The 72,089-nt window shown below is 43.0% G+C and overlaps 1 protein-coding gene across 7 annotated transcripts; it reads left to right on the top strand.

The window, feature by feature from the left end:
• Window positions 1-14,447: 14,447 nt before the first annotated feature.
• On the top strand, window positions 14,448-68,376 carry TDRD7 (tudor domain containing 7). Of its 7 annotated transcripts, none has more exons than XM_070742241.1 (17): window positions 14,448-14,587; window positions 27,864-28,076; window positions 30,055-30,196; window positions 31,694-31,901; window positions 36,917-37,002; window positions 43,726-43,947; window positions 45,860-46,427; window positions 55,508-55,694; window positions 56,897-57,008; window positions 58,087-58,286; window positions 58,376-58,510; window positions 59,038-59,121; window positions 60,355-60,489; window positions 61,238-61,348; window positions 63,814-64,292; window positions 65,467-65,627; window positions 68,098-68,376. In XM_070742241.1, exons 2-17 carry the CDS (start codon window positions 27,870-27,872, stop codon window positions 68,292-68,294), a joined length of 3,234 nt encoding a protein of 1,077 aa, XP_070598342.1. In that variant the 5' UTR covers window positions 14,448-14,587; window positions 27,864-27,869; the 3' UTR covers window positions 68,295-68,376. The 7 variants fall into 7 exon arrangements, with proteins under 7 accessions (XP_070598342.1, XP_070598340.1, XP_070598343.1 ...); XM_070742239.1 differs by having other exon boundaries at window positions 14,508-14,587; window positions 43,726-43,943; window positions 45,856-46,427; XM_070742242.1 differs by lacking the exon at window positions 14,448-14,587 and adding an exon at window positions 24,478-24,860 and having other exon boundaries at window positions 59,041-59,121.
• Window positions 68,377-72,089: the final 3,713 nt, after the last annotated feature.

The following is a 72,089-nucleotide window of genomic DNA, read 5'->3' as shown; positions in this document are numbered from 1 at the left end:
TGAAGCCCCCAAGAAGGTGGCTAGGAGTAAAGTTTACAAGAGGGGAGGCATCTCTACCCTCTGCCTCTACTTTGGCTAACAGAAGAATGACTCAGGCCCTTCGTTCTCTCCCCAGGATGGAGATCCCCAGAAGGTGGACTCCAGGGCTCTCCTCTATTAAAGAACTGGTAAGGCCACTGGTAAGACACCCTCCCCACTGTAATGGCAGACATCCTGCCAAGAAATTATGCCAATAGATATAATATTTGCCTTCTTATTTCAGGAGCCACAAGGTGGACAAAACAGCCAGGGTTCAGGGTAGGTAAAAAAACGTGCAGAGGGGAGGCGTCTCTGCTTCTGCTGCTGCTGCTGCTTGTGTCAAAGGACAGATGACACAGGGCAGTCCCACTGGCAGGCCAAACCCCTTGGCAGGCCAGCTGGAAGGGCTCTGGGAGCCTCCACATGGCCACTTTTGCAAAATGGGCCATGGCTGCTTTTGATCTTTGTCCCCTTTGTTTTCTTCCCCCAGAGAGACATCCTATACCATCTGGCGTCGAGAGCCCTCGTAGGTAAGAAACCTTTGGCAGGGGAACAGGGGGGCAGGGGGTGAGAGGGTTAGGGCGATGCCTTGACTCCTGATGGGAGGGGGAGAAATTATGGTAGATAGCCTTCTAAGCGTAAGGCTTGCAAAAGCTTTCTCCCTCTCCATTAATCTATCAATTTGATATGCGTCCCTATAATACTCCAAGCTTGGAGTATTGGATATGGATATGTGTCCCTATAATACTCCAACCATGAGTAGAATTAGAGAAAGAAATTAATAATATTAAGAATCAGGAATTATTATTCAGGAAATGGAATAGAGCAATGCCTTGGACAACAAAATTGATTACAAATTAACGCAATAAGCACATATTTAAGTAAGAGGGAAAATAAAGAAATATTTAACAGACAAGAAATGAATTTAGAAAAGATATTAAGGGAAAAGAGTAAGAATATAAAAGCACAAACAGGTAATATATATAGAGAATTATTACAAGCAGAGGAACAAGTAGTAAAAGGATTGACGAGATATTGGCAGGATGAGTTAGAAATTGATGAATGGGATATGGAAGGCATAATTGAAAATATTAAAAGAATCAAAAACAAGAATAAGAGAGATGAGAAGAAAAATATTACATAAATGGTATTACACAGCAGTACAATTAGCACACTTTCAAAAAATGAGGAAAGGAAACTGTTGGCATGGATGTAAGGAAAAAGGAGTGTTTATGCATATGTTTTGGGAATGTAATAAAGTTCAAAAATTTTGGAAGCAAATACAAATGGAGGCGAATAAAATCACGAATGGTAACTGGAAAATAACCAAGGAAGCAGCATTATTGATAAAAAATAGTGAGGTAAAAGAATACGAAGAAATCAAAATTGCAGCGATAGAAAGTGCCCAGGCAACCATAGTGCTTGGGTGGAAAGATGATAATAAATGGACCATAAAAAATTGGTGCAGGTACATGGTGGACCACATTCACTATGAAATTATGGAAATTAGATTACACAACTATAATGAAGAGAAATTAGCAGCAACAATGAGGCAGTGGGAGAAGGTTAAGAATTATATATTAACAATATCAGCAAGCGATGCAAATGTAAAAAGTAAAATTCAATCACTTTATAAAGAATGAACAATGTAATCCAGAGATAAAGCAAATGAACGATACAGAATTGAATCTGCCCCGGTGAAGGGGATTTTAAATTTTTTGTTTGGTGATGGTACACTTCTATATTTTATGTTTTTGCTTTTTGTAAATTTTTTAAAAAATCAATAAAAACTATATTTTTTTTAAAAAAAAAGCTTTCTCCCCCTCCCATCAGGACTGAAGGCATCGCCCTAACCTTAAGGCTTGCTGTTGGCCCATAGGGCCTGATGCACCCTGTCCTTTCTCAATCTTACTGGGACGCAGAAATCTTAGGATTTAGCCTCCGTATCTTCATTTGCAGGATTCGAAGTCAGCTCAAATGGGGTCAGGGAGCAGCAGCAGCCTAGACCTGGCCTCATTGTTGACAAAGTCTTCTCAGTTGGGGAGGGGTGGAGTCCCCCTAGTTAGTTCTCCTAACCTGACTGAGCTGTGCTGGAGCGCTCTGGGCAGCGGAGCAGGGGGACACCCGGCCCTTGGGAGAAGGGACTTAGGTTCGCCACATGCCCCCAAGCTCTGGTGCCAATGGCTCCATTACCACAAATCAGCAGGGACTGGTGTCCTTAATGGAGAATGGGATCATTGTCGTCCACAGGATTCTCCAGAGTACAGTTTGGCCAATTTAAGCAGCCTGGAGGAAGACACATCGGACAGCTTGGAGTGCCTCCTCCAGGAATTAGAGGTATGTATTCTACCCTCTTCAGGGATCAATGCCTTGCCTTGCGAAGCTCAATGAAGCAATGAGCTATGCTGTGCAGGGCCACCCAATCAGACAGGTCCTAGTGGGGGATGCTGGCACAATGTGGTCTACTGGAGAAGGAAATGGCAGCCTCCTCCAGTATCCTTAGTAAGAAAACCCCAAGAAAAGCATCAAAACAATGCCAGAAGACAAGCCCCTCAGATAGGAAGGAGTCCAATATGCTACGTGGGAAGAGCAGAGGGCAAGTACAGAAAGAGCAAACTGGTACTAATAACAGCCTTTCCTTCCTTCCCCAGGAGCTGCAACAGAAGGAGGAAGAATAATCTCCATGAACCTCCAGAGGTGAGTTGATAGGTGGCTGTGAAAAGCCTGCAGGGAATGTGGAACTCCAGGAGACTGCGCTACGTAAGGATGGGCAGGACCCAGAATGGGTGGAAACGCTATTCCGGCAGCAGCAATGGAGCGCGTAGTCTCGCTCCATTGCCGCCGGTCTTGCACGCCCCCCCACTTGGAAAAAAATAAAGTATAATCCCCAAAAGGGATAAATCTGAAAGAGGTTCATAAGAATACAAACATTTAATTCTTTGTGTTTTAACTCTGTAGTAGGAAGAAAAATAAAAAAGCAAGACCTCACAGATTTTGCTTAAAACAGAGTTAGAAGGAACCTTGAAGGTCATCTAGTCCAACCGCCTGCTCAAGCAGGAGACACTACACCATTTCTGACAAGTTTGTGTGTGTCTATGTGATCGGTGGTTTTTGAGGTAATGGCTTTTTGCAGCAATCACCTTTTATGTGACTCCATTGCTGCTTTCATATGTTCATCTGTGTATGATTTTATGAGCTGTTGGTGGGTTTTTCTTCTAAATTCTAAGATGAAAAACTATACCTTTCCTGTTTGTTGCACTTTCTTCCTGAAAACACAGCACCGCCAGCACCATCTGCAGTACCATCAACATGAGCCGTACCAGCATCGCCATCGACATGAGCAGTACCAGAATTTCCCACATGCTGGAGTTTAAAGCAATATAAATGCTTCCGGGAAACGTATGATGGGCTGGAAGTAAAAGACAAAAAACTAGGTGCTTTTACTGTGAAGAATACAAATTCACATAGGAGAAGAGTGTTCATGTTTCACAAGAATGGAGATATTTTAGGATTATGGTAGCAGGGATAAATAAAGAGGCGCAGCCAACAGCTCTTAGGAAAAAATGTTTGACCGTTTAAAATCACAACCAAATGTCATGTGCAGAGAGTTCATTAAACAATGGGAGCAGGGTGCTATTCAGAGAGCAATGAGGAAGGCAAAAGGAAAACATGAACCTGCTACCAAAGCAATATTTTTTTACTGTTTATGAGTAGACCATTTTCTGTTATTGAAGCGCAAGTCAATTTGATAACTACAATTGGAGTAGATATGGGAATATGAGATCTGCAGCGAGAATAGTGGATTTTACTGCAAGAGACATTATAGCTACCATTTTTTAAAAAATTATTGCAAAAAACCTGAAACTGTGGTTAATAATTGATGGACCTCAACATTATCAATGAGAGCAGTCTTGATAGTTTTTGTCAAAGTTGAGGATCCAGAATGCCCAGCAAACATTTTCGTTGAGCTAGTGGAATTGGACAAACAAGATGCAGAGGCCATGTATTTTTCAGTGACAGGAAGCTTATATAAAGTTGGGTTTACCATGGAATATCTGCGAAAACATTTAATAGCATTCTGCTCCGATGGTACCAGCGTTATGCTAGGGAGAAAATCTGGAGTCAGCAGCAGGGTGGCTAAAGTGTTCCCAAACATTATAAGCTCTTTGAACCATTGCCTTCAACTTGTGCTGGATGACTCCATAAAGGAAATTAAACAACTGAATCTTTTCAAACTCTTCCTTGACAAGATATGCACCATTTTCATACATCCTACAAGAGCCAGGAGGAACTTTTCAAAATCTCTGAAGAACTGATCATTCAAATAGTGAAGATGGGCAGAGTTTTGGGACCAAGATGAGCTGCCAACCTGCCTTCCATTGAGGACCTGTGTATTGCACGAGTCAAAAAGAGAGCTGTGAAAATATTTACTTGCCCCCGCATCCTGGACATAAACTATTTCAATTCCTAACATCACTAGAGCACTGCACACCAAGACAACTAGACACAATAATAGTTTTTTCCCGAACGCCATCACTCTGCTAAACAAATAATTCCCTCAACACTGTCAAACTATCTATTAAGTCTGCACTACTATTACTACTAGTTTTTTCTCATCATTCCTATCACCCGTTTCCTCCCATTTATATATATCCCTGATGAAAACAAAAAGAGCAAGCAAGATAAAGTTATGATTTACTAAATGAGCTGAATGTCTAAAAAAGTCAAACTTTTTTAATATAAAAACTGTAACTGAATCTAAAGAAAATTTACATAGTTTCAGAAGAATATATATACTGATCCTGCACATGCCTTTATTTTAATATATGGTTTTGTTTTGTTTTTTATTTTTCTTATTGGATGTATTGTTTTAATATGTATCTTTGGATGTATTGTTTTTTCTTTTTCTCTTTCCTTTTCATGTATTCTATGTACCTTGTATTATATCTGTAAATAAATCTTTATTAAAAATATATATTATAAAAAAAGAAAAGAAATTGAATCTTGGAAGAAATCAAGACAGAATAAATATTTTTGTTTTTGTTTACACATCAGGTGATTCAATTTTGGAATTCCCTGCCATGTGATGTGGTGATGGCTTTCCGCTGGGCTGAATTCGTAAAAGCGTTGGTGCAATTCATGGAAGTCGGGATGAATGGCTGATAGTCTTCAGGGCAGCATGACTGCCTCTGTGGCCCCTCTGCTGGCAGGCTAATGGAGAGTTAGCTGCTCTGAGGACAGAATGCTGGAATACACAAGCCAATCAAACAGAGCAGTGCTCATTTTGTTTTTCTATTGAATGGGGCTAATAGTAATAAACCATAGAAAAGCATTAAAAAAACTTATTTATTTATATAGTAAATAATTATTTAATACTAATTAATTTATTATTTCTAGATGATTATATATTTTAAAGATATTTCATTAAACAAGAAAGAAAAAGAGATATATCATTGAACAAAAGAAAAGGAGAAGAAATCTAGTATTAGAAAATATATAGTTACTATGATTGGTAATTGTCACAGTTCTTTCACACTTCAATTCATTGGTTCCTTTGTAATACAATAAAGTTTTTAATTAGAGATAAGTTGATAGAAGACAAGATTTTCCTCTGGCTGTCACAGAGTCACAGAGAGGGTTTGATGTACCGGTATATACATATGTTTTTTATTTTTGAGTCTGTTCCTTTAAACAAGCACAGTTGTCACATTCAATGATCGCAGGATTAATCCGAGAATTCCCCTTAGTCACTTCCTCAGCTTTGTGGTGCACTCAAAAATAAAGGTCCAATAAATGACCCAATAACAGGATTATTGGTTGGAATTATTCCCTCTTTTCCTTTACTTGGGGGGGATAACCCAAAAATAGTTATATGCTAATATGATTTCTTTCAATTGTGAGTGTCTTGCCGCTGGGGGAGGGGGGAGGATGACAGCTCCCACCCTCCTCACTTCTCGAAGCTTTGGTTTATAAATCTGCCAATCAATGTACCCTCTAATTTTGTTTTGGTGTGGGCGGAAAATTATAGTGTCTGAGCGACAGTCCCTTTGGGACTGGGCGGCATAGAATAATAAATAAATAAATAAACAAATAAATAAATAAGAAAAAAATCCCTTCTTTTTTATTAAAAGAAATTAATAATTAAAAAAACCCAAAATCCATTACTATTAAAACTAAATCAACCAGCAAAACCAAAAACATAACTATTAATAAAAACAGGTGAGGGCTGGGGTTTTTTTCTCTGTTATTATTTAAGTGCTTTTACCATATGCTTTAAATCAAGAGTCACTTCTCTCTCTGTTTCTCTCTCTTTCCTGTCATTCTCTGCCTCAATCATTTTCTCATTTCTCTTTTCTCCCCTTTTTTCTATTATTTCTCTCTATCTCTTCCTTCCACTCTTCTCTCTCTCTCTTGTTTTCTCTGTCTCTCTCTTTCTTGCTTTCTTCCTCTCTCTCACTCTCTTCCTTCCTCTCTCATCTCTCTCTTTCTCTCTTTCTCTCTCTCTCCCCCTCTTTCTCTCTTCTCACTTTCTCTCTCTTGTTTTCTCTCTCTCTCTCTTGCTTTCTCTCTCTCTCACTCTTTCTCTCTTGTTTTCTTTCTCACACTCTTTCTCTCTCTTGTTCTCTCTCTCTTGCTATCTCTTTCTCTCCCCCTTTCTCTCTCTTTCTCACTTTCTCTCTATCTTGCTGTCTGTTGCTCTCACTCACTCTCGTTCTCTCTCCGTTCTTCTCGAGAGCACTTTCGTCCCGGGCTCTCAGCAAGGGGGTTGCAGGAGAGACGGGGCAGGCGTTCTCTCAGCGGAGGCCGGCGAAGGTGATATTCAATGTCGGGGGCGCGCGGGCAGTTGCGCGTGCTCCCTATCTCCCTGCTAGCCCACTCGGAATATTCAAAATAAGAAAAACCTTCGCCGGCAAAGGTTTTTCTTATTTTGAATATTCCGAGTGGGCTAGCAGGGAGATAGGGAGCACGCGCAACCGCCCGTGTGCCCCCGACATTGAATATCACCTTCGCCGGCCTCCGCTGAGAGAACGCCTGCCCCCCTTGCTGAGAGCCAGGGACGAAAGTGCTCTCGGCAAAGGTGAGGCGGGCAGGGCGGGCATTCCGGGTGCGGGAGGAGCTGCGCTGAAAGGCAGGAGGTGGCGGAGGAGCAGAGGGGGCAGATCGGGCGGGCAGTGGGCAGCGCAGAAAGGCCGAGGGGGCCGGAGGCACCGTGGGGAGGCAGGGGCGGCCGCGGCTCCCTTCCCTTCTGCCAGCGCCTCCCCGCCCCCGCCCCCACCCATGGAAAAGGGCGCACGGGGGGGTATTTTGGGGCGCGCGGGTGCGCAGCCTACAGGGAACAGTGCCGCCCACCGCCAGAATCACGAACAGAAGTAAAGAGAAAAATTCAAATCCGGATGGGTATTTTACACTTCTCCGTTCTGTACTATCGCCTCGCCAGTATAAGATTAGTATTCTCCAGCCGGGAGTACCTCAGGCCGCCATGTTGCTCCTGATTTTAGATGTCCGATCTTCTTTCGGGAAATTCCTGATCCACCATCTCGAGCCGCCGCCCGAAAAAAACCCCGGCTAACAGGGCTCCCCACACGTCAGCTACCTCCCCATGTATACTGTGGTCGAAGAAGGACCGATCGAAACACCTCAAAAGTGGAGGAATAACCGGAGCTCTGCTCCTCACCGTCCACTCGGCTCTGCGGCTTTTTTTAATGGTAATTTCATTTTTTATTATTATTATTATTATTATTATTATTATTATTATTATTAATTAGACTTGTATGCCGCCCCTCTCCGAAGACTCAGGGCAGCTCACATAACACAATACAAAAACAATATGTGCACAAATCTAATAATTAAAAACTATAAGCTAAAACCCAATTACATTAAAAAGCAGTCATGAGACTGGAGACTGGACAGCCACTTCTCTGGAACGATATAGGGCTGTGATGGCGAACCCATGGCACACATGACACAGGTGGCACATGGAGCCATATCAGAGGCACGCAAGAGACTGCCCTATGTCAGCCCCAGCTGATTTTCAGCCTTGGGAAAGGCTGTTTTGTCGTCTATATGCTTCAGGAAGCTTCCCTGAACCCACTGGAGTGCACAAAACAGCACAACTGCAAGGCAGAAGTGCGTTTTCCGAACTTCCAGTTTGCCTATTGTGCTGCTTTTTGCACTCCGGGGCTCCAGGAAGCTTCTCTGAAGCGTCTGGAGTGCAAAAAACAGCACAACAGCAAACCGGAAGTGTGTTTTTTCTGATCTTCTGATTTGGCTGTTTTTTTCATGTCCCAGGCTTCAATGAGGCCTGTGCGCAGGGACGGGAGGATTGTGTGCATGCATGAGAGGTGTGCATGCGTGGGGGAGAGGGATGGGAGTGGGAAGATGCACGCATGCTAGCACACCCACACACTCCCTTTTGCCATCACTGGCATACGATCTGCTTGATGGTAGGCCTCCAAGGTCTCTTCCAGCTCTGTTATTCTGTGAAGGAGAACAGACTTGCTCACTGGATTCCATGCTGATTTTCAGCACTTGAGGCAGCAGAGGTTAAGATGGTCAAAGGTCAGCTTCAAATTGGTGTGTTTGAGATGGGCAGGGAGAGGGAAGAAATAGTAAAATGGTGCCTTGTGGAATTTCCCCCAATCGCCATTCAGATGGAAGGGAGTACAATACAATATATCCGGGATCGTCTTCTGCTGCACGAATCGCAGCGGCTGATAAGGTCCCACAGAGTTGGCTTCCTCCAGGTCCCGTCAACTAAACAATGTCGTCTGGCGGGCCCCAGGGAAGAGCCTTCTCTGTGGCGGCCCCGGCCCTCTGGAATCAACTCCCCTCAGAGATCAGAACTGCCCCCACCCTTTTGCCTTTCGTAAATTGCTCAAGACCCACCTATATTGCCAGGCATTGGGGAATTGAGACATCTTCCCCGGGCTTATATAGTTTATGTATGGTGTGCTAGCGTTGTATGATTTTTAAATGACGGGGTTTTAGATACTTACTTTTAATATTAGATTTGTTACATTGTATACTGTTATTATTACTGTTGTGAGCCATCCCGAGTCTAATAATAATAATAATAATAATAATAATAATAATAATAATAATAATAATAATAATAATAGTTGCATATAATAAGTAGCACCAATAATTGCCCAAATTTTATGTGGCTCATTATTTAATCTAGTGAATGGCCTATGTTTTAACTTTCTACTAATGTCTTATGGATATATGTTGTCCATGTACATTCAATTGAGGTAAAAAGAGTGGAACTGTTGCCAATGTCATGCTGGACAAAATTCATCTTGTTTTATAAGCAACCAATATTCTTTGTTCAGTCTGTCCCATAGTGTTTCACCCAACAATCAAGTTGAGCTGTGCTGAGCTTTGATTTTTATTCCTGTTGTTTCTTATTCTGGAATTCCAGAATGTTTGGGTATTTTTGGAGCGATGTGTTAAAGCGACATGACATGAATGTAGAAAAACGAATGTGGAGCTTTCCAAAGTCTGGCAAGGGTTTGTGCATATAAAGTCCCATGTTAAAATTAGAGCTGACCCAATTCATCCACTATTCAAAGCCACTGCAGAAAAGAAAAAAAACCATGCAAATTGACATATGTTTCTTTTGAGTTCCAGAATTCTCTAATCTCAATTATAAAAGAAAACACGTTGTGCTTGCAGGAATGGTGAGCTTGCTCATTAGTTCTGCAAGCCAGAGAGAGGGACAGTGCATTATAGCTGGCAAGTCAACAATCAGAGGATAAATAACATGTTTCGCCTAAACTATGAATGAAGATTTCATTGATTTTTCATGGTATGATGAAGCAGCAAATGATGAAACAACCATGACAGATGTGAACGTTGCCTTCTGGCAAATAGAAAGCAGAAATGGGAAGAAAGGAACTTTGAAAAATACACAACCTCACATTCTTGAGTAGAATAGAATAACAGAGTTGGAAGGGACCTTGAAGGTCTTCTACTCCAACCACCTGCTCACCTACACCACTTCAGACAAATGGTCATCCAGCATCTTCTTAAAAACTTCCAGTATTGGCGCATTCACACGTTCTGTTCTACGGATTGTTCTTATTGTCAGGAAATTTCTCCTTAGTTCTAAATTGCTTCTCTCTTTGATTAGTTTCCACCCATTGTTTCTTGTTCTACCCTCGGGTGCTTTGGAGAATAGGTTGACTCCTTCTTCTTTGTGGCATCTCCTGAGATATTGGAACACTGCTATCATGTCTCCCCTGGTCCTTATTCTCATTAAACTACTAGACATACCCAGTTCCTGCAACCATTCTTCGTATGTTTTAGCCTCCAAACCCTTAATCATCTTTGTTGCTCTTTTCTGTACTCTAGAATACAGATAGTCCTCGACTTACAACTGCTCCCTCAGTGACCATTTGAATTTATGACAGACCCTCCCTGCAAAAGAGACGTTAGTTATGATTCAGATTCAAAGTTATGATATCTACCCACCTCCCTCCATGGTCATGTGACTGCATTTTGATTTCTCAAGCCAACATTTATGGCTTTTTGCAGCATCCCATAACCACATGGTTTAGATCAGTGTTTCCCAACCTTGGCAACTTGAAGATATCTGGACTTCAACTCCCAGAATTCCCCAGCCAGCGAATGCTGGCTGGGGAATTCTGGGAGTTGAAGTCCAAATATCTTTAAGTTGCCAAGGTTGGGAAACACTAGTTTAGATAACCAACTTTTTAACAGAAACCAAAAGACCCAGCAACTCAGGGGAAAAAATCCAAACAGGAGTCATTTACAACATACAGTGTAACAACTGAAACAACCACTGTGTGTAGGACAAACAGGCAGAAGACTGGCAGAATGTATCCATGAACTGCAACTGACAGTCAGAAGACATAATGAAAATTCTTTAATTTCACACCAAAGGACAGATTTAAGCATAGTTTCAATTTGGAAAATTTGACAATCCTAGCCCAGGCCAAGTCCAAAAATACTAGCAAATTTCTAGAAGCCTGGCACTCTCACAAATCATCCATCAATGGACACATAGACATTAACAACAGCTATAGATTATGCAAAAGGGACAATTAAACGGCCCAAAAGAGAACAAAAAGGACTCTAGCACCTCTAAAACAGTAATCAGCATCCAGATTAGCATAGATTAACTCCAAATTTAATAGCAATAGCAAAGCAATAGCATTTAGACTTATGGTATACAGTATACGCTTCATAGTGCTTTACAGCCCTCTCTAAGCAGTTTACAGAGAGTAAGCCTATTGCCCCCAACAATCTGGGTCATTTTACCGACCTTGGAAGGATGGAAGGCTGAGCCAACCCTGAGCCTACTGAGATTTGATCTGCCAAACTGCTGGCAGCTGGTTATCAGTGGCTTGCAGTAGTGCATTCTAACCACTGCACCACTGATGCTCTTTTTGCCTCTTTTTAACTTCAGACTAAAAATCAAGCCCAGTCAAGAAACTGCTAAAGAGCCATCAGCAAATAGCCCAAAGGATCACTAGAACAGTGATGGTGAACCTTTTTTGGTATGCGTGCTGAAAAGAGTGTGTGTGGTTGTGTTACCATGCATACCCGTGTCCACACCCCTTCCCTCCCCCCCTTGCATGTGCACCCCTCACATTCTGTTCCCCACACATGTGCATAGGCCTTTCTGAAGCCTGGTAAGTTAAAAAAAATGCCCAAACAGGCAAACCGTCATAAGTGTGAACAAACCCAGAACTTCCTGTTTGCTCATTGTACTGTTTTTTGCACTCTGGGGCTTTAGGAAGCTTCCCTGAACCCTCCGGAGTGCAAAAAACAGCACAACGGCAAACCGGAAGTGTGTTTTCCCCAAACTTCCGGTTTGTCCATTGGGGCATTTTTTTTGCCTCCGGGGCTTCATGGAAGCTTCTATGAAGGGTCCGGAAGCTGAAACGGCCTTTTCTAAGGCCTAAAATCAGCTGGCCAGTGCATGGATGTGCGCTGGAGCTGATACAGAGTAAAGTCTCACATGCTCTCCAATATGGCTCCACATGCCACCTTTGGCACACGTGCCACAGACTCGCCATCACGCCTCTAGGATCACCCCCACCCACACAGACAAGCAAGTCACCAGAATATAAACCAACAGCAAACAGCACTTCTGCTAGCACTGATGATGTTGCCTAGTTTGGATAATGAAACATCTTCAAGAAAACAAGTTCAGAGAGGATCTAAGGATCTCTCATTTCAACCTTGAGCTACAAATATTCTCCTTTATTTACTTAATTTCTGTAAAAAACAAAAATCCATAGCAAACAATGGGTTGCTGTAACTGCAACTGTACTCACTTCATAACTGCTCCAAAAAAACATTGTAAAATCAGGTGCAGTCACATGATGACCTGCTTTCGGACCATCACAACTTACAACCAAAATTGCAGCTCAATGTCATAGGTTGTGTACAGTGATGGGCTACCAAAATTTTTACTACCACACTGTGGGTGTGGCTCATGCGTTTTGTTTCAACGTCATTCAGTGAAAATTGGGTGCTCTGGGGTGGAGCTCCAAATTTTGCTGCCCGTACTGTGTTCCTGACCGTACCCGTAGGAGCCCATCACTGGTTGTGTACTATTTGCAACCAGTTAACAGACCCAATGCTCAGTCTATTGCTGTTAAATGCTACTCTCTAGGACAGTGATGGCGAACCTATGGCACGAGTGCCACAGGTAGCATGCGGAGCCATAACTGTTGGCATACGAGCCGTTGCCTTAGCTCAGCTCCAAAGTGCATGTGTGTGCTAGCCAGATGATTTTTGGCTCGCCCAGAGGCCCCGGGAGGACGTTTTTGGCTTCCAGAGAGCCTTCAAACTCAACCCTGACAAGACGGAGTGGCTGTGGGTTTTGCCTTCCAAGGACAATCTTATCTGTGCGGGGTAATTACTAACCCCCTCGGAGAGGGTCCGCAACTTAGGTGTCCTCCTCGATCCACAGCTGACATTAGAACACCACCTTTCGACTGTGGCGAGGGGGGCATTTGCCCAGGTTCACCTGATGCACCAGTTGCGGCCTTATTTGGACCGCTCACAGTCACTCATGCCCTCATCCCCTCGATAATGCTCTCTACATGCTCTTTGAAGAGTGTTCGGAAACTCCAGATCGTGCAGAATGTGGCTGCGAGAGCAATCATGGGCTTTCCCTGATATGCCCATATTACATCAACATTCCGCAGCCGCTGATCAGTTTCCGGTCACAATTCAAAGTGTTCGTTATGACCTATAAAGCCCTATATGGCATCAGACCAGAATACCTTCGAGACCGCCTTCTGCCGCATGAATCCCAGCGACCAGTTAGGTTCCACAGGGTTGGCCTTCTTCGGGTCCCGTCGACTAAACAATGTTGTTTGGCGGGACCTAGGGGAAGAGCCTTCTCTGTGGTGTGGTGGCCCTAACCCTCTGGAATCAACTCCCTCTGGAGATTAGGACTGCCACCACCCTCCTTGCCTTCCGTAAAGTACTGAAAACCCACCTATGTTGCCAAGCATGGGGAAATTGATTACCCCTCGGTTGTCTCGCTTTATGTATGGTATGTTGAGTTGTGTGATGGTTCTTAATAAGGGTTTCTTAATTGTTCTGTTTTTAACATTGGATTTGTAGACTGTATTGTACTGTTTGCTGGGAGCCGCTCCGAGTCCTCGGAGAGGGGCGGCATACAAATATAATAATAATAATAATAATAATAATAATAATAATAATAATAATGGGGCGGGGATTTTTACCCTTCCCCGGCTCCTGGCAAGCCTTTGGAGCTTGGGGAGGGCAAAACATGAGCCTACTGGGCCCAGCAAAAGTTGGGAAACAGGCCGTTTCCAGCCTTCAGGGAGCTTCAGGGGGCAGGGGAAGCTGTTTTTGCCCTCCCTGGGCATTGAATTATGGATGTGGGCACTCACGCATGCGTGATAGCACCCGCACACATTCTTTCTGCACCTGAGGAAAAAAAGGTTTGCCATCAGTGCTCTAGGATTTTTAAAAAACTCACAATAAGCAACAGCATCTACATTTGATCACCTTATACAGGTAGTCCTTGACGTACAACCATAATTGATTCTAAAGGTTAGTAATATAATTATTAAGTGAATCTGGCTTCCCCATTGATTTTGTCACAGTGTTGCAAAAAGTCATGACCCAGGTCACTGCAATTGTCATAAATGTGAGCCAGTTACCAAGCGGCTGAATTTTGACCATGTGGATATTACAATAGTAAATGTGAAAAATGGTCATAAGTAACTTTTTTCAGCACCATTGTAGCTTTCAATGGTCACTACATGATATGTTGTAAGCTGAGGACTATCTGTATAAAGTTATTTACAGTATAGAAATAGAACATAATACAGTAATTCAATACAGTAAATCATTACTGTAACCAGGTTCCACAGCTAGAGGTCACACTATTTCACCAAGTTTCTCCTATGTGCATTTCCTTCTTTCACTTTCAATTCCTTCAATTTAGCTGTACTTTCTATATCTTGAGTTTCTGTGTTGACACTGCACTTACCAGCCCAGAAACATTGCAAATTCTTCAACATAACCAAGAAGGAAAAAGGGGTGACTCTCCAAGGTAAGATACACAAGATGTGTAATAAAAAGAAATGTTTCAGATAGTTGGAAAATATCAGCCTGCTTAAGACTTTTTCAAATAAAGAGCACTTTGAGACTGTTCTGTCCGAAGTGTAAGCACTTTGCAGTTTACAATAATTGCAAAATTATTGTAGGTGAATAATTGTTATTAATCCAGCACCATTAAAATATATGTGTACTGAACAGATATTTTTAACCAGGAACATCTGTTTAATTGGCTAATGGCAGGATAATTTATTATAATTGATTTACTATTGCAGTCACAAGCTAGACTAAGCCAGAACTGTTTTGAAGAAGCATTGTTAAGGCTTTCTTTCCCTTTCCCTCCCTTCTTGCCTTCCTCTTTTTTAATCCCATATTTATTATTTTTCATAAATAACTCAAGGCAGTGAACGTAGCTAGTATTCCTTCTTCCTCCTATTTTTCCCAAGACAGCAACACTGTGAGGGAAAAATCAACCTTGATTTGAGAGTGACTGCACAAGGTCACCTAGCCAGCTTTTATGTCTAAGGTTGGATTAGAATTACAGTAATACCTCATGATACGAACTTAATTGGTGCAAGGAGGAGGTTCGTAAGATGAAAGGTTCGTAAGACGAAACATTGTTTCCCATAGGAAACAATGTAAAGTCTATTAATCCGTGCAACAACAAAAAAAAAAACCCCAAAAAAACGCTGCCGCCCGGCTGTCACCTTTTAAAACAGCCGGGGGGCTGGGGGGGCAGCAGCTGCCACAGCCGCCGGCTTCCCCCGCCGCCCGCCCGCCCAGGATGCTGACCTGCTGTCTCGCGGGGAAGCCGGGCAAGAGCGATCTTCTGCCCGCCATGGGCGAGCGGCGGGGAGTCGCCCATGGCCGGAAGAAGATCGCTCTTGCCCGGCTTCACCGCGAGGCATCAGGTCAGCAAGAGCGATCTTCTGCCGGCCATTGGCGACTCCCCGCCGCTCGCCCATGGCCGGCAGAAGATCGCTCTTGCCCGGCTTCCCCGCGAGGTTTCCCCCCCCCCCGCCGCCGCCCGCTGGCTGCGAGCGCTCTGCCAGGCGGCCAAGAAGCATTCAGGGCGAAGTGACGTGGAGGAATGGGGAGCTGAAACCTGGCGGTTTCAGCTTTCCATCCCTTCACGTCACTTCGCCGCTAAATCGTGTGGCAGCAAACATGCTTTGGGGTTTTGGCTGGGGGGGAGGGAGTTAGGAAGGTCCTACTTCTCCCCCCAGCCAAAACCCCAAAGCCTGTTTACTGCCACACGATTTAGCCAGGACAGGAGCGAAGTTTGGGTTTGGCATTGGGCTTCGGGAGATGGCTGGGAAGACGCGCGGCTCTTTGGGGGGGGGGCTGTCGGGACAAGGAGCGAGGGGGGCTGCGAAGGGGCGCGCGGTAGAGCTCCGGCGGAGGAGCTGCGCACAAAGGCTGAGGCGAGGCTGAGCAGGAGGCGAAGCCAACCAGCGAGGCGGTGGGCTGGGAGCCGCAGGCGAAAGGAGCTCGGGCATTGTTCTCCGGACCCCGCCCGCAGCCTGGAGAGGGAAAGGGCCGCCGCGGGGCTGAGCGGGCGGGGTCCGGAGAACAATGCCTGGCGCCGCGCTCCGATGCCCGAGCTCCTTTCGCCTGCGGCTCCCAGCCCACCGCCTCGCTGGTTGGCTTCTCCTCCTGCTCAGCCTTGCCTCGGCCTTTGTGCGCGGCTTGTCCCGACAGGCCCCCACCCCAGCACTTTGAATCCCGCCGCTTCTGCTGGATACGGGCGGTGGGTGGGACGGGCGGCGCGGAAGCCAGGGGCTGTGTCAGCTCGCCCCGCCCACTGCCCGTATCCAGCAGAAGCGGCAGGATTCAAAGTGCTGGGATGGGGGTGTCCCGACAGTCCCCATCCCAGCACTTTGAATCCAGCAGCTTCTGATGAAGACGGGCGGCGCGGAAGCCAGGGGCTGTGGCAGCTCGCCCCGCCCACCGCCCGTATCCAGCAGAAGCGGCAGGATTCAAAGTGCTGGGATGGGGGTGTCCCGACAGTCCCCATCCCAGCACTTTGAATCCAGCAGCTTCTGATGAAGACGGGCGGCGCGGAAGCCAGGGGCTGTGTCAGCTCACCCCGCCCACCGCCCGTATCCGGCAGAAGCGGCAGGATTCAAAGTGCTGGGATGGGGGTGTCCCGACAGTCCCCATCCCAGCACTTTGAATCCAGCAGCTTCTGATGAAGACGGGCGGCGCGGAAGCCAGGGGCTGTGGCAGCTCGCCCCGCCCACCGCCCATATCCAGCAGAAGCGGCAGGATTCAAAGTGCTGGGATGGGGGGTGTCCCGACAGTCCCCATCCCAGCACTTTGAATCCAGCAGCTTCTGATGAAGACGGGCGGCGCGGAAGCCAGGGGCTGTGTCAGCTCGCCCCGCCCACCGCCCGTATCCAGCAGAAGCGGCAGGATTCAAAGTGCTGGGATGGGGGTGTCCCGACAGTCCCCATCCCAGCACTTTGAATCCAGCAGCTTCTGATGAAGACGGGCGGCGCGGAAGCCAGGGGCTGTGTCAGCTCGCCCCGCCCACGGCCCGTATCCAGCAGAAGCGGCAGGATTCAAAGTGCTGGGATGGTGGTGTCCCGACAGTCCCCCACCCCAGCACTTTGAATCCAGCAGCTTCTGCTGAATACGGGCGGTGGGTGGGACGGGCGGCGCGGAAGCTAGGGGCTGTGGCAGCTCGCCCCGCCCATCGCCCGTATCCAGCAGAAGCGGTGGGATTCAAAGTGCTGGGGTGGGGGGTGTCCCAGACCTGCTGCCTTTTCCCGTGCCCGCTGCCGGCCCGATCCTGCGCCTCCTGCTTCCCCCCCCCAGCCAAAAATACAAAGGGGTCTCCGGCGGCAGACCGTCTTTGTGTTTTTCACTGGGAGGGGGGAGCAGGAGGACCTTCCTGACTCCCTCCCCCAGCGCCGGACCTCCTGCCCTCCCTCCCAGCCAAAAAACCAAAGCGGCCTCCCGAACGTTTTCAATCTTACGAACCTGCCGCCGCCGCGGAGAAGCCCCGCCGCCCGGCTGTCACCTTTAAAACAGCCGGGGGGCTTCCCAGCAGCCTCCCGAAGCTGAACGCCAAACCCGAACTTCCGGCTTCGGCTTCCGGGAGGCTGCTGGGAAGCCCCCCGACTGTTTTAAAAGGTGACAGCTGGGCTGCGGGGCTTCCCAGCAGCCTCCCGAACGCCGAACCCGGAAGTTCGGGTTTGGCGTTCGTAAGACGAAAAAAGTTCGTAAGAAGAGGCAAAAATTTTCTGAACCCCGGGTTCGTATCTCGGGTTGTTCGTAAGACGAGGGGTTCGTATCTTGAGGTACCACTGTATTAGTATCTTGGCTTCTAGGCCAGCACCTTCACCTAACCATTATTTTAATGCATTCAGGTTTTATGTTCTCACAGGTTTTGGGTGTTTTTTTTTACAATGTTGGGAAATGCTTTGAGAGTTTGGTAAAGGTTGGTGCAAAAATTAGAAACAAATGAGGACATAACTCTTATGGCAGCCAGTTTGGTGCAGTGGTGAAAAGTATCAGGCTACAAACTGGGAGACCACAATTGTTGTTCTGTTTTGGCACAAAACCACCTGTCTGTTGGCCAGCCACTTTTTTTCTTAGCCCTAGGAATGTTTGCTCAACCCAATACTGGGTTGATTCACTTAGTGTGAACAGTCAACATACATAAATAGTGGAAACCAAAATCCCTTTTTATAACTTGTTCAGGTGAAAAAGATACACCTACAGCAAATGTCACAAATCAAGCATACCAATTTACAATTTGGCAGCATATTAACAGAGCTTCAAGAAAAGAAATTACACAACTTTAGTTCTTATTACTTAATTACTAGGCAGATTTCCAATATCTTTTTTATGGGAATCCATTTCATTATCTAAGCTGCCCGCTTCTGGGCATGGTTTTTACTCTGCTAAAGATGAACTTTCTGATCTCGGCATGCTCTAGCTTCTTTTGTGTACATCAGAGATGCCAAAATCCTGGCTGTGGGCTGGCACCATTCCTTGGCCTACCACGAATTGGGCTGTAGAAGTGAGCAAATCCCCATCTGCATACACAAAGAAGCCAAGCAGTGTTGAAAACCACACCCCAACAGTCCATAGAAAAACTGCAGGACCTGTCTCTGGCAGCCAAAAGGTTGGAAGCCACTGGTTTACTTGACTTCAGCTATAGATAGTTCTTAACTTACAACCAGTCATTTAATGACTGGTACAAATACTGACAGACCTGCCAGGGGTGGGGTGGGGTGTTACAATCCAGAATTTGGAATTCCAATGGACACCCCCTCTGGTCATGTGACCACACTTCAGCTGCTTGGCAACTGGGCTGCATTTACGGTCATTTGCAGTGTCCTTCAGTCACGTAATCATGATTTATGATGGTTTTGCTAAAAACATAATTTACTTCCTGTTTTTAGCAAAACCATGCCCATAGAGAACCATTGGTTTGTTTAACTATTGTGATGTTCATGTAACATACATGGATTATTTTACTGCTGCAAAAAAGATCATAAAATTGGGTCAGTCATGTTACGTGAACACCACAATAGTTAAACAAACCAATGATTGTCACAAGATTGTCACAAATTACGACCTTTATAGCTGTAGCTTAAGGTCTATCTTTACTTGCATAATGGAGTAGCAAATTTTTAAAATGGCTTCTAACTATTCCACCCCAAGGCAACAATGACAAATCATTTCTGAAAATTGCTGTCAGGATTCAAAGGCACACACAAAATTCAATTCATAAAGCTGGCTAAAGCAGTTTCCTTATAAACAGTCCTCGACTTTATAACCACAATTGAGACGAAAATTTCTGTTGCTCAGCAAATCAGCTGTAAAGTGAGTTGTGCTCCCCTTTATGACCTTTCTAGCCAGAATTTAAAGTGAATGACTGCAACTATTAAGTTAGTAACATGGTTGTTAAGTGAATCTGGCTTCCTCATTGATTTGCTTGACCATATGACCCCGGGGTACTGTAATGGTCATAAATATATGGCAGTTAACAAAAGGCCAAATTTTGATCACATGACCATGGGGATGCTACAACAGTCATGAGTGTGAAAAATTGTGATAAATCACTTTTTTGGTGCCATTGTAACTTTCAATTGTTATTTAATGAATGGTTGTAATTTGAGAACTACTTTTATTAGGCTTCTGATCATCAGCACTGATGGGATTTTTTTATTTATTTTGGCTGCAGTAGAATCTTTTGGAATCTTTTTTTAAAAAAATATTTTTATTAATTTTTCTTTAAGACAAACAATACAAACAACATTTAACATTTAAAGGAGCTACCATTGCTCTGCTAAGCATAGAAATCTTACTAATACAAAAAAAAGTCTAACTATGATCTAGATCAGAGGTCCCCAACCTTTTTTGCACCAGGGACCGGCTTTCAGCTAGACCAGTTTTCCATGGCCCGGTGGGGGGGGGGGAGCTAGCTGTCAGCGGCGCCGTAAAAGGGGCGATCAAGAGAGGAATGGGTGAATGAATGGACGGAGGGTGGGAAGGAAGGAAGGAAAGAGGGAAGGTACAGGAACAGAAGAAGGGTGCAAAGAAGCAAAGAAAGGTGTGAAAGGGGAGAGTAAGAGAGGAAGGAGTGAAAGAAGGGAATGAGGGAGGAAAGAAGGGAGGAAGGAAAAGGAAAGCAAGAAATGGAGGGAGGAAAGGAAGGGAGGAAAGGAAGGAAGGAAGGAAGAAGGAAAGAGGGAAGGTACAGGAACAGAGGAAGGAAGCAAGGAAACTTATGAAAGGGGAGAGTAAGAGAGGAAGGACTGGAGGGAGGGAGGGAAGAAGGTAGGAAGGAGAAAGAAAAGAAATAGAGGAAGGAAAGGTAAAAGAGAGAAAGAAAAAGAGCAAGAAAGAAAGAAAGAGAAAGAAAGAAAGAAAGGCAACTTCAAAGAAAGGCTCACTGAGCATCTCTCACTCTCTCTCTCTCTCTCTTTCTATCCCTCTTTCTTTCTTTCTCTTCCTTTCTCTCTCTCCTCTTCCTTTATCTCCTCTTTCTCTCCCCCCTCTCTCCCCCTTTCCCTCTCTCTTTCTCTCTCCCTCTCTTGCTATCTCTCCCCCCTTTCCCTCTCTTTCTCCCTCTCTTTCTCTCTCTCTCCCCTCTCTCTTTCTCTCTCTCTCCCCCTCTTTCTCTCTCTTCTTCTCACTTTCTCTCTCTTGTTTTCTTTCTGTCTCTTTTGCTTTCTCTCTCTCTCACTCTTTCTCTCTTGTTTTGTTTCTCACGCTCTTTCTCTCTCTTGTTCTCTCTCTCTTGCTATCTCTTTCTCTCCCCCCCTTTCTCTCACTCTCTCTTTCTCACTTTCTCTCTATCTTGCTGTCTGTTGCTTTCACTCACTCTCGTTCTCTCTCCGTTCTTCTCAGCGGTGACGCGCGCACGCCCTGCCCGCCTCACATTTGCCGAGAGGACTTTCGCCCCGGGCTCTCAGCAAGGGGGTTTGCATGAGAGGCGGGGCCGGCGGAAGGTGATATTCAATGTCGGGGGCGCACGGGCGGTTTTGCGCGCGCTCCCTATCTCCCTGCTAGCCCACTCGGAATACGTATTCAAAATAAGAAAAGCCTTTGCCGGCGAAGGCTTTTCTTATTTTGAATACAGTATTCCGAGTGGGCTAGCAGGGAGATAGGGAGCGCGCGCAAAACCGCCCGTGCGCCCCCGACATTGAATATCACCTTCCGCCGGCCCCGCCTCTCATGCAGCCCCCTTGCTGAGAGCCCAGGGCGAAAGTCCTCTCGGCAAATGTGAGGCGGGCAGGGCGTGCGTTCCGGGTGCGGGAGGAGCTGCGGTGAAAGGCAGGAGGTGGCAGAGGAGCAGAGGGGGCAAATCGGGCGGGCGGTGGGCAGCGCGGAAAGGCCGAGGGGACCCTGGCGCCGCGGACCGGCTGAAAACCCCCAACGGCCCGGTCCCGGTCCGCGGACCGGCGGTTGGAGACCCCTGAAAAACAATTCGTGATGTACTACTATATTATAACATCTACTTCATTTTGACATTGTAATTTGCTTAATTAGTCAGTTCTAATATACTAATAATTTTTCCATATAATTTCTCAGTATATATAACATCCAGTTTTATATTTTCATTTTAATAATGTAATTAAAATAATTAAATTCAATTAATTAAACACAGAAAAACTTATACTTAAAATTTCTTAATATACTACTATGCTGTATGATTATACAATTTAAAATCTACTTCTTTATTTCTATTTTAACAATGTAATAAAATAACTAGAATCAGTTGATTAATCAGAAAACCTTATCATTTAAAATTTCTTAATATTCTACTATGCTTAAAATTTCAATATATTGTTTATTTAATTTAATAAATTCAAATATTTTAAAATTTATTTATTTGTTGTTAATACTCTTTTTTAACATTCCACCAATTGTACACTTTCCCCCAGGTTTTATAGAACTCTGTTTCCATTTGATTATTTAACTGTCTTGTCATCATATCTAATTCAGCACCTTCCATGATTTTTTAAAATACATCTTCATCTTTTGGTATTTCCTTTTCTTTCCATTTTTGCGCAAATGTAATTCTTGCCGCTACTAAGATATGAATTGTTAAATAATATATTTCTTTTTTATATTTGGTATCACAAATGCCCAGTAGGAAGAATTCTGAGGTCTTTTTAATCTTCTTATTCATTATTTCCTTTAACCATTTTTCTACTTTATTCCAATAAGATTTACTGGAGTTATGGAATCTTAAGGCCAATTGTCCCACTGGATCTTTCAATCACTCCTCTTTATTGGGTGAATCTCTAATGCTTGCCCATCTCTTGCTTTTTCCAATATGGGGGAGTGTACCAGTTCCTTACAGGGTTTCTGGGATCTTGAAACTATTTCTCCCTAGATATACCGATCTCATGTATATAAACAGCATTTTGTCTATGTATACTACCAATACGTACTTGACAAAACAAACAAACAAACAAACAAACAAACAAACAAACAAAATTTTCAATGGTTCCCATGGGAGGAATGGGACTTTTTCTTATTCTGACGAAGCTCAGAACGCAGCGAGATCTGAACACAGCTCCAGCCAACAGGTCTGATGTTCCTTGATTTAAAACCAGAATTGGGGGCATGCTTATTTATCTATTTAGCATATGGCAAAACATAGATGGGCTAGCAATATATATTGACATTTACCTAGATTAGTAAAATACAATAAAATTTAAAAAGTTTAAAAGATGTGTGTTAAAATACCAATGTCTAGGTCAGTGATGGCGAACCTATGGCACGGATGCCACAGGTGGCACGCGGAGCCATATCTATTGGCACGTGAGCCGTTGCTCCAGCTCAGCTAATTTTGGCTTGCACAGAGGTGGGCGCAGTGCCAAAGGATCTCAGCTGACATTTAAAAATTATCAGAATTGACAAAATCTCCATCTGTCAAATACAAAAGGCCACTTTCCTGGGATCGGCACACATAATTCACCGCTACAAGACACAACCCTAGGTGCTTGGGAAGTGCCCAACTGGTGATGAAATATGAAATCCAGCATAGTGATCTTGTTTGCTGTGTTGTATTGCTGGTAATAACAACAACAGCAGCAGCAGCAGCAGCAATATCACAATCTGTCAGTTGCAAAAGGCTACTGTACTTGGATCTGCGCGCATCATACAAAAATACATCACACAATCCTTGACGCTTGGAAGTGTTTGACTTGTGATATTGTGATACAAAATCCAGCATATCAATCTCATTTGATGTATTAATGTTGTTTGTGAATAAAATAACAACAACAAAGTTGAAAGGGAACTTGGAGGTCGTCTTGTCCAACCCCCTGCTTAGGCGGAAACCCTATACTATTTCAGTTTGATGGTTATCCAACATCTTCTTAAAAACTTCCAGTGTTGGAGCATTCACAACTTCTGGAGGCAAGCTGTTCTGATTAATTGTTCTGTCAGGAAATTTCTCCTTAGTTCTAAGTTACTTCTCTCCTTGTTTAGTTTCCACCCATTGCTTCTTGTTCTACCCTCAGGTGCTTTGGAGAATAGGTTGACTCCTTCTTCTTTATAGCAACCCCTGAGATACTGGAACACTGCTATCATGTCTCCCCTGGTCCTTCTTTTCATTAAACTAGACACACCCAGTTCCTGCAACTGTTCTTCATATGTTTTAGCCTACAGTCTTCTAATCATCTTTGTTGTTCTTCACTGCACTCTTTCCAGAGTCTCAACATCCTTTTTACATAGTGACCAAACTGAATGCAGTATTCCAAGTATGGCCTTACCAAGGCCCTGTAAAGTGCTATTAACACTTCCTGTGGTCTTGACTCTATCCCTCTGTTCATACAGCCTAGAACTGTGTAGGCTTTTTTGGCAACAACCTCCTATTTAAACAGTTGTCCACTAGGTCAGTGTTTCCCAACCTTGGCAACTTGAAGATATCTGGACTTCAACTCCCAGAATTCCCCAGCCAGCATTCATTGGCTGGGGAATTCTGGGAGTTGAAGTCCAAATATCTTCAAGTTGCCAAGGTTGGGAAACACTGCACTGGGTCTCCAAGATCCCTCTCACAGTTACTACCGTTAAGCAATGTACCACATATACAATGGTCGAAGTCCACAAGTCTTAAAATTGCCAAGTTGGAAGGCTTCTTTGTGTGTGGGGAAACATCTCACACCCGATCAAGGCCCTCCCAAATCATATTCCCTGCGCTTTATTAGCGTCCAGAAATTAACTCGGGAGCGCATGTGAGGTAAATTTTCACCAGCAGGAAAAAGCCCTGCCAAACGAAAGCACTCCCAACCGAAGCCGGGTGTAAAGAATACGCCTGATTGGGGGAAAGATCAGCCTAGTTACAGCTGATTCAACCACAAACCGCCTACTAGAGAAGGCCCTTAATCCTATTGGCGGTCTTCACGTGTTGGAGGTCGAGGGCGTGGTCGCTCGCGGGAGCGACGGCTAGTGCGCAGGCGCGGGCGTTTTATACGTTGCCCCCCCCTCTCAGTCTCTCTCCCTGTGCGTCCAACATTCGGTTCGGGGTTTTTTGTTTGTTTTTTTGGGTTGTTGCCGCCGAGTGGAGTGGCAGCGTCATTTCGAAGCTGAGGGAGAAGTTGTGGGAGGAGGCGGCGGCAAATCCTGCGGTCGGCCGGCACAGGAGCCGCCGCTGAGACGCGAGGAAGCGTCCTCGTTAGAGTGGCCAGAGCCGGCGTTCAGGCCACGAAAAGCCAAAGCGCCGAGGTTGAAAGGGGCAGCCGCCCTCTCCGCACCGTATTGGGACCGCTCGGGGTAGTAGTCCTGGGAATTGGGTGAGCCGAGCCGCAGCTCCTTGCCGCCTTTATAACTCGGGGGAACGGCCGTTTTCTGCAGGACGACGACGAGGACTGCGTCCGCGGGTTGGGGTGTCTACCAGCCGAAATACAGCTCTCCCCCCCCCCCCCCATTTGAAATGAAGAAATCGTTGCGACGCTGTCTTAAGTATTTGCCCGGCTCAAATAGCCCCCAACCCCGGGTGGGCGTAAATAATGACTCTTTCATTGCGGGACCAAAAAGGGCGTTCGTGCGTGACTCTCCTGAGGAGGAGTCCCCGAGAACTTAAAATACCGGAGGTTTTGGGGTGGTTGATTGATTGGACTTGTATGCCGCCCCTCTCCTTGGACTCGGGGCGGCTCACAACATATCAATTACCAAACAGTATACAATAATACAGCTAGATCCAACTGATATAATTAATTAATTTAAAACGTTATAAAAAGCTGAACATTAAAACCATTCATACAGTTACAACCGTAAACATGCTAAACATTAATATGCTTTATAACTCCTGTTGGACGCTTCCCTTCTCCGTTTCTCCTCTCTGCCATTTCTATTTAATTGCAGTAGTGTGGGGGGAAACCGGGAGGGAGAGATGATGAAACAGGTTCATGGCTGCTGCTAGGGAACGCTGTTAGCATTACTTATTTTTCGTCCCCTTCTTCCCCCCCCCCTTCATACCATCCCAAGTTTTTTTTTTAAAAAAACTTTCAACCTGTATCTTTGTTCCAGCTTTGTTGCTTTGATTTTTATTTTATTTATTTTGCAAAGAACGATGCGTGGAGCTTTTTTAAAAAAAATCATACTTCCAAGGGGGATGTTAATAAATTGATGCTTTATACCTAGCGTTGTTACAGGTACAAAGATGGATAACGTAGATGAGAATTGAAATTTGTAAGGAGAAAAAAGCCTAATGAGTGTGCTATAGGGGTGACTGACAACCCTTAGATAGTTTTTGCCATTGGCTTCTATCAGCATTTTATTTGCTTTTCTGATAAGACCAGGACCACCACACACAGATTTAATGAATGATTTTATTTTGTCAACTTTATGTTAGGAAATATCAATAATCTTGCAGATGGTTCCATCCCCCATGGTTGAAATTTAATTTGGATTCATCTTGCAAATCCATTTATTTGTTCATTTATATTTATTTATTTATTTATGTTTGCTTATTTATATTTTATTTATTTGTCAAATATGTATAGCAGTGTTTCCCAACCTTGGCAACTTGAAGATGGCATTCGCTGGCTGGGGAATTCTGGGAGTTGAAGTCCAAATATCTTCAAGTTGCCAAGGTTGGGAAACACTGATGGATAGGATAACATAAGTAAAAAGTAATGATGGGACTAGACATGGTAATAGGAAGGTAAGCAGGGTGGTGCACTTATGCACGTAATTCTAACAGTAATTCTAAAGGTATTAATTTAGAATTAATACCTTTAGAATTACCTTTAAAATTACTATCTAAGCTGACGATGTTAACAGTCTCATGAAGACTCACTATCATGTGACACTTATGTAGTAATAATTCTTTGTTTGTTATCCCCTATTGCCGTTGGGTACAAAGAGCTTCTGGATTATTCCTTCCTCCTTGCAACATGGAGTCAAATTAACTAAAAGCATTTGCTTGTTTTTTAAAGCAGTTTTCCAGCCTTAACTTTGGCTTAATGAATCAAGGTATTTAGGAAATGGGAGTTTCCCCCTAAAATTTGAAGTTAACTACAGAACTGGATGTGGGCATGATTCAGCATTTCATGTGCAGATGAATCAAATGTGTCAAATAAAGAAATGGAAGTTATCTCATACTTACTGTTTTAACTAGATTGAGATGTGCCAAACTCTTCTACATGTGGACCACGGGGAAGCTATTTTTGAGGATATTCTATATTTTAAAAGATCAGTAAATAAAGTGCTTTGTCTTTCTGACACGCACAAAATTGTGTTTGGTATAATGATGTTCGTCCATCGTGTTCAAAGAGGACCTTGGCATCTAATGGGTTGTGGGCTGTACAAGATGTGTTTGCAGGTGGCTGGTAAGGCCTATATGACCACTGGCGCAGCATTTGCAGCATTTGGTATAATAATACATAGGAAGATTGGCTGCAGAAATGTACTAAAAGCTGGTAGCATTTGGTGGGATGAAGAAGCACTTTTTTCCGTTTTTCAGTTGACTATCAAGTAAAATGCCTGCTAAATTTCTAATGGGTGTTATGCATTTTCTTATAATTTTCCCAAGTCAAATGGTTTTTTTAAAATAAATGATTATTCCAATGATAGTTTATTCTCCTGGTGTTTTGGTTGTTGAAAGGGATTCATTTATTTCTTATATCTTGTGTACTCCATTCCAAGCGGATACAATAATGCAGGGAAAACATGTCTCATATTGCCCATACAATACTTCAGGAAAGAACTCTGGACTTCCTCTGAAAGGAACTCATTTTAGAAGAGTGCCATAGTTTATATACTCCTTTATGATGTATGCATATAAATGCAGTTTTATTAAAAAAAGGGGGAAATTTGACTAGGAATAGAAGAAAAAGTTTACTCCACCTGTGTTTAGGAGATTAAAGATTTGATTTGTGGCTCTCCCCGAAAAAGATAAACAATATCTATTGGCTATTTAAGGAAGACATTTTTGGATCATACTTCAAAAAATATAAATTTTATTTCCTATATATTTTTTAAAGATAGAAATGGTTCTAAACATGGATATTCTGTATTTTAGGAAAACTATTATTGCTTTCACTTGTTACATTTTTGTTTTTTCCCCTTCAGAAGCTGATATATGCAAGATTCTTTTTAACACTCCTGTACAATATTTTTATTCTCTGGTACCTTGTCATTACAAAATAATTACAGTAACATCTTCCTACTGTGATGGGATAGTTAGTTCTATATTCTGAATATACTACCATTGAATTTCTTGGATATTAATGCTTCAAACTCATAACTCTTGCCAATTTTCCATGTAAAATTCAAGTGTATTTCTATTGCAGGTAAAGATGCAGGAAGCAGATCTAGTAGCAAAAATGCTTCGAGCTGTTCTCCAGTCCCATAAAACTGGAGTGCCCTTTTCCTATTTGCAAGGAGAATATAAATCTTTAACTGGAGATTGGATTCCTTTTAAGCAGCTGGGACATTCTACATTAGAGGGATATTTGAAGAGCATTCCTGGAGTAGTTAGAATTGAAATTAGCAGAAGTGGTGAGGTGAGATATCCTTTCTTTATAATTAAGCTATATGTAAATGTGCAATAATTCTAAACATTCCACAAATGGAAAGTCGTTAGAACTGTATTGTGATTATTTTAGCACAAAGCAAAGCCTATATCCAGGATTTTGTGCATACTTAACACTTTAACGACTGTCTTTGAATAATTCACATGGTGGGATATTAGTACTGCAGTCTTTATCTTAATTATTTGTAATACTGTATATATACAAAGATTCATTTAAAGATTTTAAGCACTGCCACTTTAGGAAATGTACATGTTTTAAAGATAATTAATGATAACATATTAAGCTTGCATGCTGCCTGATTCTCAGTGGCTCTGAGTTGTTTATTTGACTTCTATGCCGCTCAATCCCATGGGACTCAGGGTGGCTTACAACAATATAAAAACACAATACAATACAATAGTAAGAAAGAAGTCAATATTAATATTAAACATACAAAAATAATAAAAACACTCTCTTGCGAAAGGCCTGGGTGAAGAGCCAGGTCTTTTTTTAAAAAAAATTATTTACAAGACTATATACAAAAGACATAACAACATATCAACATCAATAGACAATGTACAATAACAACAGAAAATACATTTAAAAGGTTGGGCGGGTCAATGGCAGATCTATGATAATAAGTTGTGCTGTAAATATTATTAATATCCCGATATAGTATAGTTAAATAATTACATTGTGTATAAATAAGAGATAAAGTTGAGTATGAAATAGCAGAAAAATTATAGATAGGTTTGGTTTTAGTATATATCTTATTTCAATCCTTTACTAGAATAGTATAAACACCAGACCAGGTCTTCATGGCTCTTCTAAACAACAGCAAAGTGTAGGCCATCCAGATATTGATATTGGTCTTTCGAGAATGCAGGTCCTGCTACAGAGAAGGTGTTTTCTCATAGCCCTGATAGATGACATTATTTAATTAAAGTCACCCAGGAATATGCCAACCCTGCAGAATCAAATTGGGCAGATTAATGTGGGAGACAATCCCTCAAGTAACCAGGCCCTGTTCTTGATGAGACTTTATAGATGGCAACCAATACCTTTAATGCCACCCAGAAAAAATTGAGCAACCACTGTAGCTCGTGAATCAGAAATATTACATAGGCATACTGAATCATTGCTATTGCTGCTCACACCATCACATTCTGGATATGTTAAAACCTCCTTTTCTATTAAAAGACAATCCATTGTAGAGCACATTACAGGAATGAAGCCACAAGTTGACTAGGAAATGATTGACTGAAGGAATGAGCTAGGAAAAGGGTGCAAAAGGTGCACCAGATAAAAGTATGCAAATTCTTTCCTATTCACACCTACTCCTTCTAGCAGGAGTTGTGAGGCCAGAAAGAGTCCAGCTTGTGTACCAACTTCAGAGGTGGGAAGTGCTTCCCAATCCAAAGTAGCCAATGAGTTTCATGCCATCTCTTTGATTTCATCACCAATCTTTTCCTCTCTCTTTATGGCCACCAGAAGCTCTTGCAGCCTCAGAATTTTGTCTCCAGAGCTTCATGATAGACTAAAAAGTTAGTTTGTATACTGGGTTTTGGGAGTCGGCCAAATCCATTAAAAAGTACCCCTACAGAAACAAAAGGATAACATCCATGCCAATCTTTCCAATATAAACGATCTGATTGCTGTTAAAAAACACCATCACCAATAGCTTGTTTGACCTTAACTGAGTACAATGTTTCTAAATGGCACTGGAGAGCATATAACATAGAACCTAAGAGTGTCCCATATTTTCTGCTCTGCAAACTAACATAACCATAATCTGTAGAGTTGTGACAGATGTGTAGATATAACCTAAGCTTGCTTTTTAGCACAGTCCAAGCCAATGCAAAGAGATTTTGAAATAGCTTCATTGAGTATACAAAATAAATTCTCCCATAATTAGAAATATATAAAGTTATTAATATATAATCCATCTGTTTCTTTTCACCTGACATAGGTAACTTGCCATGCTGTTGTTTGCCAGGAGACTGCAAGAATTGCTAAGCTTGTAGCCTGCCAGAGAACTTCGAAAAAAAAATCCAAACGGCAAGTGAATTGCCAGATGAGGCTGAAAAATACAACCTCCCTTGCCTCAATAGGTAAGCTTGTCAGTTGCAAAACACCATGCTAGAGCACACTGAATGAATCAGCTACTTGCTAATCATGGCAGAACTTTTCTAGTGTGGCATTTCTGCTGACTGCAGTGAACTGTGCTTACGCTTGGACAGTTCATGTGCCCATCACAGCTGCATGGCAAAGTTGCTAATGTTTGGAAAGAAAAGGAAGATCTGTGCCTATAATGCCATAATCTAGTTTGTAATTCAGCTTCTAATTTCATAATCCATGATATTTATAAATTCATAATCCATTAAATTGATACAACAGTGCATTCTTCAGTATTTGGTTAGGGTTAGGAAATGTAAAATATAGATTTCTTAAACAACTGGGTATTTCTTTCAAAATGACAATCAAATAAGTTCATGGACTGCATGCACTCCTGCCTTGTCCAGGAGCTCTTGTCTGTGCTAAACCTCTGTGACAAATTGGCATTTTTCAAAACAGCAAACTTTACCCAAATTGAAAATTATATTGGATTTTATTTTTGTGGGAGACACACACACACACACACACACACAGGTCACAGTGCTACAACTTTGTTCACTCAGTGACAACATTATTTTAGTTGGACTTGCCCTTTGTAGCCTGTTGAATAACTCACTCTGTGTCTCTGTATTTGTGAGAGGGAGAGGGATTAATGCCTATATAATCTGGGAAGAATACCAATATACCCTTGAAAATTGTCCGGAAACGTCAGATCATGCAGAACGCAGCCACGAGAGCCATCGTGGGGCTCCCTAGATTCGCCCACATTTCTGCAACACTCCGTGGCCTGCACTGGCTGCCGATCGGTTTCCGGTCACAATTCAAAGTGTTGGTAATGACCTTTAAACCCTACATGGCATTGGACCAGAATACATCCGGAACCGCCTTCTACCGCACGAATCCCAGTGGCCAATAAGGTCCCACAGAGTTGGCCTTCTCCGGGTCCTGTCGACCAAACAATGTCGTTTGTCGGGCCCCAGGGGAAGAGCCTTCTCTGTGGCAGCCCCGGCCCTCTGGAATCAACTCCCCCGGAGATTAGAAGGGCCCCCACCCTCCTTGTCTTTCGCAAATTACTCAAGACCCACCTTTATCGCCAGGCATGGTGGAACTGAGACATCCTCCCCCAGGCTTTTATATTTTATATTTGGTATGTATGTGTTGTATGGTTTTAAATTGTTGGGGTTTTAGATATGTTTTATTTTAATATTAGATTTGTCTCACTGTTATATTGTTTTTGTATTACTGTTGTGAGCCACCCCGAGTCTTTGGAGAGGGGCGGCATACAAATCTAATAAATAGTAATAATAAAAATAATAATAAGCTAGTAATGTTAAAACTAGTTATAGATTTAGATATCGATTGTTTATGTAAAATGTGCTCACTTATGAAATTCTCAGCTTCAGGTAAAGACATAACCTCTTTGGAAATAATTCTTAGCGATAGGTAAATAGAAAATGAGGCTTAGGATGTGCGTCTATTTTGTTGTATTTTAGGCAAACCAAAGGACACTCTGAGAAAACCTGGGTTCATGAGTTTTTCAGAAGAGGCCACAAGGGGTATAGTCCCACTGCTGAGAAGCAAGGGAAACCATACTGCTGTGAATCCTAGTATGAACCTTGCATCATATCCTTGCACCCCTGAATTGAGGACAGCTATACCTAATGAAGTTTTAATACAAGGACAGATGACGGTGGTGAACAGGTTAGAAAACTTGTCAGTGGTGGTGGAAATGATATTTTAAAACTTTGGATATATTTAAAATGAAATGGCTATTTAAATGGTATAAGCAGGCATTCCAAATATAAACGTCAACAATAAATGAAAGCATTAAAGGCATTAGGGATCAATAGCATCTCTTCTTTTCCACTGGAAATGAGAAAGTCAGAAAACAATGAGTTCAAACATGCTTGGGACAAACAAATGTCCATCACTGGACAAAAATTAAAAATAAAGAAAAGCAAATATAAAAATAATCATTAAAAGTAATTAAATTGATTAAAAGAAAAAAAATAAATCCAAAAGGCAGACTGGATGAACTACTAGGTCTTTTACTGCCATCAATTTTCTGTTTATGTAATGGGAAAATACTTGAAAAATGCTAGCTAAAGGAGAAGATGAAGAGCTGTATAATACAAGAACCTAGGAAAGAGAAATTGTATAATCAGTTTTTTCAGATTTTGTTTGTTTGAGATAAATATTATTATTATTTTATTATTTATTATTATTATTATTTATTAAATTTGAATGCCGCCCCTCTCCATAGACATATTGTCATGTGGACAATTGCTTCAGAATATTTTCTTTGATAATCATTACTGAAATACTTTTTAAAATGTTACAGTTAATACTGTACTATACTGTGGCATAAATAGAGCTAAACTTTAAATCATTGGTCTACACAGATAACAACCTTGAGCCCAGGTATAAGTGCACATTTGTGCCTACCGTTCCTGTCCTCATGTCTTTTTTATCTTTTCTATCTCTACTTTATACTTATATTATGTTAAACATACTACAATACAATACTGTACTATATTTATATGACAAATAAAATAAATAAATAAACAAAAGTAATTAAGTATATTTTTTTCTGATGTCAGTGTTTTAGTGTAATGCATGAATTGCTCCTCTTTTCATTTTCTTCATATATCTCTTATCAAAGAAAATAAATGAACAGATGTCAACATTAGACATACATAGTCAAGAAATAAATGTGGAAAAGCAGAGGAACTTCCTACTTTATACAGGCTTTTAGTTTTCAGTGATCGGATTTAGAGTTTCCTATAATCTGAAAGGTAAGCTAGATTGCTGCAGTGGTTAAGGCACCGCACTAGAAACAAGAAGGCCCTGCCTCCCTCCCTCCCTCCCTCTCTCTCATCCCTAGGAAAGGGGCTGTAGCAAACAGCTTTGAAAAACATTGCCAAGAAAACTGCAGGGACTTGGTCAGGTGAGGCCAAGACTCAAGATTCTCTTAAAGCCGCATCTATATATACACATACACAATCGGAAAGGCCCATAGAGAAATAAGGTTGAGTTATGCTAGAATAGAATTCTTTATTGGCCAAATGTGATTGAACACACAATGAATTTGTCTTTGGTGCATATGCTCTCAGTGTACATAAAAGAAAAAGATATATTTGTCCAGATTCATGAGGTACAATACTTAATGATTGTCATAGCAGTCAAATAAGCAATGAGGAACAATATTAATAAAAATCCTAAGGATACAAGCAACAAGTTACAGTCATAAGTGGGAGGAAAAGGGTGATAGAAATGATGAGAAAAAACTAGTAGCAATAGTGCAGACTTAGTAAATAGTTTGACAGTGTTGAGGGAATTCTTTTTTTAGCAGAGTGATGGCATTCGGGGAATAACAGTTCTTGTGTCTAGTTGTCTTGGTGTGCAGCTCTGTAGCGATGTTTTGAGGGTAGGAGTTGAAACAGTTTATGTCCAGGATGTGAGGGGTCAGTAAATATTTTCACAGACCTCTTTTTGACTCGCACAGTATACAGATCATTCCTCAATGGAAGGCTGGTTGGCAGCAGTTGTTTTTTATATAGTTCTGATTATCCTCTGAAGTTATAAGGTGCAGATAACAGACTCAATGATGCCTCTGTAGAACTGTATCAGCAGCTCCATGAGCAGTTTGAGCTTCCTCAGTTGGCGCAGAAAGAACATTCTTTGTTGTGCTTTTTTTGATGATGTTTTTGATTTTAGGTGATCATTTTAGGTCTTGAGATATAAAAAATAGATAACTGATTATAAAGTGATAACTTGCAGTCAACATTTCTTCCTATTTACTTATTACAGTTATTTAAATATAGACTGGTTTAGTACTAATGTTAATTTCAAATTTAATGATGTTGATTAGATAAATTAACATAGGGCTATTTCTAGAGCTGCTGAAGTAAAGGTATTAATTGTAAAGAATGCAGCCTTAAATTCTAACCAGATACATGTAGTCCTCAATTTATGACTATAATTGATCTTAGAATTATAGTAGTAAATCATACCTGTCATTATGTGGGTCGCCATTTGACCATTCTGATTTTATCTTTTTTACAACTTGTTAAAACAAACATTATGGTCATTAAATGGACCCATTATATCCAATGGGCTTTTTTTGCCAGAAACTAGAAGTAATGCCAACTTCCAGTAAAAAAAATGTAAATCTTGGTCATGTTACTGGGTATTAGGTGCAAAGGATCAGGATCATAAGTTATGTTGCAGCCCAGATTCAAGTCTATACACGAGAGTCTAATCCTAAATTTCAGTACTAAAAAAGGGTCAATGGAATTCAAGAGACTTTGAACTTGGACCATTTGTGGGAACATAATGACTCTAAGCTGATGACACTTAACTCCACCCCCTTAGCTTTGCCTGCCCTTTTCCTATTCAGTAGATGCTAAAAACCACCATAACTTTGGGCTGGTTGCCAAATGCTCAAAATGGGACCATGTGACGGGGCAATAATTGGGGGGATCCATCATAACTTTGAACAATCATTAAGCAACTGTTTGTAAGTCAACAACTATTTGTACAATGTATTTATATTTTTAAAGTGAATTGAGGTTTTTCACAATATTTACATATTTGCTTTTAAATTACTGTTTTTCAATCTAAGCATAGAAAACTGTTCGACAGATTTCTGTTTATAAACTATATTTCTAAATCATATAATCTGTATTTGCCTTCATAAAATTTAAACTATATATCTTTGAACTGGAAACAAAAAATTAACTTCTAGGGATTCTTCCTACAATATTAGGAGAAACTTAATATGTTATGTATACGTAGCTGTACAGAAAGTAAACTCTACCAATATCTTTTAGTTGTTATACTACTTGAATAATCTGTATTGAAGAGGGAAAATAATTTCCATATATCTAAAATAGTTACTGTAATAGTCTGTTTTCCAAGTTACACAAAACTGAACTGTTAACGTAATTCTGTGCAGATTCAATTAATTAAGGAAAAGAGATGAGGTTTATGCCCAATATTTAGCAATCTAGTAGTGTTCTCCCCTTCCCCCTTTTAGTCTAAAAAATCAAAATTGGCAAGCTCAGCTGCTGTGCCATCACTTCTCCATGTATTGTTTGCTTCTGTTGTAGATCATCAAATGATGATACAGATAGAATAGCAAGAACTGTTGTTGTGACTAGCTTTTTCAGACTCGTTCATATTGCCTTGTTAATCCTCCCAGTACTATTGTGAGTTCTTTTTATCTGAGAGTGTCGGCCCTTTGAGGTGGCCCTGCTCAAGAAACAAACACCACAATAATTATATGAATGTTAATTTATTGTTGTAAGATACAGATGAAACTCAAAAAATTAGAATATTGTGCCAACATTCATTTATTTCAGTAATGCAACTTAAAAGGTGAAACTTAATATATGAGAGATACTCATAACATGGAAGGCAAGCTAGTTCAAGCCGTTATTTGTCATGATGATTATGGTGTATAGCTCATGGAAACCCCAAATCCACCATCTCAGAAAATTAGAATATTACATGCGATCAATAAAATAAGGATTGTACATAGAACAATATCGGACCTCTGAAAAATATAAGCATGCATATGTACTCAGTACTTGGTTTGAGCCCCTTTTTCAGCAGTTACTGCCTCAATGTGGCGTGGCATGGACGCTTTCAGCGTGTGGCAGTGCTGAAGTGCCATGGCAGACCAGGATGCTTCAATAGCAACCTTCAGCTCTTCTAATATTCATATAATTACTGTGGTGTTTGTTTCTTGATCTAGGCCACCTCAAAGGGCTGACCCTCTCAGATAAAAAGAACTCACAATAGTACTAATATGAACATTCCCAGGATCATGTGATCACCTTTTTCAATCTTCTCACAATGGGGAAGTCAATGGGGAATCCAGATTAATTTTACAATTGTGTTACTAACTTAATAGTTGCAGTGATCCACTTAACAGCTGTGCCAAGAAAGTTCATAAAATGGGGCAAAATTCACTTAACGGCTATATATTGTCCTGTCAATGGCCACAATCCCCCCTCTTTCTATTTTTTTCCTAATTTACTATAGGTTGGAGTTGCTAGGTTTTTAGCAAAGACAAGCAACAGAGTTTTCTTGTCTTATTTTCTGAGAGTGTTGGTTAGTCATTGAACCATGGAAGGGTAAAGAGGGAAATCCATGAAAACCCATGAATCCCAAGCCCAAAGAACTGTCATGTTCTCTGATGATGGAAGCTAATGAGGTCTTCACAGAAAGAGGATTCTGTAGTTATTGGTCTTGCAGAAAAGGGCTTTCTGAAAACAGATTGGCACAAATTTTAACTTCCCTCATGAGCAGTTCCAGTGGCATTGAGCTTCTGTACCTATGAATGCATAATGTGGCTGAAAGATGTTGCAAGGGAAACAAACGAAGCACAGAAAACCATCAGCTTTCATAATTTATGCTGAATTCCTCATTTTGGCTTCTTGTGGCTGAGCCCGATACCAAATTTTTATTTTGTTTTGTCCAGTTTAGATATATTTGTTTGCTTTTACATTTGTGTAAGCACCAATTTATGTGGGTTTCCTATGGAAAGAGTTTAGTTTCAGTTGTTCAGCATAACTTGCATGGAATAAAATAGTTCCATTTTATGTAATAACGTAACAGCCATAGCACCTGAAAATAATATTGCAGGTATAAAATCTATATGTTTGGCTGCAGTTTATTTTAAAATGAAAATCTGACTCTTTGCTTTTTAGGCCCGAGAGAAGATTTATGGTTCCACCAAGGTTTCAAAAAGACCTTCAAGTTTATTTGGCAAGAAATGTGCCTTTGGACATCAACGGTATGTATTTCCCATTCATGCTTTATCTAGGTAACATGATATGTCCAAAATAAGGTATCCGCTGATGGGCAATTTCTCTAAGACTACAGTTCTGAATTAGATGGGCAAACAAAAATTTATACATTCTGAGATATAGCTCATCACAATTACTAGATTCATGCCATATCCTAAGGCAAAGAAATTCTGTATTTATGACCTGCAGTCTTAAAAATTGTATAAAAAAATAAATTTAAACCCTTTATCAATAAGTGCAGATGAGAGTGTGTTAATGTATCAGACTGAATGTACTTTCTCCACTGCACTGCTTCAGAGAGTCCAAGGTAGGTGGGTTATTATTCAGCCTGATTGGCAGGGACTGAGTTAAAAATTAGCATAATTGTTATGTCCCGCCCACCACTACCCTCCTTAGGTCAGTCTAAAAAACTCAGTCATAGTGTAGGGACGCTGAGTTTTCTCCTCTCCATGGAGAGGGAATTATTTCTTTCTTAATAAAATGCATATTGGTTTTTTAACTGTCTCCTTTTTTCTTTCTCTTACAGGAAGAAGAGCAGAGGATTTGACCTGAGAGCCTCTTCCCTCCAGGGTACTGCTCTCCGTCTCTTCACCCCTGAGAGGCCTCTGCTCTCCGGAGCACTGCCTCGAAGACAGGGAAGGACTTATGGGGTCACTGACGTTCGCGCTCAAACCCCACCGCCACCCCCGTTACCGGCGCTGACTTGGCAAGGGATCCTACCTTCCATCCCGAACGAGCCGAGAGGCAGGGGAAGCCTCTAAACGGCTGAGGGGGCTGCCGGCTGAGTCAGAGGGCTGACTGAGGCAGAATCCGCCATTTTGGGGGGGGCAACCCACTGAGCTGCCTGCAATACAGAGATGAAGGCCTCAAATTGCCATTGGACTAGCTCCGCCCATTTTGGGTGAGTCCATTTCAGGCAGCAGTGGGGAGTTCCAGCCATTGAGTCAGCAAATGCTTGTACTCCTCGGCGGCCATTTTTCCTCCAAGCAAAAGAGAGGCGTTACCATGGCAACTTCGGAGGCTAGTCTATACCACCTGACAGGAAGTTGGTGACTAGTTCCTCTAGGGAATGAGATTGCATTCCTTTGCATTGTGCATCCAGTTCCTGGTGCTTTTTCGAGTTGCTGCTGTTGCTGTATAGTGAGTGTTAAGCATTAACAATGTCTCAGCAAACTAATCCCTCTGAACCGATTGCCCCCTCCACCAGCAAGGGGAGGGACAAAAGCCACGGTTCTAAATCTAAGGGGAAGTCTTCCCAATCTTCAGCAGCTTTGAGGGAGGCTGAAAAGAAGATTAGGGCCTTAGAGGCCCAATTGGAATTAAATAAGCCAAGGCAAGGCCCTAGCCCTTCTGCCACCGCCATTCCACAACACCATCAAAGCCCCTTGGCCTCTGCTGCTCCCCTTGAGGGACCACATCTCTCTGCAGCTGGGGAATTGTCTCCTGACCGCCCATTGAGTGCCCCATCTCTATCGGAGGGGATTCAAAGAGCAGAATGGCCCAGACCATCTCAATCATGGTCTCAATCTGCGCAGCCGCCGGCAGCCACCTTTACCCCGACTGCAGCGGGCCTCAGAGGGCCCATGGACAACTGGCAGGCGATGTCCCCCTCACTGCAGGACATGATAGCGTCAGCTTACTCCCAGGGCATCGCAGTGGGTGCCCAACAACGCCCATCCCCCCTGCCACCTCGAGCCAGCAGGTCAGACCCTTGGCAAGCACCTGCTCCTGCTCCCTCCTTACATGACTCCTTTCAGGAAGACTTGGAGCCAGGGGAGATGGCCTCGGATGCAGAGGATGAACTCTCAGGGGATGAGGCCAACTTACCAGAGCAACCTCCTTTAATAGGACTGTTCAAACACTCCTTGTTTAGACCTCTTTTGAACAAGGCCAAGGCCACGCTGCTGCCAGATAACTCATCTAAACCAGCTGGCCAAGAGGTGGGCATCATGCCAGCAGCCAGGCTGATTAATGAGCCCCAGAGGGAATCAGAGCATATTCCTGCCTTTCCTATCTTTGCAGAAAATATTAAAAAGCCCTGGCAGAACCCATCTGCAGGCCTGGGTCCATCAGCTATTGACAAAAGGTTTTATTCCTTTGACCCAGAGGTGGAGGACTTACTCCAGTACCCTCCAGTGGACACTCCTGTCACCTCTCTGATGTCCAATGCACTAGTGCCTTCAGAGATGGCAGATGGCCTACGCCCAGAGGATAGGAGAGCTGAGAACCTAGTCAAACGAATGCACCATCTTTCGGCCTGGTCTCTGAGGGCTGCTTCGGCGGCCTCCTTCTTCAATAGGGCCTCCATCTTGTGGCTCCAAGATATGCTCTCCAGGCTGGGCCCAGAGGACACTCGCCTACGCCAGGATATTAATAAACTCATTGCCACTGCTAAATTCTCTGCAGATGCCACCCTAGCGTCGGCAAAATTCTCATCTCGAGCACTGGCGACTAATCCCTCTGCCAGAAGATTGGTTTGGCTTCGGTCATGGCAGGCAGATGTGAAATCAAAATGGCGCCTTGCCACTGCACCATATCAGGGTACCAAACTCTTTGGTGAGTCGTTAGACACTGTCCTAATTGAGGACAGGGACAAAAGAAAGGTGTTGCCAAGGTCAGCGAGGAGACAAGATAGGCGAGGGGCTCCCTACTTTCGCAGACAGGCCTTTCGGCCGGAGACATCCTCGACTTCATCACCAGTGGCCCGGACCTATGGACAGGGGGCTTATACCCAACCGTCCTTTCGATCTGACAGAGGTGGATACGGGGATGGGAACCGCCAGTTCCAGCAGTCTCGAAGATCCTATCGAGGCGGCAACAGAGGGGGTTTCCGCAAGCAGAAGTGACTCCAGTCACGACCCGCCCATAGGTGGCCGCCTCCAATTCTTCAACGAATTTTGGGGCTCTATCTCCACCGACGTATGGGCCTTAGAGACGGTGAGTCAAGGTCTGCGGATAAACTTTTGGAGGACCCCCCCAGTCAGATTTATACAATGCCCCACTTTGAGTCATCCTCAAAAGAGATCTCTTATTCTTCAAGAGGTCCAACATCTCTTGCACATTGGAGCCATAGAACCGGTCCCGGCAGACCAGAGAGGCAAGGGGTTCTACTCCATAGTGTTCGTAGTCCCAAAATCCTCCGGCGGCTGCCGCCTGATCTTGAACCTCAAGCAGTTGAACATTTATATCCGGTATCAGAGGTTCAAGATGCATTCATTACAAACCATCCTGGCCTCCATCCGTCATCGGGATTGGATGACCTCCATCGATCTCAAGGAGGCGTATTTGCATGTTCCGGTTCACCAGCAACACCGTCAATTTCTCCGCTTTTGCCTCCAAGACCGGCACTTTCAGTATAAGGCCATGCCCTTTGGCCTGTCCTCAGCACCCAGGGCCTTTACCAAGCTCCTGGATGCATTAACAGCCAGCCTCAGGTCACAATCCATACGGCTCCTAGCTTATTTAGATGACATAATCGTCCTTTCCAGAAGCCCAACCAGGTGTCTGCTGCACCTGGGAACGACGATAGATTCTTCTTCAGGCATAGTCTTCCTGTCATCAGAGAGGCAGAAGAAAATACGGACACTGATATACTCAATATCACGCCGCACCAGAATTCCCCTGGCGCTGCTCTCCCAATTGCTGGGAGTCTTCATTTCATGCATCAGTATCGTGCCATGGGCTCGGCTTGACGCCCGACCCCTACAGTGGCTCCTTCTTCCATTCCAAAGGGCTCGGCTGAGCAATTCCAAGCATCGAGTGCACCTGACCACAGCAGTTCGGCTTTCCCTTCCCTGGTGGACATCTCCAGCAATAGCCAGGGGTTCCCCCTTTTTGCTCCATCAGGAGGTGACCATCACCACGGACGCGAGTCTGTCCGGATGGGGAGCGCATTCCGGCTCCCAGGTTGCGCAGGGCAGATGGTCAGCCTCAGACCTGACAGACCCCAACATCAACCTCCTGGAACTACGGGCAGTCTTCAGAGCACTGCAAACCTTTTCAGAGACTGTAGCGAACCGCCACGTCCTCATACTAACAGACAATGTGGCAACCAGAGCCCACATAAATCACCAGGGGGGCACACGGTCGGACCGCCTAATGCAGGAGGCGCACGCCCTGATGTCTTGGGCAGAGATTTACCTCGCCTCCATCCGTGCAGAACATATCTCAGGAGTGGACAATACGCAAGCGGACTGGCTCAGCCGCACAACAATAGACCCGGGAGAATGGTCCCTGAATCCAGAGACATTCCAACTGATAGTCCACCGTTACGGCATTCCAGTCGTGGACCTGTTTGCTTCACATCTCAACCACCAGGTCCCACGGTTCTTTTCCCGGTTCCCAACGCCGGGAGCCGAACAGACGAATGCACTACTGTCACCATGGCCGGCCGGTCTCCTATACGCCTTCCCTCCGGTCAGTCTAATACACAGGGTAGTAGCCAAGGTCATAGCGGAAGGAGCAGACATACTTCTGGTAGCTCCTTTCTGGCCCAGGCGCCCCTGGTTTACCGACCTGATGGATCTATCGCTGTCCCCACCATGGAGGATTCCATGCCATCAGCTGACTCTGACACAGGGTTCCATAATTCACCCGGACCCGCAGTGGTGGAAGCTTGCCGTGTGGCGATTGAGGGGAACCGCTTGAGGGAAAGACAGGTTCCGGATAATGTCATCCACACCATACAGGCGGCACGGCGCCCCTCAACCACCCGCATATACCAGGCGACCTGGGCAGCGTACAGTACCTTTTGCAGGGCGCAAGGGATCCTACCTTTGGCCTCCTCAGTCCTCAACCTACTCGAGTTTCTGCAGAAGGGCCTTGACAGGGGGTTAACTCCTAACACCCTTCGCAGACAGGTAGCTGCCATCGCAACTATACTTCGACCGGACCCACTATGCCCAATCTCTCACCACCCTTGGGTTAGAGATTTTCTCCGAGGAGCAGCGAACCTGGCACCACCGGTGATTCACCATTTCCCATCCTGGGACTTACCTTTGGTTCTCCAGGCCCTCACGGCTCCACCTTTCGAACCTTTGAGGGAGGTGTCCCTTCGCATTATTTCGATTAAGGTGGCCTTTTTAGTGGCCATAACCTCCGCACGCAGAGTTTCTGAGCTAGCGGCTCTATCAGTGCGCCCGGACTTATGCATGTTTCACCCGGACAGAATGACTCTCCGCTTGGACCCTAGTTTCATGCCTAAAATCAACACCCATTTTCATAGGTCACAGGATATAGTGCTCCCGGACTTTTGCACCCATGGCTCCCACCCATCGGAGCTCCGTTGGCATAAAGTGGATGTTCACAGAGCAGTGAAAATATACGTTCACCGTACAACTGCATTTAGGAGATCAGAAGCTCTCTTTGTTTCCTTCCTTCCCAGTTCCATGGGGAGGAAAGTTTCAGCTAGGACTATCAGCAGATGGATCCGCTCCTGTATCATTGAGGCATATAGGGCTAGATCAACTCCATTACCGGACAGAATTACTGCCCACTCAACCAGGAGTGCAGCCACCTCAGCGGCTTGGACCACACAAGCACCAATTGAGGACATCTGTAGGGCAGCTACTTGGGCTGCACCCACTACCTTTATTAGACATTACCGTTTGGATTCGTTTGCTTCTGCTGAGGCCGCCTTTGGGAGAAGAGTATTGCAGAGAGTTTGCGCTCCAGTACCCCTGGGCCAGCCTAGGCCTCCCTAAGGTGTTGCTTGGGTATATCCCACCTTGGACTCTCTGAAGCAGTGCAGTGGAGAAGGACCGTTGAACTTACCTGAACGGTCTTCTCGCTGCACTGCGAAGAGAGTCCAAACCCGCCCGGCTTTTTGCCCAGGTGCACTGTTCAGTTGAATTCAATGGTTAAGATTGTTGAATAAATTAGCTTTGTTTCACTATTCCTTCGTTTTTTCTTGACTGACCTAAGGAGGGTAGTGGTGGGCGGGACATAACAATTATGCTAATTTTTAACTCAGTCCCTGCCAATCAGGCTGAATAATAACCCACCTACCTTGGACTCTCTTCGCAGTGCAGCGAGAAGACCGTTCAGGTAAGTTCAACGGTCCTTCTCGATCTAATCTGAAAGTCTTGCAGGTGAAAATAAAGTGATTGCACTTAGTTAGGCATTCCCTCTTCATTGTTCTATGATCAATTTATAATTTGTGTTTGCATTGATTGGTAGTATTTATACATTCCCCTACTTTCTGTTACCTTTACACATTTAGAATAATGAGCTTAACTTCAAAACAGAATTTTAGGGGAAGCATACCTGAAGTAATTCAGTAGCACCAAAATATTCATTCTTCTTAGCACCTAAAAAAAAGAACATGTGCTATGGCAGAGAAGATGCAACTATTATGACAGTTGACTTTCTATTCATGGATCTATATGAAAACATGAACGGCCAACTCTGATTTAAAGTTTGCAATGTGATGGTGCTTTGTGGGAATACTTTAACAGATGAAAGAAAATTCATTATTTGTATTTATTTGAACATGTAAGTTTTTGTTTTTTTAAAAGTTGCAGTTATTGAGCTTAAAGATTTCTGAATCATCCTCCCCCCCCAAAGAAAATCTAATTACTACAATACTTTTGTGATGGTTTAATTGTGGATTAAATAAAACACACTATAAAACATAATTTGTACTATTAATACTTTTTATTATTGTTACTTTCAAACTAAATTTATTCAAAAACATATATTTACTTTTGCAGAAAATGTAAACGAACCAAGACAATTAATGCAACCAGTGCCCCCTCGCAAAGCAAATACTGATATAAATGAGATTCAGAAAAGAATAAAGGACATCATATATCAATTCAAAAATGGAATATGGTTATCGAAGATACCACACTTATACAGAGAGGCATATAATGAAGACTTTAATACAGCTTTGCTGACACAATTTGAATACTGGCCACATATTTGTGTGGTAGGTGCTAACTTTATCACAGAAGATAACATTACTTGTAGACTAATTTTCTGATTTGAATGTATGTTTAAAATTTTCAAATAAAAATCTTTAAGATGGTTTACGTGGAAATCAGAATTTAAAATCAGCTTGTAAAAATCTATTAGGATTATCAAAATGTTGAAGCTTATTTATAGGAATATATAGAATTCCATTCTGAATAAAATTGTTGAGGGCTTCCTGATGAATTTATAGCAGGTATCTCAGGTTTCAGAATCCTGGAAGTATCACTGTACATAGTGGTGAAGGGTTTTTTACCTAATTGTTCTGTGGGTGTGACTTGGCATGACTTGGTAGGTGTGATTTGGTGGGTGTGGCAGGAGAAGAATACTGCAAAATCTCCATTCCCACCCCACTCTGGGGCCAGTCAGAGGTGGTATTTTTCCGGTTCTCCAAATTATTCAAAATTTCTGCTACTGGTTCTCTGAACTATTCAAAGGTTTCACTGCCGGTTCTCCAGAACGTGTCAGAACTTGCTGGATTTCACTTCTGATTGAACAGTACCTTAGCAAAACCATCAGTTGAACTTGTGTATCTGATGTGCTTCTGTATAAGCCTCTTATCTGGGCTCAACAGAGTTCTTAATTCAGAAATTATGAAGATTTAAAAAAATTCTGTCAAGTAAAGTCAGGTAAAATCTTTTTGTATGTTCACTCCTAGGTAAACCAGACATGATTCAATGGGAAATCTTTGAAATGGGTTTAGAGAGAATTGCCACTTTAAATATAGTCATTTAAATATCTGCATGTAATCAAAGGACAGTAGAAACTTGGTATCCCTGGGCAGCATTAACTTTGCAGGTCAAAGGGCAATATAGATTAAAAAATGAAAGTTTTTAGGTTGTGTTTCTAGCTAGCTTGGATTATAAGGGGACATATCTAGCACCATAAAGAGCAAGCATTTGTAGATGGGAATATGCTATATTTTGGAAAAGCTATTTATTTTGAAATGTACTGCCTTGCTGTATTAAGAGTCTACTGTCTGTGCTATAACTTGATGATCACATGCATAATTTACTGATACTTTTCCCAATTTATTTTAAACCTAAACTTATTTCCAAATGTCTGTTTACAGGATTAACCCATTTTTAAAATGCCCATTAAAAATCAGTGATAGTTAGGTCTGATTCCCATTGCCTGATGCTCCCGGATGTGTTGTCTTTTGATTCCCAAATTTCTAGACAGAATGGCACATTAGTTGGTAACTGAGAGTTGCAGTCTAGTACCTTTAGGGACCATGGTTGTAATAAACTGCCATAGTTATATGAAAAATGAGAAATTCAGCCACAAAGTAAGTGATTTGGGGTGGAAAGATTTACCTGAAGCAAAAGAAGTATTTCTTCCCAAATCTGGACAGTCTTTTCTCACAAGTTTATATATTATGTTTATATGCTGCTCCAAGACACATATCATGTTAGACCTCTGAATAATAGCTTAAACAACTTTTGAAATAGTTTTAAAAGCTGGAAAAAAATACAAAATCAAAATTATTGTAGTTATTGGAAAAAGCATAATGGGTGTAAAGTTTTACCCTTCAGGAAGGGAACAGATAAGTCCCCATATACACTAAAATGTTACTGAGATAACTAAAGTTATAATAATTTTGTAACCTTTACAAAGAGCATGCCTATTGGATATCAGAGGAATACTGCTCCAGGGAAGGAAACAGCAACTGAGAAGACCCAGCAACCCTGGGCTATCTGCAGATAGTTGGGACATGGAGGGAGGAGAGTTCTCTTCCAGTTCTGAAAAGTTAGCAGAGATCTCTGGGAGAAAATGGTCACGCAGATATGTCAGCTTAACTAGCATTGAGCTTGAATATTTTACTCAAATGTGATTTTTTTAAAATTGCTGCTGCTTCTGTTTTTTCAAAGGCAGAGAAGCTATCTTCCACTGACCAAACAGATATAATTCTCTACCCTCCTGTGAAAACGCATCACCCAGGAATTGGCGTTTCAAGCCAAGAAAGAAAGTCTCCGCCTCCTTTACTGAAACAGAGTATGGAAACTAAAACTGTTACCCTCCACATAGACTTCAAGCAAAATATTGCAGCCATTCTGACAAAATACTCTAGTGGTCTTTGGGCTAACGCACTCCCAAAAGTATATGAAGACACATACAAAGCAGCCTTGCCTCAGAATCTTTTGGACAACCTCGACTTGCTTTCAGATATATGTACGATCAGTTACGTTTCCGAAAATCCAAAAAAGGCAATTCTCTATGCAAAGCCAAAACAGAACACAGGGGAGAACCTGAATATTATTGCTAAGAACTCCACAAGTGAAGGCATACAGAAACCAGCTGAGCACCAGTCTACCAAAGCAAAGCAGGACTCCCAAGGGGATGATTTGGAACACATTCCTATACCTCCTTTAATTATTCCAGAAGAAATATCACCATCTGTATTGGTAGTGGACCTATATTCTACAAATGACGTCGTTGTTAGGTACGTTTTAAACCATTCTTTGACATTTCTCTGGTGAATGGAGTTGTTTAAAATCACAGGTAAGAATGGGGGTAGGAGGGAATCTCTATTAGAACACTTCTAATGGGCATATACTGTTGTGTGTTGCCTCTGTTTATTGAAGGTTCTTTATTCCAGCAGATTCTTCTTTGGGGGTTAGAAGGGATTTTCACAATGTGTGGGAGATCCTTTGGAATAGCTTGGGAGATAGTGAAAATTACAGCGGCATTTTTTAAAATGTTAGTCTTAAAACAGTTTGTGTGAATAGGGGCTGGTTTGTCTAATAGGAAAGAAATTCAGATTTCATTTAAGTACTTTTCCCCATCTTTTAAAAAACATGTCTAGCCTAGTATGCAGTTGAATCTTCTTGAAGATTAAAAGAATGGAAATTCCCTGATTCTGAGAGTTTTTTCTGATACAGCGGTACCTCAAGATACGAACCCCTCGTCTTACGAACAACTCGTGATACGAACCCGGGGTTCAGAAAAATTTTGCCTCTTCTTACGAACTTTTTTTGAGTTACGAACCGGCGTTCGGCGGGGCTTCCCAGCAGCCTCCCGAACGCCGGTTCGTAACTCGAAAAAAGTTCATAAGAAGAGGCAAAGTTTTTCTGAACCCCGGGTTCGGTTCGGGAGGTTGCTGGGAAGCCCCCCAGCCCGGCTGTCACCTTTTAAAACAGTCGCGCGGCTTCCCAGCTGTCTCCGAACGCGGAAGTTTGGGTTTGGCGTTCGGCTTCGGGAGACAGCTGGGAAGCCGCGCGGCTGTTTTAAAAGGTCACAGCCGGGCTGGGGGGCTTCCCAGCACCACCCCGAACCCCGAACTTCCGGGTTCGGGGTTCGGGGGGTGCTGGGAAGCCCCCCAGCCCGGCTGTGACCTTTTAAAATCGCCGTGCGGCTTCCCAGCTGTCTCCGAACGCCGAACGCGGAAGTTTGGGTTTGGCGTTCGGCTTCGGGAGACAGCTGGGAAGCTGCGCGGCTGTTTTAAAAGGTGACAGCCGGGCTGGGGGGCTTCCCAGTACCCCCCCGCACCCCGAACCTTTGCCGAACTTCCGGGTTCGGGGTTCGGGAGGTTGCTGGGAAGCCCCCCAGGCCGGCTGTCACCTTTTAAAACAGCCGCACGGCTTCCCAGCAGTCGCCGAACGCGGAAGTTCGGGTTTGGCGTTCGGCTTCGGGAAGCTGCTGGGAAGCTGTGCGGCTGTTTCAAAAGGTGACAGCCGGCCTGGGGGGCTTCCCAGCAACCTCCCGAACCCCGAACTTTTGCCGAACTTCCGGGTTCGGGGTTCAGGAGGTTGCTGGGAAGCCCCCCAGCCCGGCTGTCACCTTTTAAAATAGCCACGCGGCTTCCCAGCAGTGGCCGAACGCCGGTTTTTTGCGGGGGGGTTTTTGGTTGCACGGATTAATTGACTTTACATTGTTTCCTATGGGAAACAATGTTTCGTCTTACGAACCTTTCGTCTTACGAACCTTCCCCTGGAACCAATTAGGTTCGTAACACGAGGTATGACTGTACTCATGTCTAGGGCAGGACTAGACTTCATATTCTCCTGATCCCTGACCAGCACTTTAACCACTACACCAAACTGTTTCTCAGTCATGGAAATGGTAAATTTCCATTCAGTTCATTATAGCAGCAGCATATTTCTTCAAGTTCAGATGGAAACCTAACAACATGAAATCTAAAACATTTGTGTATTATTTTTGAAATATATTAAACCTTTATTACTGTCATAAAGGTCAGTAGATTTTTGAAGCATACTGAACCTTACAGTCCATAAAGTTTTAACTACATGATGTTAAAATTCTGACAAGATACTTCCTTTCTAAATTGATTCAACAGTAACAGTAGATTTGAACTAGGAGTAAAATTGGAGCTGAACCTATGTTGAATAAAATCCATTTGATGTTAAAGCTCCTGTTTTGATTTTGAAAACTAGTATCTGCTATAAGTGCTAAATGAAAAGTTACATTTCATTGTGGAAGAAAGAGGAAGAGAACAATATTCTGAAACTGACTCAACAAGTCAGAAATAAACAGAAATTTAGGAAACTTATTCTGTAAAATCATGATTTCCTACTAGATTGTTTTTGTCTACAATTAGCTTTATTATACTACTGTATTGGTACTGTATATTTGTATTGAATGATATGTGCATATTGTGTATATCTGTGTATTGTGTGTGTATTTTTATAATGTGCTATTAGTATTCTATTTTATTTCTAATAATTGGCATACTAATATTTGGATATATTAATATAGTTTTGACCTAGATTTTATTCAGTTAAAGAAAGAGGGCAAATATACTGCTGCATTTTTTATCAGTTGAAGCTTCTATATGGTCTTCAAGGGCAGCCTCACAGAGAGCACATTGCAATAATCAAGTTCTGAGATGACCATTTGAAAGACCTCTCAATCTAAGAAGGAGTTCAGTTGGTAGCAGATGGAGCTATGCAAAGGCCTTTTGGGCCATAATTACCACTTGAGTTTTGAGTCCAATTGATTCCTAGTTTTTGCACCACTCTTTAATGGGGAAGTGCTACCCTTTTCAAAGTTTCGGCAAATATAAATGGTCCAAATATTACAGATACTCACTTTTGGTAAGACAAAGTTGAAACCAATTGATAGTTAAATTAGGTAACCTGACAATACAGTGAAGCAAGTATTTTCTTGAATGTTAAGTAAAGGTGTCCCTTTTACATGCTGATTTATTGTTTTTTTGTAACTGATGGACATTCTGGATAATACTGTGCTACATGTATGACTTTATTAGGGGAGGTAGATCATAAAGACATTCTCATACTAGAAACATACCCCTCAACAAATTGCGGAATCTACTAAAGGCTAAAAACATAGAAATGCAGAGTTAAACTCTTAATATCCTGAATGACTATTTGGATGATCACTGAGAATATATATTGCAATTAGGCATATTCAGAAGAACAGAAACTTAAAATTCCTGGGTAAACTTATATTTATAACATTCAAGGAAATCAAACAATGCATTCATTATATAAAATATAGTATAGATTTTGTTGTAAACAACTTAGTAACAATATTTCTGTTTGATTTGTGAATCTGTTCAGTTTTATATAATTTTTTAAATTATCCTGCTGCATTTAATTTATTAACATTATATAATCTTATTCCAGTGGTCCAATAGAAACTGTTCAAAGCAGGTAATAAAATATATAAAGAGAAACATACTAACACATTCAGCAGGCTGCAGTAATGTTTGCTATTTCCTGCAAGGAAGTATTAGAGTTTGCAGCAGCAATCACATCCAGAAAGTACACACAAGTAACTGATTCAGCAGGATTCAATAACTTCTCTTTATATATAATATAACAGTGTTTCCCAACCTTTTTTGAGCCGGGGCACATTATTCACATTTTCAAAATCCTGGGAAAATTGAGGGGGGGGGGATCTTTTCCTCCCTTTTGCTTTATTTCTCTCTCCCTCCCTCTCCCTTCCCCTTTCTCTCTCTCTTTCCATTCCACTTTCTTTCTCCCTTCCTTCCTCTCTCTTGCTGTCTCTCTCTTTCTTTCTTTCTCTCTCTCTCATTCTGTCTCTCTTGCTATCTCTTTCTTTCTCTCTTCCTTCTCTTTCTTTTGCTCTTTCTCTCTCCCTCCTTCCCCCCTCTTGTTGTCTCTTTCTTTCTCTTTCTCTCATTCTGTCTCTCTTGCTATTTCTTTCTTTCTCCCTTCCTTCCTCTCTCTTTTGCTCTCTTTCTCTCTCCCTCCTTCCCCCCTCTTGCTGTCTCTTTCTTTCTCTTTCTCTCTCTCTCATTCTGTCTCTCTTGCTATCTCTTTCTTTCTCCCTTCCTTCCCCTCTCTTTTGCTCTTTCTCTCTCCCTCCTTCCCCCCTCTTGCTGACTCTTTCTCTCTCCCTCCTTCCCCCCTCTTGCTGACTCTTTCTCTTTCTCTCTCTCTCTCATTCTGTCTCTCTTGCTATCTTTCTTTCTCTCTTCCTTCCTTCCTCTCTCTTTTGCTCTCTTTCTCTCTCCCTCCTTCCCCCCTCTTGCTGTCTCTTTCTCTCTCTCTCTCTCATTCTGTCTCTCTTGCTATCTCTTTCTTTCTCCCTTCCTTCCCCTCTCTTTTGCTCTTTCTCTCTCCCTCCTTCCTCCCTCTTGCTGTCTCTTTCTTTCTTTCTCTTTCTCTCTCTCTCTCATTCTGTCTCTCTTGCTATCTCTCTGTTTCTCTGTCTTCCTTTTTTCTCTGCAGAGGCCAGCAAAGCTTTTTCTTATTTTAAATGTTCCGGGTGGGCTGGCAGGGGGATGGGGAGCGTGCGTGCATGCGCCCCAAACATCCCAAAGAACCTTCACCAACCTCTGCTCTGAGAAGGTTTTCTCCGAGCGCTGGCCGCCGTTGCAGCCACCGCTGCGGGAGGAGCTGGAGAAAGGGGCAGATCGGGCGAGCAGGCGGGCGTCAGCAGCGACAAGCCAGGGGCGTGAGGGGGCGTGAGGCACAGGGTGGTGGTGGCCGCAGCGCCAGCCTCCGCACTTTCGTGGCTCCCCACCCCAAACTCCAATGCCCGGCTCCTTGCGCATCCCTGGAAAAGGGTGCTACATTGCCGGCTACTACCTGGTGCCGCCAGAGAATTTCCAGCTGGGCGGTGCACTGCCGGTGCCTCTGATTTGGAGTTCCTGCTCGCAGCCGCCGCCCCGGCTACTGTTCAATGCCGCTGCTGCCAGCGCTCTCCCGCTGGGCCCCAAAGGCACCAAAAAGGAGGCGGGAAGAATGAAGCTCAGCTTCCGATCTCGGAAGCTGAGCTTCGCGGCACACCTGACCATGTGCCGCGGCACACTGGTTGAAAAACACTGTAATATAACACATGAAGTAAATATATAATACCAAAAGCAGGTTTTCCAATATGGTAGTAAATACAAGCAAAACATAAGCAGAGGAGAGGAGTTTCAGTTTTAGTTTCAGCTCAGCATAGCATGCAGTTTTAGTACAGAACAGTTGAGCTAAGCCACTCCCAGGCTCCTCCTTGCTCATACAGCAAATACTGTTTCAGTTTCCAAACAGCCTTCAACTCTCTCACACTAGGTTACTAGCTAGATGAATACTAGTGGATGTTGGTAGATACAGGTAGATTTTTCTTATTTTCTTCCCCAAAAACTAAGGTGCATCTTATACTTCGAAAAAGATGGTATGTATTGGTCCATAGATTATATAAATAACCCAATTGTTTTAAATGGTGTGGCATTTTAAAAACTGAAAACAAAGCGAAAGAAAAAAGAAATTCTAAGCTTTGTCACTAGGCTGCCACAATTTCAGCAAAAATCAAAGTGCAACAGATTCAATGCTTCCTCTATGTCTATGGATTCATCTCTCAGCACTTCCCACTGCCTATCCTGTCAAACTCTGTTTTCCTCTTTGGAAATGTATTCAGGATTTACTCCTTTTGTAACTCTGATTCAATTCTACCTCTTTCCAAACCATGCCTATAATTCATCTTTGGGTTCTGTGCTCTTTTGATGCTTCTTTTTTCTTCTTCATTTTAATAAACTGCCTTCATCCACAAGTAACTGTCCATATGAATATCTTTCTTTTGTTACTAAGATTTTTTTTTTACTTATTATTATTACCTTATTATAGCAAGCATCAGTGTAATAAGCAGCACTTGGTGAGATGAGGGGCTGTTTAAATTGGCCATAATTTATGTAAATAAGACATAAATAAGATCTTCACTTTAAGTGACATCTAAATATGAATTCCAATTAGATGCATTAGGTTACCTCTTTTTTGGCAACTGGTGTTAAAAGCTCACCAAATCATCTTTTTCTCTAGGATTTGTTTTAAATAAGTTTGTTTTAAATTACTCTTTCCCTGAATGCTCTACTCTGTTATGCCTCTGCAGAAATGTCTGACGTTTTATTTCTAATTTCTGGTAGCAGATTATATTATGTAGTTTTCGTAAGTCACTTTCTATATGAACAAAGTGCTTGGATAAGCGAGAACCTCTATTAATACTAAAAGGACTGTACATAAAATATAATTTGTATTTTTATTACTCTTAAACTGTAGCATCTTGTATTGGATTCTCCTATTCCAAAAGAGTACATATATATAAGAAAATGAAGTTATTGTTTGTTTTAAATATATTTTGGGATCAGAGACTGTTTTAATTTAACAAATTAAGAACTCATATAATAAAAAGCGTAGTAAATACATTCTAGTGTTCAGAAGATGAGAATACAGGTAAACCTCAACATACAACCACAATTGGGACCAGAATTTATGTTGCTAAGCAAGGCAGTTAAGGGAGTTACGCCCAATTTTACAACAGTTTTGCCACAGCTCTTAAGCCAGGGGTCGACAAAGTTGTTCAGAATCTAGGAGCCAGCCAAAAAATTTAGGAGCCAGAATTTTTTTTAAGCAAACTTGGTTTTTTGCCGAGTCTCCACCTGACATCGCTTTCACCCCCTCCCCCCCGGCGCAGGCCTGGCTCCGCCGAGCCGGCTCTGCTGTACTCCCATCGGGATCCGAGGGGAGACCGTTAGTCAGAAACCGAAACAGAGAAGAAGGAAAGGGAGACCGGGCCGGGGACGGGGGGGAGGGGGGAGGAGGGGTTACTGGTCGGAAGTCACCGCGCACGCGGCCGGAGGAGGAATGAACAAAACCTCACGCCGGGAGGGGAGGGGCTTCCGCTTCTCTCCGAAGGCGGGTGAGCGGCCAAGATCGGAGCGTCTGTGTGCGGTGGGGGGGAGTGAAGGGGTTCGAGTAGGAGGCAGAATGGAGGCAAGGGGGGGAGGGAGAGACGCACGCAAGCGCAGGGGACGCTGGGAAAGCAGCTCGCTCCGAGGTTGATGGGCGGAGCTACGGAAGCCAAGATGTACCATTTCTGGGCGTAAACACAAGGCGGGAAAAATATACTGTATACCAGTGATTTTCAACCTTTTTTGAGCCGCGGCACATTTTTTACATTTACAAAATCCTGGGGCACACCACCAACCAAAATGACACAAATCTAATAAATAAATAAATAATAAATACATACATACATACATACATACATACATACATACATACATACATACATACATACATAAATAACCCCCTCATATATACAATCCCATGTAACATCCCCTTATAAATACAGTCAATCATCAATCATCCCTCCTGAAATTTATACCACTGTCTCATTTCTGGGTACTTCTCCTGTCTTTTCCCCTTTTCTCTCTCGTGTTTCTCATTTCTCTCTCTTCCTCCCTTTTTCCCTCATTCCTTCTCCCTCTCACTTCTCCTCTTTTTCCATCCCTGTCTCTCTCCCCCCCTTATGTGTGTGTATGTATACACACTCCAACCATTTCCAAAACCAGTTGAGGGCTGGGTTTTTTTTCTCTTTTATCCTTTTCAAAAACAGGTGTGGGCTGGGGGGGTTTTCTTATTATTTGGGTGCTTTTTACCATATGCTTCAAGAATCACCTCTCTCTCTCTTTTGTTTCACTCTCCTCTCATTCTCTGCCTCAATCATTTTCTCATTTCTCCTTTTTTCTCCCCTTTTTGTTCTCATTTCTCTCACTCTCCTTTCCTCTCCCTATCTGTCTTGCTTTCTCTCTCTCTTGCTATCTTTTTCTCTCTCTTGTTCTCTTATTTTCTCTCTCTCTCTTGTTCTTTCTCTCTCTCATGCTTTCTCTCTCTTGTTCTTTCTCTCTCTGTTGCTCTCTCTCTCTTATTTTCTCTCTCTCTCTCTCTTTCCTTTCTCTCATTCCCTCTTTCTCTCTATCCTTTCTATCTCTCACTCTTTCCTTCTCTCCCTCCCTTTCTCTCTCTTTCCATTCCCTCTTTCTCTCTATCCTTTCTATCTCTCACTCTTTCCTTCTCCCCCTCTCTTTCTCTCTCTTTCCTTTCTCTCATTCCCTTTCTCTCTATCCTTTCTATCTCTCACTTTTTCTTTCTCTCCCTCCCTTTCTCTCTCTTTCCTTTCTCTCATTCCATCTTTGTCTCCTGGGGCTGACTGCGCCTGCCCTGCACCCCCCACCGCGGAGGGAAAGCATTTGGCATCGGCACCGCCAACCCCCCCCCCCTCCACAAGCAGCAAAAGCCTCTGCGACTGAGCCGGAAGGCAAACGGCGCACCCCACCGCTTAGGCTTTTGCTGCTCCTGGGGGGGGGAGGATTTTCTCCTCCCCGCCCCCCCGGCAGCCAAACGTCGCTGGTGCAGGAAAGCAGCGTGTTAAAAGGCGCGCTGCTTTCACGGAAAACAAACCCGGCTTTCCTGGCAACGGAGGATGACAAGCAGGATGAAGCGGGGTGGAGCAACGCGAGGCTCAAGCAGGCAGCTTCCGCGCGTTTCTTTCAGCGGAAGAGGAGGAGAGGGAGCGGATCGGGCGGGCGGGGGCTGCGCCTTCTACTGCCGGCGCCTCCCCGCCCCCGCCCCCCCCCCAGGCAGGCAGGGGAATGGGGACTGCGCGCCCATGGAAAAGGGCACGCAGGGGGGGTATTTTGGGGTGCGCGGGTAGCGGCGGCGGCGGGCAATAGCCGGGGGGCGGCTTCTGCAAGTGGGAGCTCCAGGGCTGAAGCCTCAGCCCTGGAGCTCCCACTTGCAGGAGCCACCTCGCGGCACACCTGGCCATGTCTCGCGGCACACTGGTGTGCCGCGGCACACCGGTTGAAAAACACTGCTGTATACATACAGTACAGCAGGCAACATTTTCTAGGCGCCAGACAACATTTTCTAGGCGCCACTGGCGACCAGGCGCCTGGGTTTGTCGATCCTTGTCTTAAGCATTGTAGTTATTCAGTAAATTCCACAATCAGTCTGTAAATCCAGCTTCCCCCATTGACTTAGCTTGTTGAAAGCTGTCTGGAAAGGTTACAAATGATGATTGCATGACCCTGCGACCCTGTAACTATCATAAGTATGTCAAACACACAAATTTTGATCATGTGACTTGCGGAGAAGCTGTGGCAGTCACATGTCACTTTCTTCAGTGCCAGTGTAAAACCTTGGTCACTAGAAGAATAGTAAGTCAAGGACTACCTATATTAACTCTTCAACTGCTCCGAATATTTGTAGTTACTGATTTATATACTAAGTGGTGTCCAAATGAAATCCATAGGTACGTGGGTGCAAACTATTCTGGTGCCCAGGAATCCATGGAAGAGGAGATGAAAGATTGGTACAGTCGGAATGCCTCAGTTTTGCAAATCCGGTACCCTAATGTTGGACAGGTTGTTGCTGCACTTGCAGAAGAAGATGCTTGGCTGCGAGCAAAGGTTATTTCAACAGAGGGCAATAGAATAAAGGCAAGTGCAAAAAGTATCTGTACTGAAAATTATATAAACAATGGATGGTGGTCCCAAATTCTATTCTAATCAGTTATTTTATTGTTATAGCCCCCATTAGTCTTTTTGACTATGATTAAAAATATCCAATCAAAGAATAAATGGTAAAATTCTGTTAAGGCAACCAGAGAATTAATTGAGCCATAGATATAGCAGTAGAACTCTTTTTCCTTGCTTTGCTGCTAAAAACTCTGCTTCTGAAATAGTACTGAGATTTTGCCTGTTACTACTACACAGTATCCCACCTGTGGGGAAATTGCAGTTCTTGGGATATGGGTTGTTAATTCATTATATTTATATGATGCCTTGCATTCAGAATCTGAAGATGGCATTTGGGTTACTCTCTCCTCTCTTTTTGCCCCACAACATGTGGGCTAAAGTGATCTGAGAATGTGATTCGGCCATAGTCCTCCAGTGACTTTCCGTGCTTGGAACTAGTCTGTTACCTTAACCACTACATCACAGTGGCTCTCTTTACAGTTCCCATCAGCTCCTGCCACCGTGGCCCCTACATATTGAGAACTGCAATTAGTAGTTTTCCTAAGATGCCAGCAAATACTAACCAGTCCCTTTCTTCTGATTAGAGATGGGGCGTAAACATATAGGAATACACAAGTAAAATAAATTTAGATTTTCCTGTTCTCTGTGTGGTCCTTGGGAGAGAAAGAGATCAGGAATAAGGAAGAAAGGGAAACAAGTCAATCCCTATTCTATCTAAAATCTCTTAAAAATAGAATAATTTTAAACTTTCTTGTTAACAGAAATAATATTCTACATGAATAACTTGGCTATATGTCTTATGACTTAATATTTCCAGTGGCATGACGGATTGATCTCAGCATGGTGTCGAAGCATATTTAAGAATTAGTACTTTTTTAAAAATTCCTTAATATTCCAATTTTTCTGGAAGGAAAGGCACCTATTGAAAAACTGCAAGATGAAAAAAACCCCACTCTCCTGAAAACTTAAGAGGCTTTTTATTTAATAACTTCTCTTGATTGTAAAGCAATTTGGTTGTTACTAGCATGCTTGCTGCTTGAACAGCCAGTTGATGTGCTGGCTGAGGATAATGGGAGTGAAAGGCAAATCCCAGGGAACGTGCAAAGAGCTATATTATGACGAATTAAGATTACTGATTATCTCTAACTTTGTTGTGTTTCTAGGTATGCTACGTTGATTATGGTTTTAATGAAATCATTGAAAATTCCAGAGTGTACAAATTAGCCAAACAGTTCTATAGATTGCCATTCCAGGCTTCCAGATGTAAACTAGCTGGTAAGATGTGCCTTTTTCTTTCCATAGGTACAAATACTGTTTGCATTACATCCTATTAAGAAATGGGAGAAAGAGATTATAGACTCTATTAATCTAGGATGCTTGGAAGATAGTATCTGGCAAGACTGTTTTGTACTTTTAGAATTTACACAAGGAGTGGGCTGTCCTTATGACTAGTTTTCTCTGAAATCAATGTGAGATCAAGGCAGACCTCTTTTTGCGATTACGTTTATTTTTTAAAAAAACTACAATAAAAGCATTCATCTGAGCTAAAAGTTTTTTATTTGATAATGCTTGTAAAGCCACCCTTCCAGAATTTCATTCTAACTTAGTAGGCAACCTTGCCAGCATATTCATTTTGCATATAAAAAATAGCAGAACCATTGTTTCTAACTAACATGAGTTAGATTTTGACTTCGATATTTTTCATGATGCTGGTGGAACTCTATAGTATGAATGTTGCTTAGTATCTGAATTGGTAATAGGGCTGTTCATTTGCTGATCTCTTTTGATTAGAATAATAATTGAATAATGTTTTCAAGCAATAGTAACATTAAATTACAATCCTAGAATGAAATAAAATTCATTTTATGTTCCTCAAGACAGTTCATAGAAACTCCATTGATGCTTGATAAATATAAAGATTTGTGTACACTATGGTAGAATTCCCCATAAAGAAAATCTGATTTCTTTAACTATGTTGTATTCTAAATTCCACATAGTAGTTTTTATGGTTCTTTCAACATTCAATGAGGAAATAAAATTTTCAGAAGTTTTAAAAGCCTATGGTTTTATTCAGCTTTCAGGTTTTTTAGATTTCAGGAGGTATTGATATTACCTTTACAACACTGCGAGTTCCAAGCTTTTTTTACTTATAGCACTTCCCCTTAAAAATAAAGAAAGCCAAAGAAATATATAGAGAGGTAGAATTCTTTTCAAGGTTGTAATACAATCCTTATGCTAGTCCTAAAACCATTTTGAAACACAAAAGCTCTATTTTGTAATGCTTATATATGTATGTATGTATGTATGTATGTATGTATATATATATGTATATATATTGATTATCTTACTATAGGTTTGGAGGCCTTTGATGATCCAGTATTGGTAAAAATGGTAGAATCTCAAACTTGTGGCAAGATATTTGCTGTTGAAATACTAGAAAAAAGTGACGTTCCCCGTATTATTCTATATGACACATCAGGAGATGATGATATCAACATTAATGCCACTTGTCTGAAGGTACTGCAGGATAAATCACTTGAGCCCCATCTCCAGGTACTGTCTTCACCCCTTTAATAACACTTTAATAAAACAAAGAAGTTTTTAACTTGTAGAGGCAACATCTTAAGTACTTTTCATTGTAGGTAAATGCAGTCTATAAAGATGTCCGGGTAACCAATGTTTGCTCAGATGGAACTTTATATTGTCAAGTGCAATCGAAGGGCCTGACTAGACTCTTTGAAATTTTGCAGAAACTGGAAAACCATTTTCACCATAGGGTAAGCCTATATTTAACATCGACTTCTGTCTTAGAAGATTTCAGGGCAGTTGTTAGTAATTCCCTTAGAGACAACTAAAGAATTTCAAAGCTATTGGTCACTCATTTTTGCAGACTAGTATTGGCTAGGTTTTTTTTAAAGAGCAATTAAATATACTTGTTATCTAGACATAGTAGATTTACAATGCTAAAACTAAATGCCCGATGCTGAAAGGAAGGCTGTATATTTATTTAACATAGAAATCACTTGATCATTGAATACTGTGAAACTCTTTCTGCTGAATGTTTTTGTATTGCATTCAACATTCATTTTGGATGTTTAATAATGGTGATTGCTCCATGCTTGTTGGCAATGATTTAATCTTTTGGTGCTCCAGAATGGAAATAAGTCAACCATTTGTGTGATATTTATTAATTAATTACTAGTAAATACTAAGTATGTGAGCAATTTATGTAAGCACTATGAACTCATCCTACATTTCCCGATAACCACTATCATCACATAATCTGATTTCAAATCTATTCCAGCAGGCAACAGAATATTCTATATCACTACCTTTTTGTGGCATGATCTGCTTGCTTAACTATAAAGGAAAATGGGCTAGAGTGGAGGTAAGTAGTATACTGACAAAGCATACCAGGAACACGTTTTCTAAAAATTGGAGGTTTTATGTTCTAATATCTTCTAAGTGGGTTGCTTAACTGATTATTAGCTTAAGAAAAAGTGGTGTTTCTTTACTTGCCTATAATTTAAATTATGTAAAGTAGAATCTTTATTGCCACTTTAAAGGTACACTAATCAGCATACATTAAAAAGAAATTTCATTGCATTCAGTTCTCAAAAGAGAACCATTATGCATATATACATATATACACACAAATATATGACACAAAGAACACATTATAACGCATATAAGCAGTATCCTGAATAATAGGAAGCTATCTTCCTACAATCTTCTCTGTCCTTACCACTCTCTGTATGGACCTTCTATCTGAGGCATTGCTACCATGAAGCCAAACAATGATGCAGTTTATTAAAATGCTCTCAATCGTATAAAAAGTGGCCGGGACAGAAGGAGAAAGATGTGATCTCCTCATCCAACGCAGGAAATGAAAATGCTGGTTTGCACACTTTACTAAAGATAATTATGAAGAGACCAAGTCTGCATCCCCAGATACTTAATAGTATTGACCACCTCCACAGCTGCAGCTTTGATAATCAAGTGGAGTATGACTATGCTGGCTCTTTCCAAAATCAACAGTGATCTCCTTTATTTTGTTAACTGCTTCGTTCTTCTGAGGTAATTAAAGGTGGAACCAAATTCTGACATCATTGCGAGATTAAACATTGCTCTTCTTCTTGTACCAGTAAAGTAACAAATGGATAAAAGGTAGTCCTACCAATGAAATAGTAAAAGAAAATTCCTAGCTTTTGCTTGGGAAGCAATATGGCAAACATATGTTTCTAAACTACAACTTCCCACCACAGTTACAAAAGACCAGCATAACTTGGCATCTTAATTAGGAATTATGCAAGTTGCAGTTCAACATGTCAACAAGTTCAACAAATACCACTACATTCCAAAATCTAAGGAACTTAGGCAATTGTTTGAGTCTCAGAAACTAACATTTACGTAAATAAAGGAGCAGCACACTGCTGTACAATTCAGATTGCTGAAGATGTAGGTGAATTGCTGGCTAACAGTCAATGGTTGGCAATATCTAACGGCTTAAATAAATTTCTGGCCATAAGCATTATTAGTGATTTATCAAGCTTAGATTGCAAGTAATTTTTCTACAAGCTAAATAGTCTGCTATTTTGATATTATTCCCACCCTACCTCAGATAATAAGTGTACACAGTAGCCGGACTCTTGATGTTCGATTTATGGATACCGGAACAGTGGCATCTGTAAAAGTGTTAGAGCTGAGAGAGGTTCCCTCTATATTCCTGCGAGAAATCATTACAATACCACCTCAGGTATGAGAATCTCTTTACTAATTCTCAAGAGACCTAAAGATGCTTTTTCAAGAGGCAACTGGACTTTCTTGTTTGCCTTTGAATATGATTTGTTTCTCATCCAAGAAGTTTCTTCACCTCTGACTGGATGATGGGGAATGGAAGGATTTATATCCCTTGCAGACAGATGATCATTTTCATTCTTTTAGAGCTGAGGTGGTGCAGTGGTTAGAATGTAGTACTTGCAGCTAATTCTGCTGACTGCTGGCTGCCAGCAGTTTGACAGTTCAAGTCTCCCCGGCTCAAGGTTGACTCAGCCTTCCATCCTTCCGAGATTAGTAAAATGAGGATCCAGATTGTTGGGGGCAATATGCTGACTCTGTAAACTGCTTAGAGAGGGCTGTAAAGCACTGTGAAGAGGTATATAAGTCTAAGTGCTATGGCTATTGCTATTTAGAAAGTCATTGAGGCCACTTGGGGGAGGGGGTTTGTCTGTGTCCTCAGGGTCATCTGAGGAGTGCAAATAGGTGTGGAGCCTTCTTGCAATATAGTCCTTTCAGCAGTTCCAAGCTGATGATAAGTAAAATGTCTTCAAAACAAACAAACAGGAAAGTCCAGTTGGCCCTTGAAAAAAACATGTTTGTTACAACCATGACCTGGATGACTGAGAATCTCCATAGGCATTCTTCAAGAAAGTTTCAAGCAGTTTACTAAGAATTAATCTTGCTGTCATACAACTTTAATGCTATTGCAACTTTATATTATTTAGGCAGTAAAATGCTGTTTAGCTGATCTTCCACTTAATATTGGCATGTGGACCCCAGATGCTGTACTTTGGCTAAGAGATACTGTATTGAACTGTGCTGACTGCAACATGAAGGTAATATATAGATATAGATATATATCTGTTCCTTAATGTTCAAGGAAGTTATACTGCCCTTGAGCTATTACTTGTTTGTCAAAGTAAAAGTATTTAAAAGTTACTTTGTAGATTTATTTATTTATTTGCTGCCCATTTTCACATTGGGCTGCTCTAGTTGGCTTGCAACAGTAAAACAGAAAAAAAATGATAAAGTAAACATAAGAATAGCAAAACAATGAAATAATAAAATTAAACAATGAAAATACAATACAGTGATCCCTCGATTTTTGCGATCTCGATCTTCACGAAACGCTATATCGCGATTTTTCAAAAAATATTAATTAAAAAATACTCCACGTTTTTTTTGCCATACCGCGGTTTTTCCCACCCGATGACGTCACTCTCTTCCTTTCTCATCTTTCTTTCTCTCTCTCTTTCTCTATCTTGCTTCTTCCTCTCTCACACTCTCTTCCTCCCTCTCTCATCTCTTTCTTTCCTTCTCTCTCTTTCTCTATCTCTCCCCCTCTTGCTCTCGAGCGGCGGGCAGGCAGCAGCGAGGAGCCGAAGATGGGGGTTTCCCCTTTGCGTGGGCGGCGGGGAAGACCCAGGGAAGGTTTCTTCGGCCGCCCAGCAGCTGATCTGCTCGGCAGCGCGGCAGCAGTGAGGAGCCGAAGATCGGGGTTTCCCCTTTGCGTGGGTGGCGGGGAAACCCCGATCTTCGGCTCCTTGCTGCTGCTGCGCTGCCGAGCAGATCAGCTGCTGGGCGGCCGAAGAAACCTTCCCTGGGTCTTCCCCGCCGCCCACGCAAACTCCACCATCTGCGCATGCGCGGCCATGGAAAAAGGGTGCGCATGCGCAGATGGTGTTTTTACTTCCACACCACTATATCGCGAAAAATCGAGTATCGCGAGGGGTCTTGGAACGTAACCCTCGCGATACTCGAGGGATCACTGTAATAATGAAATGGTTTCTTTTTTAATAATTGTTTTAAGTATATTTTATTGTTTTGCTATATACTTCTGTGTTTTATCATCACATTTTAATTATCTAAATACGTACATTAATGTAATATTTTAATCTACTAGACTCTCATTCAGCTTTGAGCACAGTTAAGCATTTTTGCCATTACTTCTGCCTTGCATAAGTTAATAAGGTCTGGTATTCCTGTTCATGTTTGTATTTTTTAATCTTTCCTTCTGGTTTGCCTTTCCTTTGTGTAAATTGCTCACCTAACTTTTATCCCACTCATCTCTTCCCTGTAATCTTGTTGCTGATTTATAACTACATTTCTTCATTGACCATAAGAAAAGATTTGATTTGTCAATCTTTCTCAGTATTGTGTGCTGCAAAATAGCTAACATTGCAAGTCATTCAAGAGGGAGGAATTATATTTATATTGTTTCAGTTTGTCCTCAGGTTTTAAAATTATTCAGTGCATTTCTTCTCAGTGAAGCATACGGGAGGGATTTAATATAAGTAGTTTCAGAATATTCCAGTTTATAAAGAGGGGTGGGTATCAGTGTAGTTTTGTCTTTTACCTATTAAATAAAGGCTCTCCATATATATTTAAGAATCCAGAATATTGATATAATTTACACCCTGTAAAACCTTCCTTAGATACTGGCAAGAGGCATTAGCATTTAATACCCTCTTGCATATTGTATCAGTATTACCAAACATAATCACTAGCTTGTGGGCAATATATTTATCTTAATGTAATTAACTTTGTGATTTGATATAAAAATACCAAACTATTCTGTCAGGTACAAATTATCAGAATAGTTCCGAGAATGGGTCAGATGGGTTTCTCGATTGCTGATCACCAGTTTACAAGAATCTCCCTTTGGAAATGGGAGATATAGACTGAGGGACTGACTTCAAACATTACCTCCTTGAATGCACTCTAATCTGGAATGTCTTTTAACCCCACCTCCACTCGGGACCTCCTCTCCTTCTGCCAATGGCTCTATCAGAATAACAGAATTGGAAGGGAACTTGAAAATTTTCTAGTCCACCCCCCCCCCACCCCCCCCCCCACCCCGCTCAAGCAGGAAACACTATACCATTTCAGACAAATGGTTGTCCAATTTTGTCTTTAAACTCTCCAGTATTGGACTACCTACAATTTCTGGAGGCAAGTTGTTTTCATTGGTTAATTGTTCAAGCTGTCAGGAAATTTCTTCTTAGTTCTAGGTTGCTTCTCGATTATAATTTCCATCCATTGTTCACTCTTGCCTTCAGGTGCTTTGGAAAATAGGTTGACCTCTTCTTCTTTGTCACAGCCCCTTAGATATTGGAACACAGGTATCATATCACCCCTAGTCCTTAGTGATTTGGTTTATATGTTTGCTTAGTGTTATCTTAATTGTTTGTCTTGTTAACATAATGCTGGTACAACGTTTTCTGAATTAAAGCTCTCCATGTTATTGTTCTGATCAAGACATAATTTTTCATCATTGCAATATTCTCTCTCTCTCAATAAGGTGGTTAAACTGGATAACCAAATTGCACACATCTATCTGTTTACACCAAAGAGTTTTCCAGACCCAGATCGCAGTATAAATAAAAAGATCACCAGTGCTGAGTTGTGGAAGAATCAGAAGGATGTTTTTCTGAGTGTCTCTCAGAATCTCCCTGGAAGAAGGGAAGCGGATTTGCCAAAGCAGTCAAGCTTAGGGCCCAAGCAGAGCTCCACAGATACGGTTCCTCATATTCTGGAATCCCGCAAGGTGGAAACCACTGTGAAAATGCCACCAATCCTGCCACTTGTCCAATCGCAGGAACAGATGGATGTTTTTGTTGCGCTGGCATGCCATCCGGGTTACTTTATCCTCCAGTCCTGGCAAGAAATGCACAAGTTAGAAATGCTGATGGAAGAGATGCTTCTGTATTATAACACAGCAGAGGATGGAGCTGTTGCTGTTGAAAAAAACAAAATCTATGCAGCAAAAGTGAAAAACAAGTAAGCAACTTTTATAAGAAACCCATTCTGTATATGGGAATTCTATTCTCTAACAGGGTTAGAAATGAGGCTACTTCAATGTCCAGTCTATTTATTTCAATGGGACTGAGATTTGACATAGTTAGATTCAGTTTTCATATCCTCAAAGAGCAATTTTGATGGCTAAGTGAATAATTATCTATTTCAATATTTTCTCACCATCTTCCAAATGGGAGACACCAGAGCAACACTCCTGCTGTTTGTTATGAATATTTACAGTATTATCAAGGATATTTCGCTTAAATTTGAAAATACAATTTAACTCATAAGATTATATACCATATTTTCAGAGTATAAAACACACCCTTTTCCTTCCTAAAAGAGGCTGAAAATTTGGGTACGTCTTGTACTCCGAATGTAGCTTTTTCAAAACCTTTTTTCCCAGCCCTAACTAGGTGCTAATTATCTTCCCAGCTTCCTATTTCCTCTGAATCAGTTTTTTTTTCTGCCCTAAGTCTTTGCAGGCTTATTTTCATTCCTACTCCCTCTGAAAAAGTTTTTTTCAGCCCTAACCAGGGGATAAAATAATGTGCTGAAGTTGAACAGACTTAAGGACGCTAGCCAGATGAATACCTGGTAGATAGAGTTGCATCTTATACTCCGGTGCATCTTATACTCTGAAAAATATGGTATATATTCTTCTGACATTACAGTAGTTTTCTTCCTGTGTGTTTCATGCTTTATTAACTAGTTGTCTTGGCCTTCTGGTTTTTTTGTTTGTTTGTTTGTTTTTCTAAGATTCCATAAATTTTATAGAAAAGAAAGTGGAATATATACACAAAGAGCTATATGTCTTTTGTGCAAATAGTTTGTGATACTCATAAAGGATAGACATTCCTGAAATGGAAGATTATTATTTTTATTATTTGCTTTTGTTTTTATATAAGTAATCTTTTATCTTTCACTCTTAAGTAAGAAAAGGAGAGCAAGGTTTTTCTTTTCTTTTTTTTTTTGACAAATGGCCAGGTCAGCAGCTCAGAGTTGGGGAGTCACAAAGTTTTTGATATATTAATAACTAAGAATTGCATTCTCAAAGGCATCATGTCTACCTCTTACTTTCTCTGAATCTATTTATTCCATTTTAGATGAGTAGAAGTCCTATCCTTTTTTTTTTCTTTGCTTGTTTGTTTCTTAGATGGCACAGAGTGTTAATAAAAGGATTGTTGGCAAAAGGACTGGTGACAGTGTATGAACTGGACTATGGTAAACATGAGGTGATTGGCATCCAAAATATAAGACCCCTTGTGGATACGTTTAGAGAGCTGCCATTTCAGGCCATAATAGCTCAACTTGCAGGTATGTTCTTCTGATATATTAAAATAGTGACTGCAAAAGTGAGAACATTGAACAAGACAGACAGACAGACACATTTGAGGCCAATGAATTTTATGACCTGACCATTTCTCCCCCCCCCACACACCCCGGGAAAAAAATCTTGATCATTGTGTCCTGCTCCTATAAACAATGTTCTATTTTCCCATTTTCCTGAAAATAATTTTCAGTGGAGTCTGCCAGATGTTGCTACTTTCATTGAAATGACAAAAGCAACATTGTAATAACCCCTTGCAAGCTCAACCCTTTTCACCTCTGGGGACGGCAGGCGCCTCGCGGCCGAGCCCAACCAGATAGGTTTCCATCAGCTTTGCAGGTTTCTTTTGGTGGCTGCGGATGCCGGGTCTAGTGCCTGGTGCTGTCCATCTTGGTGCTTTGGAAGGGGGATGGAGAATGCAACTCCCCTTACTCACTTTACTCACTTCTTAATAGTAACAGCTATTTTCACTCTTTAGCAGGAATGAAAAAATTATGAAACAATTTTTATTACAGTGATACATTTGTGGGTTTCCCCCCCCCCCCCTTTCTAAAATGTTTTCTAAAGCACGGACTGGTAAAGTTCACTACATTTTGTTAAGATGATGTAGAACGTAAAATGAAACTTTTTGGTAGCAATAATTAATCCAGCAGATTACATTCAGGTCTGAGGGCACTCTCGATACTAATCGATGTACAGCACCTGTTGGGGGACCGGCTAGACAACCACTTTATTTTCTCGGCTTAATTGTCCGCAGTCCGCTGTCGTCCCCATATTTGAATGCCGCCCCACCCCGAAATCTCCTCCAGCTAAATAGGGAGGGGGGAGCCCTGGTGCGAAGCCTTCGCAGAAGGAAAGGAAGGAGGCGGCTCGGCGGGGATGAGAAATCCGCTTGGTTGAAAACAAGCGGCGCGGAGAAACAGATTCGCTTTGCAGGCCTGCTTTGGCTCCCTCAGCACTGCGTTTGTGTTCTTCAAGAGAAGGAAAGAACCACGGGGTGGTTTTTCTCAGACATAAGAATATAAAGGGATGGCAGAATAAAAACTAGTCAGAGTTATGTAAGCTTTATGAGATCGATTTGCGTTTGATTACTTATCCGGTGGATAACGCCATCGTTTCCCCGGCTCCTTCGACGTGTCTTTGGTCTCGTAGGCTTCCTTCGGTTGTGTTGTGTTCTGACTTCTTTGTAGGAAGTAAGCCGCCTAGAGTCAGGCAGCTTGAAAGCTTAGTAAGTAAAATATTTTACAAGTTCTAGAAACTTTTGATAAAGTAGCCTAGCAATCTTGTGAACGCAGGACACACAAATACACACACACAATGCAGAGTAGTCTTTTCCCCTGGCTTTTGGGATTCCTGTGAGAGTTTAATTACCTGCTGTTTACCCACGGTGGAACAAGTGAGAGGAAGTGAGCAGGTGGCAGCTCCTAAGCAGGCTCCAGGTTCAGGCGCAGCTCCCCTCCCCCCTGTGGAGGACCGGGCAAAAGCAGCAGCGGGGGGCTTCGCTGCTTTAAGGCAACGGGATGACCCAGGGAGCCTTGTCTGAGGCCGAAGCGCGGGTCCTTGCCACGGCTGTGATTCCCCGCCTTGGGACTGCTGGTGCAAGCAAATGGAGGTGGGGAATCCCATTTCCCATTTGCTTGCCACCCCTGCTGGGATTCCCCGCCTTGGGACTGCTGGTGCAAGCAAAAGGGAAATGGGATCATAGCAGGGGCGGCAAGCAAATGGGAAATGGGATTCCCCGCCTCATTTTGCTTGCACTGGCAGGCCCGAGGCGGAGAATCCCGGCCGTGGCAAGGACCCTCGCTTCGGCCTCAGACAAGGCTCCCTGGGCCGCCCTGTCGCCTTAAAGCAGTGAAGCCCCCCGCTGCCACTTTTGCCCGGTCCTTCGCGGTGGGGGGAGAGCTGTGGTGGAACAAGCGAGAGGAAGCAAGCAGGCGGCGGCTCCTAAGTGGGCTCCAGGTTCAGGCGCAGCTCTCCCCACATGGAGGACCGGGCAAAAGCGGCAGCGGGGAGCTTCGCTGCAACAGGACAACCCAGGGAGAGCCTTGTCTGAGACCAAAGCACGGGTCCTTGCCACGGCCGGGATTCCCTGCCCTCGGGACTGCCGGTGCAAGCAAAAGGAGGCGGGGAATCCCTGCGAGAGCGGCAAGCAAATTGGAAATCCCGGCAATGACAGTCACAAGGGGAATCCCTGCGGCAGTAAGAGAGCGCATGAACCCGGGCTCGGGTTCGTAAGGTGAAAATGGTTCTTAAGAAGAGGCAAACAAATCTTGAACACCAGGTTCGTATCTCGAAGTTTGTATGAAGAGGCATTCGTAAGACGAGGTACCACTGTATTTTCCTTCAGGCTCCAAATTAAGGACTTTAAAATCATTTAATGAGCAAATGGGCTCATATTTATAAAACGTATTGTGATGCTTTATGATTTTGTTTAATTTTCTTTTTTGCTGCTTCTAGGAATAAAATCGCAGCAGTGGTCAGAGGCAGCTTCAATAGTCTTCCGAAACCACGTGGAGCAGAAACCTCTAGTAGCCCAGGTGGAAAGAATTGTTGAAGGGACTAATCTATGGGATCGCAAAGTAGTTGTGTATTTGGTGGACACATCAATAACAGAGAAAGATATATGGATTCATGAAATTATGAATCAATTGTAATGGAAATCGTAAAGATGATTTAACACTTTAAAATATAGCAAACTATAAAACAATATAAATATTAAAAGAACTATCACTTAAATCAGTTTGCTTCTGAATGATTTTTGAACTATTCAGTATATGTGTGTGCATATCTCTTATTTCTGTTAACTTCTTAGAACATTTATTTTTGCTTCAAATTAAAAATTGTCTGAAGTTGGCCTGCTAGTTAGAAAGACTTTTCCCAACTTTTAAATGTTAAAATTCTATTTACTGTAGTTTGTGCAATTCAGTTAATTGCCTTGGTCGCAAAGCAGATTATTAATCATAATCCATTTTATCTTCTGTCTATAGATTTTCCTACAGGTGTATCTTGAACTATGTGTCACTAAACCTAAGCATGCCACAAATGTACATGACTTTTAATCTGATTATGGGCATGTCAATGCATCATATGTTTTTTTTCCACGGTTTATTATTTAAATGCAGACCAAATGTGTTTGTGTGTATATATGTGTGTGCATAGCAGCCTCTAAAGCAGCGGTCCCCAAACTACGGCCCGCGGGCCGGATGCGGCCCGATGAGGTCTTTTAACCGGCCCGCGGCAGCTCACAAGAGTTTACTGATCAATATAATAAGCTCCCGAATCTCCTGTCTACTCACCGCGGTAGGCTGCTGAACGAGGAGAAGGTGGAGAGGCGAGGGGGCGGGGAGGAAAGCGGGCCTGCAATTGGCCAATTTATTTCTCGCCTTTAGGGAGAGAAACTGTTGCTGCCCTATGACAGAGCAGCAACAGTTCCTCTCTCTAAAGGCGAGAAATAAATTGGCCAATTGCAGGCCCGCTTTCCTCCCCGCCTCCTTGCCTCTCCACCTCCTCCTCCGCGGTGAGTGGACACGAAATTCAGGAAAAGGCGATGGCAATTGAAAAACTGTCCACTGAGTGTGTGTGGGGGGGGGAAGGCGGCTGCTTGAAAATCCCTGACCTCCATCGCCTCCCCCCCCACACGGCACAAGGCAAGCACACCTCGCCGCTGACACGGGCGGCGGGGACCACCCTGTCCCCCTTCAGGGCCTCTTTGACAGCTCTTGGCATCAGCGGACGCCATGGCATCGTTGTTGTCGTAGCAGCCACCCTGCACTGGCCAGTAAAGCCAGCTGCCCGAGAAAGCAGTGCAGGAAAGCGGCGCATTTAAAAAGCGCAGGGCAGCCACCACGAAAACAACGGCCCAATGGCAGCCGCTGAAGCCGAGAGCCTGAAGCCCGCTCTCCAGCCTCAACACCAGGCTTCGGGCGAGCAGAGCTGTGCGCTGGCAGCGGGAGCTGTTGGGGAGGGCTCTGCCGGGAAGGGCTGTGTCAGCGGCGAGGTGGCCGCGCCGTCATTGTTCCTTCTAAGCTGCTAGCGCGACCACCTCGCACAGAAACATTTGCCCCTATGCGCCGCCCCACCACCCGTTCCTGCAAGTAGAGGTCGGGCGTGTTACCGGGAGCTGGAGGCGGCGTGGGGCCGGACACTAGGTGCCGGGGAAGACAAAGGAGTGAACTTAGCTACTGCCTCTCAGCTGCAGAGCCGAATGGGGGCGGAGGCAACAGCGGAGCCCGGCGCTGGGGCCATGCGGGGCCGCTCATCCAGGGGGGCGTGGACTGGCAAGTCGCCCTCCGCTCTCTTTCTCTCCCTGTTGCCGGCGTGGTATATGAGAGAGAAAGAGAGAAGCAGAGGTCGGGCGCATTACCGGGAGGTGGAGGCGGCGTGGGGACGCTGGGTGCCGGGGACACCGAGGAGGGGGTGGACGTGGCCTCTCAGCTGCAGAGCCGAACAAGGGCGGAGGCAACGGCGGAGTCCGGCGCTGGGGCCATGCAGGGCTGCTCATCCAGGGGGGCGTGGACTGGCAAGTCACCCTCCGTTCTCTCTCTTTCTCTCTCATATACCACGCCGGCAACAGGGAGAGAAAGAGAGAGAGCGGAGGGCGACTTGCCGGTCCACGCCCCCCTGGATGAGCGGCTCCGCATGGCCCCAGCGCCAGACTCCGCCGTTGCCTCTGCCCTTGTTCGGCTCTGCAGCTGAGAGGCCACGTCCACCCCCTCCTTGGTGTCCCCGGCACCCAGCGTCCCCACGCCGCCTCCACCTCCCGGTAACGCGCTCGACTTCTGCCTCTCTCTTTCTCTCTCATATACCATGCCGGCAACAGGGAGAGAAAGAGAGAGAGCGGAGGGCGACTTGCCGGTCCACGCCCCCCTGGATGAGCGGCTCCGCATGGCCCCAGCGCCAGACTCCGCCGTTGCCTCTGCCCTTGTTCGGCTCTGCAGCTGAGAGGCCACGTCCACCCCCTCCTTGGTGTCCCCGGCACCCAGCGTCCCCACGCCGCCTCCACCTCCCGGTAACGCGCTCGACTTCTGCCTCTCTCTTTCTCTCTCATATACCATGCCGGCAACAGGGAGAGAAAGAGAGAGAGCGGAGGGCGACTTGCCGGTCCACGCCCCCCTGGATGAGCAGCTCCGCATGGCCCCAGCGCCAGACTCCGCCGTTGCCTCTGCCCTTGTTCGGCTCTGCAGCTGAGAGGCCACGTCCACCCCCTCCTCGGTGTCCCCGGCACCCAGCGTCCCCACGCCGCCTCCACCTCCCGGTAATGCGCCCGACCTCTGCCTCTCTCTTTCTCTCTCTGTTGCCGGCGTGGTGTATGAGAGAGAAAGAGAGAGAGAGAAAAAAAAGAGGGGAGAGAGAAAGAGAGAAGAAGGGGAGAGGAGAGATAGAAAGGGAGAGAGAAAGAGGGAGAGATAGAGAGATACAAAGAGAGATACAAAGAGAGTGAGAGAGAATGAGAGATAAGAGAAAGAAAGAGAGGGACAGAGAGAAAGCAAGAGAGGGACAGAGAGAAAGGGGGAGAGAGAAAGAGAAAGAAAGGTAGAGAGAAATAGGGAGAGATACAAAGAGTAAGTGAGTGAGAGAAAGAGAAGAGAGAGAAAGAAAAGAGAAAGAGAAAGGGGGAGAGGGAGAGAAAGAGGGAGAGAGGAAGAGGAGAGATAGAAAGGGAGGGAGAGACAGAGAATGGGAGAGAGAAAGAGGGAGAGATATAAAGAGAGTGAGTGAGAGAAAGAGAGAAGAGAAAGCAAGCAAGCAAGAGAGAAATAGAAAGAGAGAAGGACAAAGAGGGGGGGGGAGAATAAATATTAAATATTGTATTTTTTCCCATTTTGTTTTTTACTTTAAATAAGGTATGTGCAGTGTGCATGGGGATTTGTTCATACATTTTTTTTTATAGTCCGGCCCTCCAACAGTTTGAGGGACAGTGAACTGGCCCCCTGTGTAAAAAGTTTGGGGACCCCTGCTCTAAAGTATATACAGTATATCCATAACTTTCATTACTGTTGCATGTGATAGTTCTATTCTTAACACCATTTACACATATATACGTGCAATACACAGTTTTCTGTATGACACACTGAATTCTGTAATATCTGTTAGTACTCATATGCTAACTAAAGCCGAATCCTGTATCATAATGGCATCAATATGTAGGGCTAGACACAGAATTCATTTGCTAAATTGAACATGAGCCCTTGCTTTGAGATCCAATGGGATTTTAACTTTAAAGAAAAAACCAATTTGTGCCTTTGACCCATCAAACTGAAAATTAAGTTCTTGCAGCCATTACTGGGTTCCTATATTGTGCTACTGAAACCTCCATGTTAACCAGTACTAGTCCGTTCTAGGTACAGGTGCATATTTATTAATATTTTTGTATTGTCCTTTCATTGCATTTTCAAAATGAGACCGTAAAGCACACAAACCTGTGAGATCCTTTTTTAAGGAGAACATTT

The sequence above is a fragment of the Erythrolamprus reginae genome, chromosome 2, assembly GCF_031021105.1.
Source record: "Erythrolamprus reginae isolate rEryReg1 chromosome 2, rEryReg1.hap1, whole genome shotgun sequence".
In the NCBI taxonomy this organism is placed as follows: domain Eukaryota; kingdom Metazoa; phylum Chordata; class Lepidosauria; order Squamata; family Dipsadidae; genus Erythrolamprus; species Erythrolamprus reginae.
This window is presented reverse-complemented; position numbering and strand designations above follow the sequence as displayed.

Coding starts and splice junctions, on each gene's coding strand:
- TDRD7 (XM_070742237.1), top strand. CDS start 25,001: ATGAAGAAATCGTTGCGACGCTGTCTTAAGTATTTGCCCGGCTCAAAT. Junction 57,009..58,086: donor TTCCAGATGTAAACTAGCTG/GTAAGATGTGCC, acceptor ATCTTACTATAG/GTTTGGAGGCCTTTGATGAT. Junction 64,293..65,466: donor GCAGCAAAAGTGAAAAACAA/GTAAGCAACTTT, acceptor TTTGTTTCTTAG/ATGGCACAGAGTGTTAATAA.